General features: G+C 38.4%; 1 protein-coding gene and 2 long non-coding RNA genes across 3 annotated transcripts; all 3 read left to right on the top strand.

Moving 5' to 3' along the window:
* The first annotated feature begins 11,433 nt into the window (after positions 1-11,433).
* On the top strand, positions 11,434-23,087 carry LOC105661925 (uncharacterized). The gene has a single exon (XM_012280694.2). It carries the CDS (start codon positions 12,901-12,903, stop codon positions 16,108-16,110), a length of 3,210 nt encoding a protein of 1,069 aa, XP_012136084.2. The 5' UTR covers positions 11,434-12,900; the 3' UTR covers positions 16,111-23,087.
* Positions 23,088-39,124: 16,037 nt separating this feature from the next.
* LOC143265324 (uncharacterized) lies at positions 39,125-64,001 on the top strand. The gene is made up of 3 exons (XR_013039748.1): positions 39,125-39,610; positions 62,347-62,701; positions 62,773-64,001. It is a non-coding gene; the product is annotated as an uncharacterized LOC143265324 (long non-coding RNA).
* LOC143264335 (uncharacterized) lies at positions 56,716-58,581 on the top strand. Its single transcript, XR_013038025.1, has 3 exons — positions 56,716-57,410; positions 57,672-57,861; positions 58,003-58,581. It is a non-coding gene; the product is annotated as an uncharacterized LOC143264335 (long non-coding RNA).
* Positions 64,002-64,318: the final 317 nt, after the last annotated feature.

Here is a 64,318-nt window from a genome sequence, read left to right as displayed (position 1 = left end):
GAGTACGAAAAAAAAGAACGAAGAATCATTTCGAAGACACGTGCCCGAAAAGCCCCGGTCGGAGTCGTTGGCCTTCTAATGCAGCAGAAAACTATAAGGTTCGCGGGATCGTCGAATGTAACCCGGCAATCATACGGTGGTCCAATTACCATAAGAAGGGCTCTAATTTCACACAATGCTCCCGTTTTTTTCTCTCTCCCTTCTCTGGCTGTCCGCGGCCACGGTTGCTCCTTGTGGATGCCGGGACGAGTTGCACGTGGTCGACAATGGCGCCCAAGGGTCGAGCGCCGATCGACTTTCACGATTTCTCAATAAGTTTTCAATGGCTTCGAAAGGGCCGTCCCCTCATCCCCTATGTACGAGTCGCGTTCCGTGAACGAGAAAAATTTGATACGGACACGGCAGGGCGCAGGAGGACCCGTGGAGGAGTCCCTGGTGCTCGGTGGCTCATCCTTGAACGATCCGTTTTCCGTCAGGTGTGTCAGCCTACCTTGGGTCAACGCAACGTGCCCCTACACCTTCCTCTCGTCCCAATTTTTTCTTTTTTTTTCGTTTCGATCGTTTGTTTGTTCCCCGAGCAACGAACCCTGCGATCATCCGACGTCGATGCAATTTGCTCGAATTAAGGTAAATGCACCCATTAGACGACTCCAGCCCTCACCGTTTATTCTAGTAAATATGATAACTAAAATAGTATATAAATGGAAATTGTTAAATATCACAGTTGTAAGCATTTTCTGAAAATTTAAAGATTTGGAAATGTAAAAATTTCAAATATTTCAAATCATTTCAAAAAAATTTCAACACATTATTTTATTCATCCTCTGAGCAAATTTAAGCGTCACAACCACAGAATAAAGAAATTAAACTGTTTCCCTATTTGCACCCTCAATATAGCTCTTATTTAATCATCGCAATGGGCAACCACCCGAAAGACCATAAAATACAATCAGTGCCATAAAATCGACTGCGAAACTGATTACATTAAGAGGGAAAGGGGTATAGATTTTTTCTGCGACTACCTCTAGGAGAATATCGGCGTTAACGGAGAAAAACGGCCGACAAAAACGGGCGTAAAATAAACACGGGGCTTAAAAACGAGCGAATAGTAGGACTACATCGACAGGACATAATAGCGACGCGCGTAAAAGCGTTTACCCGTTTCTGAGAGAAAAAAGTAATACAAAAGACAGCGGCAGCGAGGTCCAGCGGAAGAAACCGGGAAGAGGAAAAGGGGTTAGAGCTGTAGGGAGAGGGTAGCAGGAAGGAGGGATTGTTACGGTGGAAGGACGAGAAAGGTGGACGCATTTTGTCCACGGGGGTGGGCGATTAAAATTTCAATTCGTTTTCCGCGCGAACTGAGTCAGCCCTTCCTTCGTCCTTCTTCCATCCCTCGCTCGTCTTGTCCGCCTATAAGGCTTCATCCACGGGCCAACGGCGGCTCACGGGACTGCAGAGGACCCACTTTGTTATAATTTCCTTTAATGACGCGGTCCTGCCACCCTCGCCACCCTTTCTGCTCACCCCTCGACGTCGACGCCGACGCTGCCGGCGGTGCGGAATATTTTTATTACTTTGCCCCCGTCCAGCGACAGCGACGCGATGGAGTTTAGAGCCGTTCCGCAAGATTGAGGGTGCGGAGACTGGAAAATCTTGCCGCAGGTCAAATTGCTGGATGATTCTAGCCAGTTTAAATGCTTTATTGTGACTTCTCGACGATGCGGAGAACGGCTCGCGGAACACCGTTACTCCTTTATTGGGCTTCCCCAAGGATCATTGAAACTGATATCGAGATCCTTTTCGGAAATTCAACCTCCCTCGCTGGAAAAATACTGATTAAAGTGGGCTACAAATTTCAGGGAATCTTTTCTTCTCGTTCTAATTTGCTTTTTTTGCAAAGTACTTATTGAGTACTTCAATAGGTAAATTAATAGTATGAAAGAGTTCAAATACTCATAAGTATTGAATAGTTATATAAGTATTGAAGATTTCAAACAGGTATTCAAGTGTCACTCGCGAAATTGAGCATTTTTAACATATTTTAAAAATTACGTTGGCGCCATATTGGTTTCTGAATTCGTCTAATAAAATATGTCGCTGACTGTATGCAGTCGGAGGTTCTGATAAAACTAGAAACGAGAAACACGCAAAATTGTGTAACTACATTTATAAAATAAAAATAAAAAAATCTCGTGCAAAAATATTCTTTAATTTCAATCCGTAACAGTGTGAAAGTCACATCTTATTGCTTTTATGATTTTAGCACAGGGAGTATTAACTGTGGAATACAAATATGGCGAAACTTTCGAGGGTGCACCGTGTGTACAGAATATAATCAAAGTGTTAATACATTCTTGAATATAAAATTTCTTTCGATATTCAATAGCAGGTGACAGAATTTTTTTAATAAAATTTATAACATCCCTCTGTAGAAGATCAGGATTCTTTTTCAGCGGAGCACTGCTGATCGATATGCGTGACGTAGTCATCGATTTGCAAGCGAAGCCAACGTTACTACTCTTCCTCTGTCGCGTATTCGCGAGAAAAATGCTCCGTCCGGGGAAAAACAATTCCATGGTTCGAAAGGGAGGGATGGTTACGGGGTGAGGTGGTGAAGGTAAAAAGACAAGATCGCTGGAAATGCACGTCGTCGCACGTGTTACGACGAGAGATCTCTCCTCCCTCGTTCCGAAGGATCCAACGTCAAGGGATGCGAGAGGGAGAGAGAGAGAAAGAGCGAGGGGGTGGACAGGGTAGGATTTCCTTAATAAAATGGGGCGCAAACGCCACGCCAGCGAATATCTAGCTGATAGTGATTCGGTCAGCTCGGCGTCCACCTCGAAAATGCCGAGCAGAAGCGTAAAGCAAGAGGGGGTTGCTAGGATGAAATTCGTGGGAGGGTTGATGTTGCTTAGGCCGATTCAATCTATCGTATTCCAACGTGGTTATGTAGACTTGGATTTATCTTGGATCATTACTATCGATCGATAACCTTCTTATTAAATTTCCACACTTTCAAATCTGCTATGTTGATTATAAAAGAAAAAGATCCTTTCTTATTTTATGTTTAGGCAAATTTTATTTTATGTTTGTATACCATTTAAATAGCAGGGTTATATTATGATGTACCACCTTCGTTGTATACACTATAATTAAAAGATCCATAACAGAGAAAATATACAGATACTTTATTAAGGAAACTATATTACAATATATTAAAAATGAAAAATGTTGTAGGTTATCATAAAATTGTCACTATTGTAAAATTGTAAAACTGTAAGATTGTAAAATTAAAAATTACATAATCATAATTAAAAAATTATCGAAATTGTAGAACTAGTTAACGATTTTAACGTCTTTTTCTCTCTGAAAATAATCTTCGATAGCAATTACATTCGCTGATCTTTTCAACAAATCCTAAAATTCGAGGAAGTGAACGTCGATCATTCAGGGGACATCGCAAACATGCAGAAAAGTCGAATTTCGAGGGTCGAGGAGATGCGGTTTTCCTGGTAGAAAGGCGAGAAGATTTCCACGAGGGTGACCATCCCCTTCTGTCAAGTTACCGTTATCCAAATCTAACACGTAGTCCAGAAATGCAGGGACGTTCGTGATAACGTTAGTATGGAAATTATTGTTCGTGGTTCCGCGTTAGTGTGAGGGTGTGCTTGTGTGTCTCTGCAAGTGTCGGAGGGTAAGAGTGTTCCGAGTCGATATCACAAACCCTCTGCAAAATACGTGTTATCCTTAGGGTTCAACAATATTGTACAAATCGTTGAGAGGACACTTGCAAATTTTCAATTGCATAATCACATTTATTTGTACTTTATACAGTACATCCCAAAGTACATCCTAATTTCTTAAAATTTTTCGGAAATATTTTAACGATTGATATATAAATTTTTAACTTCATTTTATTAATAGATTGAGAGAGTTTTTCTTCATTGAAAAATTGTTATATTGTTAAATATGTAATTAAAAAATTGTTATATTTAATTTCTTGTGAAGATTGTGGTATATACTCTGATGTACTTATATTCCTTTTTTAATTTTATAAGAATCCTTGACGCACAATCGATACGATTATAGGTGCGACAAAGGTAAAGGCCGACAATAAGCTCGTTTGAAAATCGATATCGTACAATCGCGAAAGTATTGGCGAGCATTTTGGCTGTTTCCAGCCACGTAGATCGCGTTATTTCTACCGGAGTCGATCTTCCAGAAGCTCCAGCTTGCCGTTCTCTTTGTCGATCGAACGTGCACGAAATGCAGGAAAAGTACACCAAAGAGAGAATCGAAATTGCAATAAATATCGTCCCGACTTTGTGATATTGTTATAAATGTACTGTAAGAGTTCCAACTTCGTGGAAATTTCTCTTCGTCAGTTTATAAAGTCACTTAGTCACTTGTTTATAAATCGTTCGTTTGCAATATCAATCCTTCGTTATCGTACTTGAGCAACAATTACAGAGATATATGACATTAATAATGATTGAAAGACATATCTCGTAAGAGATTCATGAACATTTTTTTTTTCGTTAAATAAATGGGTTGTCGATTTTTTGGCGAAAGAAATATCGTTCAAGTAACTTCTCATTCCGGATAAATCTTGTTTGTCGAGGCTCGACTATATTTACTTTTCTTTGGACGGCTCCTCGTGTCGCATGCGATCGAAGGATGTATTATTCAAATCTTGTATGCCTCACACCATCCCGTATGAGTGCGATAACATAAACCCGATGTAAAATACACGGTTGAAATCAATGACGGATTACAAAGTGGTGGAACTGATAAATATTCTCCTGGCATTACGAACATGTCAAGAGAAGGTAATTGAAAGCAGAAAGTCGTAATTAATCTTAGCAAAATGACAGTGCCTTACTTTCAACGTTGCAATCCTCCATTTTGCATGATGTTGCAACATTTTACGCGCAAAAATGATATACTACCGATGTTCAGATCGAGACAAGCGGAATTGAATAGCATTCGTATCCTTAAAGGTAGATATCTCTTATTTTAACAAAACCAGATTTTTTATTTACTGAATTAATATCCGATTTATGATTGCACGATTGTATCTCGGAAATCGTTTGGACCCATATTTTTCTCTACTGTTTCTGATCAATATGCACGATTATCTCTCATTGGTGGAATGTTTTAAAATTTTCTTTGAATTTAAAAATTTGTTGATTCAAGAAGTTAGAAATTTTTTAACTATTTTTGTAAATTTTTAAATTGTTAAAACCTTTGTTGTAAAGCTTAGAAATTCTCAAAATCTAAAAAATCTTGAACTTTTTAATTTTTCAGTTGATTTTAAAAATCTTTTCTCTAATTTTGAAGGTTATCAATTTTAAGATGAACAAACTGTTGTAATTATTGAAACGAAATATAAATTTTAACTACATATATTTCTGCAATTGAGTCATCGCAAAAAATGCCTAATAAAGGAGTTAACGAAACATAAATCAGTACCAATCAGATCGCATCAAGCAAAATATAAAATATGGCATAAAATACGAGCAGATTAAAAAGGAACCTGAAGACATTTCGCGAAGATGATCGAGCGACAGAATATTATAGGATATAGTCGTTCTCTGGCGTGCACTCATAAATGATTTTCTTGGAAAAGAAAATTGAAATCCAGAATTAATTACGTTGTACGGTTAAGGCGGTCACAATGGGCCGCAATAAAACATTCAGGTACAAAGTAGAACAATAAGGACGAAGTACAAAGGCGCGTCGTACAATTAGATTTGTGAACAATTTCCACCTTCCACTTTCACCCCCCTGACCGCCCTTCTTCGCGCACCGCAAACTTGCACCACCCCCGGCCTCGTTTTCAGCTCTCTTCCAGGTAACACTTTCCGGCGTGTTTTCGTGATTATTTCGAGTCGTTGAAAACATTCGGCGTCGTCGAAGATTTCGATAATAATCGAGACAGTCAATATAACTTTCGCCCTAAATATCGGTACATTACTCGGGTTATAAAACTGTACGTTACCGGTTACAAAACACTAGTAATTTTGTTCGATTCAGGGTTTTCCCTCGCTGCACTTCCCTAACGAACGGTGATTTTTATTACCCCTTATTGAGAGCTCGCGCGTAAATTACAATTCACGCGAGTCTGCCTCTCTTACCTGACCCGTTTGGACCGCTCGCCCGTAAAGGAAACGAGGAACAAATAACCATCTAATTTAGTCGACGTCGTGCTACGAGCTTGTATCTGCTTGTATAATCCTGTGACAATGAGGGTGATCGTAAAATGCGAAGATTCGACGCGTCGAGTTGTGCCACATTCAAAAATTGTGCGGTCGTTTGCTAAGAACTGTAATAAATTTCTTTTCTATGGACAAATATTTGTGTATGGATAAGTACTTTTACGTTTTTAAGTAATAAATGCTCATCGAAAGTGTAACAGCAGTGGTAAATTTATATTGACTCATACAATTTTCAATGGTATATTGTTCAAATAAAATGAGTACATAAATTTACGGTCCGCGGAAATATTAGTTCAGTCATTTTTATTTAAATTGTACTTCTTGTCAAGCAAATATAAATTACATAAGATGATCTAGATGCTCTTAGATACTTTCACTATGATTTAACAGAAAATGGACAAATTTGAATAAAAAAATAAGCTGGTTGTCAGATGTGAAATGTGGTTATGCAGATGTGAATTAGGAGTAGACGTGCTGACATAAATCATATGTTATTATTTATATTAATCATTGTTATCATTGTTATTATTTATCATTGTTATTATTCATTATACTTTGTAAGAACAATGTATATAAATATATTGTTCATAGCTAATATGAATAGCTAAATAGTAGTTTATTAGTTTATTAGTTGATTATATACCTCACTTCAAATGAAATAGTAATTCATTTCATACAAATAAGCTAGAAATTATATAAACATTTATTACATCATAAACATATGTACATTTAGATATTCCAAGATTAGATATTAGATATTTAGATTTAGATATTTAATATGTTAACTTGCAAATTCATAAATCTTCAAATGTAAACTGAATTTAGAAGTTTGAAAGTTGCGGGATTTAAGAACTTGGAAATTTGAATATGTAAGATTTGACATTTTAATTGCAAGAAAGTAAAACTTGTAATTTGAAATCTGGCAAACAAGAAATCTAGGAAATCAATAATCTAGGGTATAGGGAAGTTGAGAAATTGGAAAACTAGTAAATCGGAAACCTATGGAATGGAAAATCTATGAAATCGGGAATCTATGGAATTGGGAATCTTTGGAATGTGAAATCTACGGAATCGGGAATCTATGAAATGAGCAACTTAAAGAATTAAGAATCTACGGAAGCAGGAATGCATGAAATCGGGATCTATGGAATCGGTAATCTATGAAATCGGAAATTTATAGAATTGTAAAATGCAATTGGGAACTTAAAGAATTAGGAATCTACGGAATAGCGAATCTGTGGAATTGGTAATTTATAGAATTCAAAATCTACAAAATCAGGTACCTATAGAATCTTTGAAATCGGGTATCTATAAAATTGGGGATCTATGAAAGCTAAAAAATGAGCGAATCCAACGAATCTAACGAATCTATAAATTTAGAAGGTTTAAATATTTATAAACCTCGACTTAAAATTTTCAACTTCAAATTAGAAATCTTTATTTCAATTCAACCTTTCGTATTGATAAATTGCTGTCGAGTCAATTACAATTGAATTTACTGTAATTCCTATCGAGTTGAAAACATATCAAAGGTCCTACACTTTTCTGAAAATTGAAACCGCAAGATAGCAAACCTAACCGGAAATACAATAGACTGTACACCAGACTAGCTAAATACCGAAATACCTAAATCTCTGACCACAGCCCCACAGTTCTATTTTCATGAACTAATTACCCGCTACTGGAAAGGTGTCCTCCCCTAATCGTCCGCCTATCCCGTGAAGTTTCCGCGTCAGCTATTCTCCCAAAAGAAAGACCTTCGATTCTTGAAGCTGTCCATAAATTCGCGGCAAGAACGAACAATGTCATTGCCGATAACGATTGGCTAAACAGCCAGACTCGTGTCAGACGGCATAATCGAATGAAGATCAAAGGAGGCGCGACAGCTCCGGTTCCGCTGACGTTTATCCGTGGTGACAGCACGTGCCGGTTCCTGGTCGGCCACACACGGGCCAAATTTCTTTCTTGCATCAGGTGGCTACGGTGCAACGTAATAAACATATTCATAGGTGGAATAAAGTGGCGCGAAGGAGGAGGGGAGGCGGATCGTGTCTGAGAAGAGCGAGGTGGACGAGAGGGGCGTGAGAGCAGAGTTGTCGCATTCGGTATGCAAAGTGCACGGGCCACGGGAACCCGCTTCGTCGCGTGGAAAAAAGGTATCATAAAAAAATGCAAGGTTACCCACATTTCTTTTTTTTTATTTTACCCGAGGCGGTGAACAGCTCCGCGACTGTTGCGGGGTGCCGTCAATCGAGGGAATTGAATCAAACGGAGGGTACAAGACAGTCAAGTCAAAGGGTACAAAGTTGCGTTATCGAGTAATACCGTTTCTACACGCTTATGAAGGTTCGCGGTTGGTTTGAAAGTGTTAAATGGTTAATTTCTTCGGTTAAAGTAGCCCTGAGCGATTTTAGAACGATATTTGTACATTTACGTGTCAATGTGTGCAGAATATGCGATGACATGTGGGACAAATTGGGGGAATGTGCGCTATGAAAGTGATACATTTGTGATAAGATGATTTGATTAAGAAAGTATGTGATTTTGTGTTAGATAGAGTATATTATTGTAATAAATTCGTATATTTTTCAAGCTTTCCGATATTCCTGAACATCTGTTTTTCACAAACTTATATTCATATACTCCTATATAGTTATATGCGAAATATCTATTACATCCATATATCCCTATACTCATATGATCCAATATACTTACGTGTTAATATCCTCAGACTGTAATACCTCCAAATCCCAATATTCCTAACTCTAAAAGTCCCTAGATTCAACATTCCGAAAAATCGATATTCTTGAACCTCAATACATTTAGATACCAATATTCTTAGACCTCTATGTTCCTATACATATAAATATTTCCTAACTTCCTATGTCTCCAAATCCCTGTACACCCAAATCCCAATATCCTCCATATCCCCAAATATACTTATACCAATATACCTATGTCCCCAAATCCCTATGTCTTCAAATTCTTACGCCCATAAATACCTCTGCCTGTAAATCTCTATGCCTCCAAATCCTTATACCTCCAAATTCCCACATCTATAAATACTTGCGTCTCGGAATCACTGCATCTCCAAATTCTGACATTCCAATTTTCCCAAATCCCTAAATTTATATATTCTCAAATCCGTACCTCCCCAAATTTCTATATTCCCAAATCCCCAGAAAAAATTAATCGATAAAAGTTTTATGTTTCAATCGCATGTTTATGTAAAAAATACATGGGCAACCTTTAACAAAAACAGGAGAGTTGACATTTTATAGAAAAACTTCATCTTCCGCCTGATTCACCTGCCGGAACCTTTTAAATCAATTATAAGAGTTCTTTTATACCGCTATATTTAAAAATGACCATTAGGTTATTCTAACCTATCTTTGTCTCTATATGTTGAATTTAATTTTTAGATAGATTTAACTTATTCTCTAACATTGAAAATAGTACTTTTAACTTAGAACGCAAAATAATATACTAAACTAATAATAATATTTTTATTATTAATATCAAACATAAAAATGATAACAAATATTAAATGGTGGACATTTTGAACATTTGCAAACTTCCTGACGGCCATGATGAACCTAACCTTTATTTGTTCCATACTATATTAATTCGTATAGTGATAAAATATGACTAGATTTTATTCATATAACTCGTCTGCATAAGTTACAAAACGAATCTCTTATACTAAAGTTCATAAACCATACAAACGTTCTAAAAGATAACACTTGCAATTAGAAACAATGCAGAATTAATTTTTCGTTTCAAATCGCTATGTATCAAAGTCTAACATAAGAAAATTCAATCCTAAAAATGTACATAACATGCATATCTAAAAACTGGAGTTATTCGATAAAATCTGTAACGAAAGCTATAACGATAGAGACGTTACGTTGCGAAGTTTCCCGCGTGAGTGTATCGCGAAAGTACACGTGTCGTGTAAGAATAACGTGACAGATTTCGCAGTGTAGTCAGCTTTCGATCTCCCGACCTCCGAAATTCTAACAGCTTCGTCGAAGAAGGTGTCCGATCTCGCGATCGTCCAGGACGTGTGTCCTTCGCGGACGAACGAATCGAAACTGGAACGAGGGAAACAAAGGTATAAGAGAAGAGCGTGACAGCCGCGAGGAAACGACGCTGTTCGAGCACGAAAATTCCAGCGAATGGTCGATGGAGCTCCGAAAAATCTCGTCGGATAAAGTTTCGTGTAGTAAGGACAGCGCCAAAGATACGAACGCGCAAGGATTCCTGTGCCATGCGCACATAGCTTGGTCCTTCTCTTGCCTCGCGATCGGACGAGGACGACGATGCCGAAGAAGAAGAAGAAGAAGAAGAAGAAGCACAAACAGAAGCGGGGGTTGCGAGGGAAGAGGGCAGAGAGGAGAAGAACAACAGATCCTCGGTGCTGGACGAACGAAGAGAGGAATTCAAAGAGAGAAATAAAAGACAAAGAGGGAAAAGATTCGGGGTCCAGCAGGATTCGTCGTCCTTTTAGGCGAAAGGATGACAGAAACATCCCGAAGGACAGAGCGAGAGGGAACGAAGAGAGTCGGTGGAATCGTGGATTGTAACAGAAGGGCACAGAGGGGCAAGGAGTACATGGTGGGGGCAAGAAGCGCTCGACGTCTCAAATTTGGTTGGTTGTCTCGAGTTATCCTCCTCTCTCTCGATCGCCTCTTTTTCTCGCCCTATCTCCGTCCCTCGGCAACGAGGTGCACGGTGAAGGTAGGGAACCATGGACGAAGGCGCTAGATAGGAAAGGGAGAAAACAGCACGAGGGACGAAGAGGCAGACGCTAGCCGAAGGAGAAGGAAAGTCACACATCGAAGGGAGAAAACGAACGAAAATTGGTAGGTTAGACGAGGAGAGACGTTATTGCTGTAAGCCTGTAGAAGGGAAGGGGTGGGAGAGACACAGGGTAGAGAGAGACGGAAGGACCGCTCGAGGAAAGATTGAAGGGAGAAAGACCGATCGGTGGACTAACATTAAGAACGATGAAGGAGGGAAAACGGCAGGAGAGGGAAGTAGCAGGTAGGAGAAAGCAGGAAAGAGAAAAGAGTATTAGGTACGAAGAGACGACGAAGAGAGACGACCACGAGGAGAGAGACGGAGCGAGTAGACGTGGTTAGAAAGAGCTAACACGAGGGCAAGCAAGTGACGGTATAGAGGGGGTGGCGGAGAAGGCTTGGAAGGTAGGGGGAGAGCAGTGCCTTGGCGCGAGCTCGAGGACTCGAAACTCCGGAATTCCAACCGACAGAACAGTGCCGGCGGTCGTACGACGCGGGTCTCGAGAGTGTGTGAATAGGATAGAACGAGGGAGAGAGAGAAAGACAGAAAGAGAGAGCTAGAGCAATCGTGGCTCAGGGGAGGGGCGAGGAGGAAGAGAGAGGGAGAGGGACACGAGGTTGAGGACGATCGCTAGCTATTTACAATCGCGGTTCGTAGGATAAACCGCTCGTCTCGCGCCCGCGTCGCAGTCTCGCGTTCTTTCCGGTGCCAAATTCGAACGCACGAAATCCTTGATCCTCGAGAGATCATCCCGCAGGAGGGAGGAATCAAGGAGTCGTTTGTTAAGGGTGGACAATCTTTCGATCGCGGACAGTGACGGAATGGACACGAAAGTCAGTGAGAAAAGTGAACAGTGATAAATCGTGATGACCAAATGATTCGAAGACGAAGAGTTCCGTTCACGATCGTTGGACCGCGCGAAATCGTTGGTTCGAGAGACGGGTAACGACAGTGACGAGATCGAGCGATCGAACCGAGATGTAAATCGCACGCGTATCACCGTCGTTTTTACTTTTTTTTTCGTTATTTTGTTTAATTCGGTTGGTACGTGTTCGTTTCGCGACGTCCGCGGCCGAAGCTGAGCACCGAAGATCCTTAATTTTCGGCCACGGCGTCGGCGGACATACTCTGCTGAAGGGAAGCCGGTTCCTGAGCCGTGTTTCGAGCCAACCATCAGCCATATCATTGTCGTCGTCGTCGGCAAACCGTCGAGGCGAGGGCGACGATGCCGTGCACAGTGATACGCTCGACGTCGCACCAGGTGGAGCGATCGCGGTTGATTTGGACTTTCGTACCTGGCGTACGTGCGATCATATGATAAATGTAGAACACGCTGTACCCCGCTTTTTTTCTTTTTTCCTTTCTTTTCTTTTCGTTCGGCCTTCCCTTTTCAAAAAACCGTCCTTTCCCGCGAAAGTATCCCCGGTAGCTCACGTGACTCTAGTTTCGCGCCTCTTTCGAGTCATCGTCCATGTGCTGTCCGCGAGGAAACCCGTATCGGTGGTCGTCGACGGCTGAAAGGTGGGAGACGCGAGACGTCGCGACTTGATGCGCGTGTTACGCATCGTTCGATCGCCCAACGCCCGTCACAAGTTCTGTGGTTCGTTTACGAAATTCGGGACGAGTGAGACAGAAACGAGCACCGCGACGCCACGGGGACAAACTGTTATTGAAATTACGCGCGCGCACGAGCGCGTTGACGCGCGTGTGGTGTGTGCACGGCACCTCCGGTTTTGTGTAACGCGTGTGCCGGTCATCTTTGTCCCTCGTGTTACGGACAGAGTGCAATTACCGAGGGCAACAGAGGAACGACGAAGTGCACGCGGCTTTTTCTTCAGGGAAAGACGCGCGTCTAGTGAGGCAGAGACTAAGAGACAATATGAGTGAAATGACGAGTGTGGAGCAGCAACAGCAACAGCAACAGTACGTAGGCGGCAGTTCAAATCCGGAGCATCATTGCAAGGACTGCGGCCTCTATTTCGAAAGCGATAAAAGTCTCGAGGTGCACCTGCGATACCACCAGGAGAACCTGCTAAGTCAGTGGGCGAGCCAGGCGCAGCAGGAGGAGAGTAACAACAACAACAGCAAGGCCGGCAATCACAACAGTCACGTGGGCGTAAAACGCGAGAGCGTGACCGCGCCGGCGGACTCGAGTGAATCTTCCTCGAGGCCGCCCTCTCAGGATCCCACGTCTTCTCAACAACAACAGCAGCAGCAGCAGCAACAACAACAACAACAACAACAACAGCAGCAGCAACAACAGCAGCAGCAGCAGCAATCGCAGCAACAACAAAGTGCTGGACAAAATTACAATCATTTCCAGACACCGATGTTCGGCGAGGCTACTTTTTTCATGCAGAACGATCCGGCCTATATCTTGCCTCATCACTACTCACCGCCGCGAGGAGACGCGCAAAACGATGGTGGGAGTAGTGGTGGAGGTGGAGGTTATTCGCGCTACCATCCGTATCAACATCAACAACATTTTCCACCGGAACGCACCAGTTCCGTTAGTTCCACTAGCCCGAGGAGTCCGCCAATTCAGTGTGACAAGTGCGGTGCGGTTTACGAGGACGCGAATCAACTGGGCGAACATGTACGAACGAATCATTCGAATTCGCCGGGAGGCTATCCTGGACAGCAACAGTACCAGCAGCTCGGTAGCAGTCCTCAGCAACAAAATCAACAACAGCTGCACGCATCGCCGCCGCAGTCCGGTCAGCAACAACAGCAGCAAACTGGCTACGACTACAACGGTGGACAACCGACGAAAACGGAACTGAAGCAGGAACCAGAGGAACAGGCCGAAATTCTCGATCTGGACTCTCACAAAGTGCAAACGCACAGGTACGAGGAGGAACTGATGAGGCTACATCAACAACAGCAGCAGGAGTTGCAGATGCAGATGCATCAGCAGCAGGTAATGCAGCAGCATCAACAGCAGCAAAGGGCCGGATCTCATTCGGTGAGTTCTATGCTGGGTTGGCCACCGGCCGCTCAACCTCATGATTATCACCCTGGGTTATCGCCTATGGGTCCCATGGACAGTGTGACACCGCTTTCGGATCAGGGTCAGTTCATGCGCGGGCAACATATGCCCGTGGAACCGCCGCGACATCCAGGTTCTCCTATTATTACCAGCACGCAACCGATGCCAGGTCATCAGATGCCCGGCGGTCTTCTTCAACAACCACCGAAACCTCCACCTTTGGCTAATCAATCGTGGAAAAGTAACGAAGCGCGCCGGCCAAAGACCTACAACTGCACCGCGTGCAACAAGTGGTTCACCAGCTCGGGACATCTGAAAAGGCACTACAATACGACGCTGCATAAGAACGCGGTGAAACAAAGCAATCAACCGGACCCTGCGAACTTGCCCATCAGTGCACATCATCATCCTGGTAGAGATAGTCATTCTGGTGGCAGAGGCGGTGGACCATCCAGATCGCCAGAGTTATCTTCTTCCGGGAGTCCCCCAAACTTGATGGCAGGTCCCTCGGGCGAGGCGGCGAGGGGCCTGCTCCACACGGCCAACAGTCTCTACAACAACAATTCCAACAACAGCAACAGCAGCAGCAGCAGCGAGTCTTCAGCGGCTCTAACTCAGCAGCAGCAGCAACAGGCGCCTTCGGGGGTACACTTGGGCTCCACAATGGTACCGCCGCTCAATTCTCCGGCGCAATCGCCACTGGCGGGTCACCATCAGCAACAAATGGGTTCGCCATCCCCCCAGCTGGGCCATCAGCAGCAGCAGCAGCAACAGCAGCAGCTTCATCACCTGCCAATGGGTTCGCCGTCGGGCCAACTTCCGGTCCACCATCCCATGAGTTCGCCCATGTCACCCATGCATCCACCGCCGGCGCCCCACCTGAATTCACCTTCTCCAATGGGCTCGTCCCACCCACACCACATGAGTTCGCCATCTCCCATAACGCCGGGCTCGGTCCACCCAGCAATGGCTTCGCCCACGGCGATGGGGGGTACTACGATGCCTCATCAGCCGTACCCAAACGCCTTGCCCCCCCACGTTACAACTACTACCAACATCCCGGGCCTGCTGGAGTCTATCACCATCCAGCTAACTACTACTGGTAATGAGATGCCTTTATCGCTATCCGGCCAATCTCAACACCAGCAGTCTCAACATCATCATAATCAACACCAGCAACAGCAGCAGCAACATCATCAGCAGCAGCAACAGCAGCAGACTCAGGATGTTTTACCCGGTTTTGGGACCTTCAGCAATCATCAGAGGCCCTTACCAAGTTTCACTCAGTTCAATGTGACCGGGTTTTTGATAGGCCAAAATCAACCGCAGGCCGTTAACGTGGGGGGGCTAAGTCCGGAGGAGAACGTATCTCCTCACGATAGATCATTCGAATCTTCCGATTCGAAGTACGATCCGTACGGAAATTCACCGCCTCGATACGAGTCCCTTACGAACATGGACGTGCACATGCATCCGAACACCGACGGGATGATCATCAAACAGTACGAGATACAGACGCACAATCATCCGTCGAACTCGATTCATCAATCTCGCGACAATCTCGAGGCCAATAATAATCTGCCGCAAGTGATTCAGGCGAAGGAGGAAATGAATCCGAACATCGGCAGACACTATCAAAAGCATCAGAAATCAAAAGTGAACTCTGTGATCACGAAGGAACATCAGGTGACCAGCACGAACACCGGCTCGCACTACATTTCCCAGGACGGTTTCCACAAGTGCATCGAGTGCGACAAGGTCTTCAACAAGGCCTGCTACCTGACGCAACACAACAAGAGCTTCCACTCCGGCGACAAGCCGTTCAAATGCAATCAGTGCGGTAAGAGGTTCCCCCTCGAGTACCTGCACGCGGAGCACCTGCAGAAGCACGCCGGTGACAAGCCGTACAAGTGCGAGATATGTCCGAAGCAGTTTAACCACAAAACTGACCTCAGGCGGCACATGTGCCTCCACACTGGCGAAAAGCCGTACGCCTGTGATAATTGCGGCAAGGGATTCATCAGGAAGGACCACATGATGAAGCACCTCGAGACGCACAAAAAGAAATCCAACAACCATAACGTCCATTTGCGGGCGTGATTCGAAAGGAGGAGAGAGGTTCGCGGAGTCGAGGAGTAACCGGCGATCGTCCCGATCGAACAACAACATGGCCGTTTATCCGATGATCTTCGCCCTCGGTCTTCGTGATTATCAATCGAAAGGTGAGATCGTCGGTCGTCGGTACGTCACGACGGCCGGCTCGTAAATATCGCGGTGCGACTTCTCGATCGAACCTCCTGCTTTATCGATCAGAGACACTGGGACTCTAGTGTATAACCGTTCGATCGTGATCAAATTTGTAATTTATTATTCATAGTTCTCGTTTAAGGCAGTCCGAACAATCTCGTATCATCCGAATCCCGCCCAGGTTCGAAAAGTTCTCCCATCTCCGTCTGATTCAACAAGAGAACGACATCCTTTCGCGTACAACCGTTGTTCCCGACGAAAGTATAGTCTCGCGGTTAATGTTATTTTTCAACGATCGAAATTATTCTTTTTCTTCTTTTGCTCGGTACCGAACAGAGAGAACGTCTCGCGAAATAACGACAACGGTGCTCGGAAGGATCTTGGTTTTTTGCTCAACGGTTTAATATTTATTGTTTAACGGCTTCAAGATATAACAGGTCTCTCGGGAAAATTGCGCGTTCGAGGATAACCGCGTTGGAAATTAAATCGCGACGAAATTGATGAATTTTTCGCTAGAAATCGGAACGATGATTCTCGCTCGAACGTCGCGAGTCGCGATACACGGAGTCGATCGTGAAAGATCGACCAGAGAACTGTTCTTTTCATTTTTTTCGTTCTCTAGTCGACTGCTCGACTCGATGTACCGCGAACTTTTCGAGATAATCGATCCGTCGGATCGTTCGCGGACGGCACGATTTTCCCGGGAAAGTCGAAGCGATCGCGCACACTCGAACAATAATTAATCCGAAAAAAAAGAAACGCGCAATGGATGAACTTCCGCTGCGACGTTGAACCTTCGAAGCTTATCGATTGTACAAAATATGTTAAATGTATAGGCGTATAATTATTCTAATTATTATTATCACTGTAATTATCGAATTCAATTGAATATCGTCTAGAAAGTGATTACGAAACCTATTCATAATACTCGTATTTTATAGCGTACATAGCATACTTTATCGAGGGAGAACGAAAGGAAAAAAAATGATAAAAAAACATGGTTGATAGGTAATCGTGAAAAGACGCGAGACTCGAATCACCGTAAAAATATGTTTCATAGTCGTCGTTTAGTTTTCTTCGTTATTATTTCTCTGTTTTCGTGTCGGGGACGATCGAGAGGCGAATAAAAAATTCATCATTTATCGATTTAGAATAGACACATAGATTAGTTTGATTTAACGACGAGCCTCTCGAAACGTACTCTTCGCATTCCTCGTAATTTTCGTACATTCCAAACTTTTCAAAATCATTGACGCGTCTTTTCCAAACGTTTTAACGTAGCCTAAGCATCCGGATTGTACGTTGCTCGAAACGAATTTTGCTCGTGCAGTTTCTCGTAAAAGTTCATGCATCTATCGCGTTCAACGAAATTCGATTTACCTTGTAAGTTTCAACCTGACCGGCGAATAACTTCCAGAACATACACACTCGTTTGATCGATTATTAAATCGTTTCGAAATTTCGTTGAGCGTTTGCTGCCTCTTAATTGCGCGTCACCCGTCGCACACGATCAATTAATGCTCGATTAATTGCTCGAAGCGCAGAACGAGCCAATCACCGAGGATAGAATCGTGTCTCTCGTCTATCGCGACACGAGCAAATTTCCCTTCGTGCTACGCACAGCTCGTTATACGTACACGTACATCAACACAGACACACCGAATAAACGTTGACCTCGCTTTAACGAAATGTACACCGTTGTTTACACGTAATTATTTCTGTTGATCGTTTAATTGTTCGATTTATCGGCCTTAGGAGTTTGATACTTGTTCGAAGGATATATCATCGGTCAAAAGTATGAGACCACCTGTGGATAAAGTGAAATTCTTTTTATATCTCATATTTTTCATTTGATACATTTCAAAATAATTCGTATAAATGGTTTAGTGTAACTCGTAATTTCATTTGTTAACTTTTCACTGAAAATACTAGTTCAATGAATTCAATACATGAATTAATTAGATGTTTATATAATTTGAAATAATAGAAGTAGAAATAAAATGCATTTTAAAAGAAATTTTTAATATTTCGCGAAGTTTTGATCAATAAATTATTTTGAACGGTGTTTTACAATTTTCCAAACGTCGCAGCTTCTCGACGTATACTGTTTACAATTTCCTATTCAAATATTTATGTAATCGAGAAATTATTAAATTATCTTATAGGATTCACATTAAATGATTTGGAGCACTTTCCGAATAATCGATTTTATTTAGTAACAGAAATTTTCTATTTTCGCAATAAAGTGACAGGTAAAGCAGTCAGATAAGTATCAATAAACAGATCAAAAACTGAATAAAAATCTTCCATTACTATTTCAAAATTTTCCATTTTGCATATTAAGCAATTTCTTTCAAAATAATATCACTATAACTTTCATCTTATAATATAATTTATAAACACAGTATTATTAAAAGAGTTTCGTGCAAGGAAACAGAGTGCTCCAGATTAGTGTACGTCAACAAAAGGGTTGTCTTTTGAACGAGATGGTCTACTTTTGATCGACAGTGTATCTCCAACAATTAGTTCCGAGTTACTTTGTTCCTGTTCGATTGTTGTTGTTGTAAAACCGATGTCCTTAAGTAACGTTAATCGAATTGTTCGCTCGTTGTAATAGACAAATCGTGATTGTTTTCGTCGGTTATTATTAATCTCTTTTTTGTTTTTTCGAAGCTCCATTTCTGTTACGCTGGATCGTTTGTTTTACATTAGAGACGAGGTCCCGTCTTGCGTTCCGCTGCTCAAAATAATCGTTTGACACAAAATCGATACATCGCATTAAACAGTGAAAATGCTCGATGAAAGTGCTACCAAATGTATCTCGGTAACATATGTACATTAATTCTGCATGTCATCTTTCGTTCTTTTTCGATCACTCGCGATTTATCATCGATTATTTCGAGCAGTGCACCATAATCATTGTTTGTACATACGAATCATATTTACACGTACACATACACACACGCACATTGACGTCCTTCCTCGAGTTTCGTATCTTTTTTCTGTTTTTAATTATTTCGTATTTAAAACTAGAGAAAGATGAAAAGATTGAAAGCGAGAAGAAAAAAAAAGACGATAAATTATATAGCACTCTTACCATTTTTACTACGTAATATGAACAGCCAGAACAGACTACCTCAGAGTTCAGGAATTTAACGATGAATGAAAGGAAGAAAGAAAAGATGAAAGAGCCAATGCAATAATAGTAATGTTATTAAAGAGGAAAGAGTAGGTGAGCGCGCATCCGTGCGGGCGGAACGACGTACTTCATATTTTTTTTATGCTCACCCTTGTTATTTAATAATTCTCTTAGATCCGAATTTCGATCATGAATTCATTTCGAAATGATCTCTGAAAACTTCAAAGCAACTTCATTCATTCTTGATAGCTATCACACATTCCTAACCTCAATTCTTTATACTAGCATTTATTTTGTAATATAAAAACTCGAACACAATTTTTTCCATAATTTTTGTCCATATAGAAATTTAAAGGAACATTGATTTTATGAAATATGTGGCTATCGAAATAAATTACATAAATTTTTAATGTGCTTTTGTATATTGAAAGGTTATGTCATTATAAATATTACTATATACAACAGTTTTGAGAGTAGACGGTTAATTGAAGAAATATTTTGTGTTAAAGTCCCGATATGATTTGCTTTACTGTATACATAATTCGGTGATAAAAGTTGAAATTTTATAAGACAATCTGGGTCGAATTTTTTTACATCAGCTTTGGCTTTAAACTTTAACATCAAATATTTTAGACGTTCTTACTGTACATTTTTTAAGGGATTTATTTATTTGTAAGGGATTACTGTATCCTCTTGCCATGTAAAAATGGATCCCATTCATTTTCTCGTATTTTGTTAGTTCACTTCAATTTTGACATTATTCAAATAATGTATTTAAATAATATATTACTTGGGTGGTTGTTACTTGTAACAATGTTGGTTTATTTAAACAAGAAAATAATTTTTTTAGAAATCATTTCATTATTAGGCTATGAAATGAAGGAATTTTTATTTTCTGTTTAAATAAATTCTTATTTCAATAGTTTTTCAAATTTTACTCCTGTCAATATCAACTGTTAGATAAATTTCTGAAAATAATATGATAAATTCATTCAGACAGAATATCGGATAAATAGTTGAGATAATTTATTATTATAGATTTTTATATTTTATTTCATTTTTGGTGCTACATTCTAATTTTATAGAAAATATAAATCAATTATGATATATTTCTCAGTGTAGTATTTTTGTTATTAACTGTCACTTTTAAATTTTCATTAAATCTCTGTCGTATGTTTTCTGTTTTGAAATAGTATAAATGGAACAGGTAAATATGGTCGCTGTTATTATTAGTACACAACTGTAGTCTGACAATGAGTATAATTTCATTTACAAGGGAACGCATGATTTCACAACACTGATTTTATTCTTATTATAATAAGGGATTCAATTTCGCAAAATTAGACTTTTATTAAAGAAGAGAGAAATTTATATCGAATTTTTAAAATATTTCATTCAATGAATATCTAAGAATTTGTGAATTAAAATTTTTTAAATTTATTTATTAACATAACAATTCGGAAATAGAATTAGAAACGTAAGAAGTCAATTCAGATATTTGTTTAAACAATAATTTAGCTATTTAAAAATTTATTAAGAAAAAGCTTACGTTATAATTTTACCAAATTTTTACTTTCCGTCATGCGTTCTCTCGTTAAAAAAATAATCGTCAATCTTCAAAACCTATTAAATAACATAAACTGTCAATATACAAAAGCTCATTAAAATTTGATCGAGTTAGAATTAATCTACATCGTTATAAAATATAAAACGGAAACTGCTCTCTTTCCTCTTTGCTTTTGCCGTAAAGTTCCTCGAGTCGCCCGCCGGTCGTAAAAAACGCGTGTAATAGAACATTATACATATAGATTCTAATATAAACAAAAAGCGAAATAGATGTGAAGACTTTTAGGAGAGGAGCGATCATAGAGAGAGAGAGAGAGAGCGAGAGAAAGATAGAGAGAAAGAGTTGACGACGAAGGGGAGGGTTGTAGAGATCGATGTACGTTTTAGAGACATATCAAACAGTATTACTGTACACTCAGTTTTATTATAAATAATCGTAAATTAAAAAAAAATGATGATGAAAGAAGAACGAAATGAATGGCGAAGCAAAGGGTGGAATTTGTAGTGAGACGAACGCGTTGAGGGGTGAGATCGATCGAGAATGATCAAGAATATAATACATATTTCCGACGTCATATCATTGTCAGATACTCGTATTGCGGATATGTTTCAGCGAGAGAAAAAATAATATATGTGTTTCGCAGCCGTGATATATGGGCATAAGAGATTAATCGAAAGGAAAGAACAAAAGCAATCAACAGAATTTTCGTTTTTCGACGCGAATGAGTGAGCGTGCGAGAGAGAGAGAGAGAAAGAATGTCGAAAGAAAGGGTGAGCGTGTAGAATAAATTACAAAATCTAACACAATGGGCATTTACCTGCGAAACAAACGATATAAATATATAAATATATATATACATGGTGATTCTGCGAGCGACGACGAAGCGGCGAATTATTTCGTTTCTGTAGATTTGTTTTTAAACGACAAGACGCGTTTCGCTTGTTTCTTGTATTATTATTATTATCATTATTATTATATTATTATTATATATTATGAATATTATTATTATTGAAATGAAAGACGCGTATCGTTGGTATTTTTCACTTGTTCTGTGAGCGCGTTTTTTGGTGCGGCAGCATGTTTGTAATTGTAAAATAATTGTTCCAGCACGCGAGTGCAAAATTATTATATCTATATTATATATATTATATATATATACATATGTGTATATGTATACACACGGTACCAAACTGTCGTTGGTTGTGCCAAAAACATGGAAAAAAAGGAGAAACGGAGAAGGAAAAGAAAGACGAGATGTAATAGAACCTTGTGTGCTTCCCCTCACGTGTAATTCTAATTTCGCGGGCATTTCACATAAGTACGGAGAAAGGAGACGAAAGAATTTTATGGCAAATGAAATAGATTATAAATAATAATTCTCGACGATTGAGAACGTGATTGTATGCGTGAACGAGTGTTAATGAAACGTGTGTGTGATATGCGTGTGCTTATGCGTATGCGTGTGTGTATGTGTATCGGAGAGAAAAGTGCGAGATCAAAAAGAAAGATGGAAGAGAGGGAAAGTGGAAGGAATTTTTATCCGGTAATAACAAGTATTTCCGTGCACACCCATTCCTCGTTTTGTGCCATAATAATCGATGAAACTTGTAAGCGGGTGAACAGATGAAAGGACAAGAGAAAAAGAGAACGCATGTACGTATGCGAGAGAAAAAGAGAGAAAGAACGATGTTTATATATTATATGTATACAAATATATGATAACGTGCGATAGATAGAGCGGAAAGGAGAGAGGAAAAACAAAGAATGGAATTATTGTGCGACGATGTTTGCCCGTTCGAAGAAAAACGCGAGCGAAAAGTCCAGCGTGAAAGCGAAAACACCGATACATCATAGTAATAACGCTCAGTGCGACGAAACGCGGTTTTTGTTCCTTCCTTTTTTACAATTTTTTTTGTTTTTTGTCTATTTCGATCGTACATTGTATATGTTTTCTTTCTCCTGTTTGCGATACACAGCTGATACGTCTCGACGTAAGATGACGGATAGATTAAAAGAAAATGAGAGAGAGAGATCCTATGAAGACGGAGAGTATAGTATTTACAACCTGTATTATTTGATACGCGTTTAATTTTGTTTTTATAAATATATTTTATTTCTCAAGAACCTGATTTTTCGTTGTTAACATTTCCACTTTATCCTCATTTCATTTTCTGTGCACCTTATACTGGTGCTGCTGAATCGATAATATCAATAATATGAAAAAGATAATTCAATACATCAGTAACATCACAAAGGTATCGTTAAAGCAAATGAGAATCATTGAAATAGAATATAACATATAATTCTATCGTCCGCACTTATTTAATCTTTATAAAGCTTCAATTTAACCTAATTCTAACCTGTCTTGATCCATTTTACAATTCAAGTTTATCTATTCAAAGTCATCTAAAATTACACTCATTTAAAGTTAACATTGGAAACTGAAGAATCTATAAACGAATTTGAATGATAAAACTCTTTGGTTATGTTAAGCTACCTTCAAAGATAAATTCAACCTTAACCTCAACTTCAACCTTGGCCAAAAATTCTAATAAAAAAATTACATCTGACCACAATAATTTTAATCAAAAATATTAGTCCTAACGATGTCTTAACAGTATTACAAATCAATTGACAATTTAAGTATCAATATCGATATAGCAGCACTGAATTCCCTTTTACAGTCTATAAATATTTTCGTTCTTTTCTCAACGTTTGTCGCGAATATTAGCAATATTAAATTTTTGATTCTCGAGATCGAACTCGCGTTCGCGTGAAGAATTTCGTCAGTTCCACGTTGCTGTTGTTGTTGTTGCTGCATCATCGATAGGATGCAATCTCGCGATTTTGTTGTCGGTCCAATTTCATTTAATATACGAGTACACGGGCGTGCGTGAATTTTTCGTGAACACAGAGATCGATCGCAGGGAATCGTTCACGTATCATCACCTACATTTCGTCCACGCCCCCGTTGTGCCTCCGTATCCCTTCGTAATATTCCTCCCCCTGGACCAGCCAGTCATACAACCTCTCGTCGCGCACTCGTAATCTTGGGCATTCTGTAATTTAGTAAATTGTTGCGGACTCGCTCGATACGAAATCGATCGATTCGTGAAAGTCTCGCCGATTGTTTGAAACGAGTCAGACTCGTAAACGTGTAACTTTGATGAGGGTCGCTGGTGACCGATACCATGAATTTAATATAATAACGTAACTTTGTAATTCGAAGTTTGAAGATCTTAGCGATAATATTAGGTATTAAATCAGTAAGGTAACTGGAAATTGTGTGCATTACAAAAATTGTTATGTATGAAATAGGGACACATGATTGTAGAATTTATAATTTTTATAGGTATTTTTGCATTTTTTCTTCTACAAATTATCGAAGTTTTAAATTTATAAAATTGTAAATTTTTAAGTCTAGAAATTCGTATATATCAATATTTTGATATTTTCATATTTACAAATTTCTAAGGTTCCAAATTTCTTAATTTTCAGACCTAAAATTTCCAGTTTCTTAAATTCTCATTTACATTTGATATTCTCCTCATATTTAAATATGCTCATCATAATTATAGTTTGAAGCAATATATCATTATAACAAAATGAAAGAGGAGGTATTCCAGTAGTTATTAATGCAATAAAACAAATGATCGTTTGTTAAAAATTAAATTTCTGACACCGATCACCGATGATCCATACAAATTTGCACGCGTCAACCTTATCCGGAATATTTACTGCCACTCCAATGTAATTTAAATATAAAAATTTGCTCTTGAAATTTTTCTAAAGTTCTTAAAACATTTTCAAATATGTATCATATTTATTGAGTTATATTCAGAGCTAAATTAGCTGTATAAATATGCTGATAATTATTCAAAAGAATTATATGTGAATGCTCTCACGTTGATCGGATAAGGGTTAATCTCTTAACCGGACGAATTAAATCGACCGGTTTTCATTTTAACATCAATTTTCATTTATTAAATGAATTTTCATTTATATCATAAGTTTCAGTATATAAAACATACTTGTTGAAAATAATCGATTTAAATGTATCTATAATATATTTTCGAAAGTATCGAATCTGCATTTGAAAACAGTGTACTTGAATTAATTATTTACAATGAATGAAAAGAAATGATTTCAGTAATAAAAAAATCAGCCCGGTAGGAGATTAATAGATGAATGCAAAGAAAGTCTATCTCGTAATTAACGATATAAAAAGGCGAGTCGAACGCGAATCGATAGTTACGCGGAGCAAGGATCGACGATCGAGCGTTTGATACAACGAGTTGATTTCACGGGTGTTCGACGTTTATCGAAGGAGATGCGCGATCGTTGATTTGTTTGCTTGGAAAACTTTTGCTCCTCGTAGACTTAGCGAGTCCCATCATTGTTAGACTTAGGCAACATCTACCTGATGACGAAGCAATATATTGATGCGATCTATCTACGATTTATTAAGATGACAATGATGAGGGTGAGAGATAAGCATGCCGATACGAAGAACAAGTAAAGACAAAGGAAACAAAAAAGAGAAGGAAAAAGGAAGTGGCGAAGTTTCAGTGGAAATGAAAGGATTTCGTGAAAAAATGAAATAGATCGAGAGTAAACTGATGTTAGGTGTAGTCCACTATATTGTACTATGCGTCTCCTAGCTAAATTTTTATGTTTTCTAATTCGTTGTGAACGAATGTTTTTTGGTATAAATATATAAATAAATGAATCTATATATATATTTAAATTTTAGGCTATATTAATTGTAAGTGGTAAGCCAATCAACGAGTTGCGTGGCGGCCGACACATTGTCTCGCGCCGCGTATCGACGAAACTTTCGATGACCTTTTGAAAATTGGCGCGTAATCGATCAGACAATCGAGGTCTACGTAACCGGCAGAATACATTCTTGAACTTCTGATAGCGGCACTTCGATCATCGACCGGAAAAAGGAACTTTGACTAAAGATTCTTTCGAGAAGTCCGAAACTTTCAGCATTTATCCTCTCACATTTTTTCTTTTAACGCATTACAGTCCTTTGTTTGATTCATCGTTTTGGCTCTCTGCGAGACATAGTGGACTAATTTTATCAAAGATTTTTTTAAAGATCAAAAATTGAGAATCTATCGATTTAACAATTTGAAGATCTGATGATCTAAAATTTATAGATTTTTAGATTTTTGGATTTCTAAATTTCTACGTTTCTCGATTCTCTAATTTCAAAATTGTCAAATCTCCATGTTCAAATTTAAGAATTTGGTAATTTGGAGATCTGAAACTTTTATAACTCTAAACTCCCAACTGCCAAATTTTCAAATTTCCAAATTCCCAAAATTGCCAACATAAAAGTTCGAAGATTCGAAAATCTCAAAATATTATTTCTCCACTCGAACCCTTATTCAAAAATTAATAGTTTAGCGTCGGACAAAATATCGAATCTGACTGACCCGGTAAAATACATATTAATATCTCAAATAAATTATTTAATCGTCAAAGTTTCAAATATAAATAAAATCTGTTTGCGATCGATCATCGAGTTCTGCATGAAAGAATATTAGCCACGTAACAAATTTCATGACATACATATATATATGTAAGATATATAACTGGTTGCCGTTTCGAGAACGTCACCCTGAGAGCCATCCAATCGATTCAAAAGGGATCGATCCGCGCGCAAAGAAGAATGAAATGAAAAATAGGAAAAACGAAGTGGTTAATCCACTTTTGCCGTCGATTTGTTTAACAAACTGTCCTTCCGTAAGGAGTTCACTGCCGCCACGAGAAGAAAGGAAAACGATGAAGCAGAGGAAACGATAGAAAGGAAACGTGGAAACGATCGACTTATGTATATGTAGGCGCGCGTACATTCGTATACAGATACACGTCCGTCTCGGGTGTCTGTATACGTCGATACACCGTGTTAATTACGTATTCGACGAATTGCCATACACAAGTACCTCATGATACAAAACACATGTACAAATGTTCATACGTTTTCAGAATATTAGCTAATTAATAAATAATTAATATCCAGAATTAGAACTTTCGCATAGACCTTCCTGTCCCTTGTACTGTTATACTCGTATTACCTTCGGAAATTCATATTAGGTTCTTCACAAATTTTCAAGAGGACTTTGTTATTAATTGTTGTTGATATGTTCAAGCTTTTTAGTAACAGAAAATTAGCTTGCAATTGAAAATTTTCTTCATCATTTGAAGTATTATAAATTGGTGACTATTGTCGTGTCATAGAAGGGTTAAATAAGGTATACTATTCAATATAAAATTTTTATTTAATCTAAATACCAGGATATACTTCAAGGCATCCAGGAAATTCCTCACAAGTCATCGATAAAAAGTAAGTAATTAACAGTAATACATTTCTGCAAATTATAAACTGTAAAATATATTTTGCTCCTTGTATGTCATGAATTATCGTAATAGTTTCACTGGTGTGATTCACCGGTGATGATTCAAACAGACGTTTACATATAATATAAATACATAATAACAAGTCAGAATCTGACATTCCTACCGTGAAACTATTTACAAACCTGAATTCAACAATCGCCTATACAGAAATTCATTATACTGTTTCTGACTGTTAATTATTGCTATACTATATTTCAAAACAGGCAGTTGTACGTATAAAAGTTATTCACCTCGAAGAATTGTAAATCTCATCTTCAAATTTTTTACTTAACAATTTGTAATTTTTAACATTTTTAAATGCAGATATTTAAGGATCTTGGATTTGAGAAATAAGGAAATTTGCATATTTAATCATTCAAAAATTTGTGTCGCAAAATTAGAATTGTGTACAAGAATGTAGAAAGTCAGCTGCTCGGAAATTTGCAGATTTAAGGGAAAATAAACTTGAAGCACGCGGATTTAAAAATATAAAAATATTCGAATTTCCATATGTGTCGTCGAAAGGAAGCGTACGTTACGTTGCACACGGACAATGGCAGCACTCGTGAATCGGTAATCGATTCAGAATCCAATATACAGAAGAAATTTCCATGTTTTCATTTGAGGCATTAGTTACACGACACCCCGTATAATCGTACACGATTTCTACACCGATCGTTTTGCGTTTTAAACTCGTTTTCCGAATGCGCGTAACTTCGATGGAAGAAGAAAGAAAAGAAGCAGTAAGTTAACCCCTTGTTGTTTGCCGCCTCTCTTCTCGCATCCTGTGATAAATAGCGAGATTACGAGTCTACGTGTCGGCCAATGAACGATGCCCTCGGCCCATGGACCATATGTTCCTTCAAGGCTGTGAGACCCCTGGGCTGAACTTGGCCCACGTTTAACACGACGCTGCTCTCCACTCTGCCTTTTAACAATTCGGGTGATTATCCGATGAAATATATAAAAGATATTTTTCACGCGAAACCAGATTAAAAGGGAGAAAGGCGAATGATTGCCGTTCATATTTCAGTATCGCTAAAAGGATCCCGGGGAATCTTCGCATACATTTGTGTTTATTAACTCCGGCAGAAGCGGCAGCAAAGTTTTACGAGCAGGGAAGAACAACGAACGATTATGAAAAGAATACGAGACTATTGTGCCTGAGAGTAATTTTATTGCTCCGTTTCATGCTGCCGACGATCTTGCCTCCCTTTTTTACGCGGGAAATACGTGGGAGTTATTTTTAAATTACGGAGAAATCTACCCCCCCGCTCTCAACGTTTTGATGTACGATACAGTATTCCTTACTTGGGGTAATGCTGAGATATGATTGTCTGGGTAATGGAATTTTTTGATAATAGAATCAACGTGTTTTATTATTTCTTCTTTTATGCAACTTCTGAAAGGAATTCGTGTACGATCAATTTTTATTTACTTTAACATTCTTTTCTATTACTTCCTTCGTTCACTTTATTAAAACATTTATGTACATTTCATTATGTTAAAACACCATTTTATCTTACTGATATCATATGATATTATTTTAATAATAAGCAGAAATTGTACGGATAATAGAGTCTTTATAACATCATGTAATGTAAAATTCTTTTTTATTACTTCCCTCGTTCACTTTGTTACATAAATTTTTTAATACATTTGTGTACATTTTATTATGTTAAAACATCATTTTATCTTATCTTGTTGGTATCATATGATTTTATTATTTCAATAACATGCAAGAATTGTACAGATAATGCCTTGTTATAACAGTACGTATGTATTATTTTTTACGTAAAGTTCTTTTAGGAAATTTTTTAAAGAAAAGATCAATTTTGTGTGAATTGTAAAATACTTTTTTTGTTGCTTTTCAAATTGAGTACATTGATCGATATTTTTTTAACATGTCTTATAATTACATCATTTCATGTAACATTGTCTCTGCATGAATAAAATAAAACCTTTATCTATCTTTGTGACTATAAAGTTATCTTTTGAAGTTCCTATTTTAAATCTGTGCTCCTTATCATATATTTCTTATCTTAACGGGGAGGGAGGGTTACAAATTATTTGAACATCATAAACGGAGATTGCGTTTCAAGAGAAGTTAGGAAACATTTCTAATTGACCTATACATCATTTAATCAATTTCATCTGTTTCTTTAATATTGAAGAATATTGAAATAAAATAGAGGTTAGGAAACAATTCTAATTGACGACCTATACTTCATTTAATCAATTTCATCTCAATATTGAAGAATATTTAAATAAAATATAATTTGAAATAATCTTTGACTTCGACATTCATAATTGTCGCTATATTTCTCGCACGAATAAAAGAAAAGCAGACAGATGAAATAAGAACGATCTCAGTTGATCGTGATTCCACGAGCATCCATTCGAATCGCGAATTTCGATCGAGTCGACTGTTATCTGCGTTATCAGAACGATTTATACCTTCCAACGGGCTCGTTTCTCAAATTTCGGCGTCCCTTTTCGCTCCCCTGGGTGTCGGGACACGATAAACTAAGATGGAAGCTGCATTGTCACGTAGAACGTGCATCGTCTTCCGAAAAAATGTGGTTACGCGAAGAAAGGTAAGCGAACAGATAAAAGGAAAAGGAATAGGAAAAGAATAGAGATACGTGAGGATGCAACTCATTACGACAGCTGTTTTCGCTGTGGGAAAAATCTGATGGATACGCATCGGCGGACAGAATCGACCCCCGAAATTCTGAGGGTTTACGTGAACCGTGAACGGAACGTTATCTAACTTTTCGATCATTTGGGCTAAGTTAATTGAAAGTTTCTGGTATCGTTACAACCCTGAATATTTCTTTCTAATTTAATCATCCTTTTATGTAGGTTCTACTTTTTTCAGAGCGCAAAATATTAAATTATATAACACAAAATTTTCTTAATTTTTTTATTGTGTAAATATATCATATACTATATATATCATACGTATATTTAATATTACAAGTACTGTCAAAAATTGACAATTTAGAAGTTCATAGTTTGAAAGTTTGTAAATTTCCCAAATTTCTGAAATTGAAGATTTAAAAACTTGCAAATTTAAAGATTTGGAAATTGACTCCGAAAATTGTTTAGTTTCTAAATTTAATGACAGAAAACTTGCTCGGTCAATAATATAATTTATACAATCGGATTCTCAGAGAAACTTCCTACAGAATTTAGTTACTTTCCGAGTAACTGTACCTGAAAATTGAAGGATCGTTCGATTAACTGCAGGTTCCGCGTGGTTAAAAGGCAGGACAAAGTTGCGGTAGGTCATGCGCGAAGAAAGTTTCGATACGAAGGACCTTGCCGAACTTCTCTAATGATACTACTACAACAGAGGTTGAATTAAGGATCCCTCGACTTATTACTGTATCGTGTCCTTGATCTGACCGCGATACACCACATCATTTCCAGGCAATTATGGGGAAAGAAGGGAAACTTTATCTCCTCTCGTAATTGGATCGATTTCTATCGACATCTATCACAGATTTGTGTAATCGTTTTTCATTTCACGATGATAATTAAAAACGTTTAGGTCTTATGAATCACATTGTGTCAAATGAAATAGAAATTCAGAAATCCAAATTCCAAATTCCCAATTCCTGAAATATGGAACTCGAAAAATTGTCAAATTCCAAGTGAATCAGTAAGTTAAAAGAAATATTCTATCAGCAGTGCGTCAGCAAAAAAATATTCCTACTATTCTAATCTCGAACGAAGCGACAAAACATGGCAGGAAGCGAAACATCGAATTTTTCCATCGAGAAGCGAAACTCTAAAATTCCGTGTGTTTATCTGTCGCGGCCAAGGTCAGGGAACACTTTCGCCGTAAGAAGAGTAATTGAACCGGCGTTCTTATCGGCAACGTATCATCGTCATTACTTAATTTTATCGTGCCACGAGGCGGGACCAAAACTGATCGCTCGTAAATCACCTGTATCTTCTGATTCGTCATCGCGTCTGTTCGAAGTGGATCTCGCACAACGCGGATGCACATGTCGCTCGATTTTCCGCGCGTTTCGAAACCTTGAGCTCGTAAGACGAGTCCCGGCCAGATGGTTGGCTCGTGAAAGGATTTCGTCGGACGTTAAATGGCCGCTTGCGTAACGCTTACATTGAACAAATAATACGACGATTATCGTTCGATTGTTCGCCGAGAGGAGAAAGCGACGGAGAAAGTCGAGGATAAGTGGCCGGCATCGTTTGTAATCTTCCACCCGCCACTTTTGATTCTTTGTTTCGTGGCGAGGGGAGCTGCTGATCCTTGTATCTTTTGAGGACTTGTGTAGCAGCTTCACAAGGTCGTTGAGCAACGAACTTCTTCAAGAGCTCATCGTTATGGGATCCGATCTTACCCTCGAGTGTCAAATTGAGGTGGTAGGATCTTTGAACTTCTGTCTCCAAAATTCCTGTCTTCTCACTCCTGTCTTCTCATTCCTGTCTTCCTGGATTCCTACGTATCTCAATCTCTGAATCTCGCGATTATCGAGTACCTTCAATTTATTATGTTTCTAAATAGTCTCCACAGTTTCCACATAGTCTCAAATTTGATGTACTCAAATTCTTAAATTCTTAAATATCTCACCCCATGAATTCCATTTGACTCAAAGGCATATTTGACTACCTTAGCCAGCTATACCCTTTCAGGTTTTGATGATACAGAAATTTAAGAATATAGAAATTTGATTATTCGAGAACTTGAGAATATGAGCAGTTCATATATGCACAGCCGATGTAATCTTGAATATGACTAATATACAATAACGTAGATTCGAGATCATGCTTTGTTTGAATATGATAAAACCGAGTTTATTGACAATCTCGTGTTGATTTTGTGATTTTATGGTTTAATGTTTAACATTTGAAGAAGATGTTTCGTCGGATCATGCTTGTATACTTTATTCAATTTTTGGCAAGCAACTTAATTGTGAGCTCTCGTTGTTTCCATAGTTAACCATTTTAGATAGGAATTTTTTTAACGATTTCATTAACAATTTGTTATATTTGCTATATTTGTTGAAGAAGGTGTTTCGTCAGGTTTCTCCCGTTCGACCATCGACAGTCTCAGCAATAAATGCATGAAAATCAATTTTTTGGCAATGAATCGTTAAAAATTTTTGGTCAGTCAGCAAGAAGAATGGCGGCAGTGCAGTTAGGGTTGTAGAAGAGCGCCGTGGTCGCGGCTCGTGAGCAAACAAAGTCTTGTCGGCGACGTCGGCGTCTGTGCACATAGACGCCGAATACGCAGGGCTCCGCCATGACTCGGTAGCATCTGCCGGCGTTTCGTTGCCGTAGTTTGCGCTTCCCAGACTCTACGGGATGCACCTGGTCCTCCATGGTGCCGGTGCATTTGCCTTCTCTCCGCCCCTCCGCCTCGTCTTCGCTCCTGCAACGCTAGCCAACAGAGACATGCTCTCGTGAACCTGAATAGCGCGATGGTACGGCCCTGAGCCGACTCAATGCCGACGTACCTCCTTGTGCAGGCCCTGCCCATCCTTCTCGAGATTTATCTGCTCTCGTGAACCACCTCTGAATACGAGAGGTTGTCGATGTGCCTCGAAACGAGACGCTGAAGGGGATGCTTTGCGCGTTCGCGATTTGGGGAATCATTAGGGTAACTCTAGTATGTCACAGTTATATATGATCTTGGCAATATGAATTCGAATATGGTAAGATTATATGTTTATTTATTAATAATGCTAGTACTAGGCCAAGTCTTTGTCATTAAGTTTGTAAGCTAAATCTAACCACTTTGAAATTTTGAAGTTATTACATTTTTAGATCGTGAAGAATTTTGCAAACATTCAACTACACAAATCTTCAGACTTCTAGGTCTAACATATGTCTTGGCATATATCTCACAATTTTTGTTATTATTAGTTTTCCTACGTTTTGAAATTTCGAAATGTCCTATATACCACATCCTCAACTCCAAATCACCAAATACAAATGTTGCATTCGAAACATACTTCTGAAAGCAAAGAAATATGTTTTACACGCGGATGGGTAACACGTGGTCGAGAAACGGTAGTCTACGTCGAGTTCCGTCTTTAACGATCGTTTTTTGACATGAGCGGAAGTCGGCAAAGTACGCAATGCCCTCAGAAAATTTTTGCGATGACGTAGTCCGAACTTCTTAACCTTGAGCAATCTTAGAAATAAAAATTTCATTCGCGAATAAATTAACAATGTTCATTCTCGATTCATGCAAATCGATTGACTTTCTAAAAATATTACACACTTGGAATGCTCTGTTTAATCCAGATCACAGCATTTATACGTCGCATGAATATTTCATTGTAAATCAACGGCTATGAATACCGAATCATTATCATAATGTGTTATGTATCTTATGGTAATCATATTATTCTGAATACTTTAAAATGCTTAACTATAGCCGCGCTTGCTGGAAGTACACCTGCATGGATGCTGTAAAATCCTCTCACTTTCGTATAATGTTGCTCGAATGGCAACATAAGAAAATTATAAAACACGAAGAGAAATTATACGTTATTTACATGAAGGAGAGACCAAGGCAAGCGGGTTGAAATCAATTTTCATTGCATTTATTTTCGACCATTTAATTATCTATCAACCTGTCGCGAACGCATTAAATTCTAATTTATGATAACAATAGAATGTCGATGAGCCAAGTTCCAATTATCGTTTCCAATCATCCGAGTACGCAAACAGACATTCCTGTGCAAACGACGAGAAAGTATAATAAACTTCAAGTAGTCGACCAGTACTTTGTATTAATTTGCGTTCAAACTGGTTTTCTATAATGTTGCATAAATATATATCGTTCATATGGTCCTGATAAGAATTTACTGCCGCATACAAATTTTTAATCCTTTATCGAGCTAATAATTTTCTACTTTTGATGAGATGAAATGATAAACGATTTATGTGCTAAAGATACAAACTTTTAATTATATACATTGCAGATACAAGTTAAGCTAAAATTAATTAGTTAAGAAGATATGAATTCTGTTCGAAATTTTTGGACAATAAATATTTTGTACTTTCACATATTTCATAGATACTTTTCGCATTCTATACCAAAGCATAGTTCAATTGCAAGCTGAGGAAAAAGTGAATTAAAAAATGGTTTCAGTGTCATTTTTTATAATAAACATTGAAATCAGAATGACTAAAAAATATAAAAAATTTTGGAAACAAAAATTGAATACCTTTTTTACATACCTCAGAATATAATTCTTGAAGCAGCTTTATTTGCTTTATTGTTTCCACAGAAATCGTGAAATGCATTTCAGATCCGAGAGATGACCTAAACTCTTAAGAGAAGCTGGGATTTACACGTATTTTCGGGGTTAATAATCCCTGGCTCGATAATAACGATCCCGAGCAGGGGTTCTCGTGCGGAACGAGAAAAATGTAGCCACCCCCTCGGATCCTCGTGCCGGGACGACGATGTGGCATTAGTAAAAACGCGATATTGTCTGACTCAACAGGTTGCAGCCACCCTGAAACCCTCTGCCACCCCCACGCCTCACCACTTGCAGTCCTATGCCACCCCACACGCCACCTCCACTCGGCGCTGTATTAAATAAATCTGACGATGGGGTGATTTCTCTCCCTCTCGTGTCGGATTCGTAGGGTAACGGAGTGACGCGTATAACTTGTCAGAGATCTAATCAATCTCCGTCAACGTTTAATCGCGTTGCATTCTTTTTATTCCGATATTTAATATTTGTCACGAGCCCATGAGATTGCCGATAAGTTCTCGTAACGCTCGTGCAAATGTTTTGATGTATGCCTGTTAAACACCGCTTTCGCTTTACAAATCCGTTGGAAGTTTAAATAATTTTTATTTACTTTGCATCTTGCTGGAAGATGGTGTACCTTCAATATTTTCGTTGTCTTACCGAATATTAAATAAAATTGTTTCACGTCTTATTGGTCCTATTTCTATTTAAGTATGAATGTCATGTAATTTCTGTGACAGTATTGTGAATTTTTATAAACTAACTCTGTGAAGTCTGTGATATGCAAAATCTACCCTTATCGGACTTACGTATTAATACATCAATTAATTGTAATATCACTTCGTGTTTTCACAAAGTTTATCGTTAATGTCGCAGGAAGTATTTTGTCTGAGTGACCATAAAATAAGATAAATAATTAAAAAGAAATAAGGAATTTCGCACAGATCAATAGGAATAAGTCTCGTTTGTAATTGACGTGAATTTCGCCGAGGATTCCTCTTTACGTCACCGTGTCCTCTCGAACGAGGCTGAACCTCCCTCAAACAATACTTTTTTTTTCTCTGTCGTCAGTACCACGCAAACACGACATCGTCGTCGTTACGAAAGCGGCATGCCATGTGTAATCCACGAGACTTGACGAGAGCGAAAATCCCAATCAGCTGCTCGCCAGATCCTCGAGCAAACAAGGGATACCTTCGACAATGGAATTGTGTGTTGCTCGTTCGTGTGCACGTTGTACATCATAATGCGGCACACGTGTGTTTCAGCTCGTATGTTACACACGCTCTTTCACTTGTTTCCAAGAATATTTCGTCTTTCGCGAATGATTTCTTCGCCCTGTTCCGATTCGTTTTTTGCTCTGATATCGCGATACGTTATAATGAATGGTTTTATTGTGCCACGGTGATTCTTCGGTCATAGAGCAACTGCCTATTATCTGACCCCATATTTCCGCGACGATGGGAGTAAAGATCTCTAACAAAAATGAGATTCGATAATTGCAAAATTTATGAATTAATTGTACAATTTCAAATTAGAATTACATATTACATAGCAAAGTTACAATTTTCACACGTACGAAAACTATTTCAATATTTATATTGGTTTCCATTAAGTATATCAATATTTATGGTAAATTCCCTGACAGTTAAATACGAATGCCTTACATTCAGTTACTCTGTATACATATGGCCGGTTAAGTCGTCACGAAAGTGTGCATATAAAATTTGATGCGAGTAAAGAAACGAGGAAAACCTTTCAAACTTTGGTTACATATTCATTTCGCTTATTATAATTATGCACATTTCCATTCTGTTTCATTCCGAAGTAAGTTGTTGATTTCGAAAGTGCAAATATCCTAATTGGTAAAAGTGCCTCGGCGACCGTAAAGCTGATTGTACATCGTTGCAGCGCCACAACTTATTTCGAGAAGCACTGAAAGATTCATTTATGCAAATTTACACGTCAAATTTTTTTGCAATTTTATCTTCTTAGCTTCCAATTGTTGCAGTAACGGTTCTTACCACCTGTCCAAACTGATGAACATACGTGTGCGTACATGTGCATACAATGGAGGACGATCGAATTTTTCAGAACGGAATTCTTTAACGACTTTTTTATAAAATACTTCGTTGGATTCGCAATTCTATGGTTGATAAATCTTTCGCTCTGAAATCGGTACATTTTATTCCGTCGAGTTCATTTCAAGGAAAATAGTGATCCTGTGAGAACCGTTTCGCGAAACCCTTTCTTGTAAAATCTCGAAGATGGCGAGTTAAAAAGGTAGTTGGCTTCACCCTTTCTGCTTCAGCAGAAATCGTGCGAAAAAAAGGGCTCCATTTACCGCGAAAGTTGCCCTCTTTTCTACAAAATTTACCCTATCGATGTCAATCTTAGCGACCTTTACCGATTTAATCTTGATATCACGGACCTATGACCTCTTTCGAAGGGTCTCAACCCTTTCCAAGCATCATCGACGAAAGCATTTCAGATCCCTCTCCTTACAATATTTCACGTTTTTATCCACAACAACTTACCTTTATAGCGATCGTAGTTACATATTAGGGCCATGAAAGTCTCTCGAAAATTCAACCCCTTGAAACCATCCCCTCAAATTTATGTTCTTATAAAAATGCGGTGTTAGAGGTACATGAAGGCTTAGCAACTTTTAATTTCAAAATTGTATCTTAAACGTTTGCAAGTATTTTCGCATTGATACCTGGAAGTCGATACTTGAAAGCTCAGAAAAATTTCTGAATTAATTTAATAATTTTAAAATTTAATGATGTATACACACGTATACAAATACTACAAACACGTTCTGAACCCAGCATATAATTTCTAAATTCTGAATAATTTAACCTGAAACTCATAAAACAGAAAACTATTACAGTATCAATAAACAAGCATCAAATAAACCTAAAATAAAAATAGAACAAATACCAAAATTACCAGATAGCTCTTAACAAAGCTCCGCGTTTCCTTTCGTACCTTCCTTTATAGTCGCATCAGCAGACAGAGAAAGAGAACAAGCGTTTTTCCCTTCCTTCAGGAAATCCAACTCTTGCCTACCTCTCCCAGAACGTTCCCACGGAATCCTTTCGGGCGTTTTCACGTTAAAATACGTTTCGCCGGTGATGTGTCGTGTGCACACGTGTTCCGAGTGCAAGGGGTCCTAGTTTCGCCCGGTTAAAGGAATCCGTTTCGACGGGAAACCACGAAAAAAAGGCTTGCACGCATTGTGACGATAGGGGTTGGAACCGATTCATTTTTCCAGCAAATCTTGACGGACGTGGAAACGATGGATTCGTGTTTGACGATCCCGTGGAATCGTTTCCACGATTCGAGGGGTCGGAGGTACGTTGGTCCGCCATGTTGCTTCTCTTTATCCCCGTAATTTTAAGTATTTGGAACTGTTTATGACGCCGTTAGAATTGGGGGAAATATATTTATTTTACGGCTGGATTCTCAGGTAGAAATTGTACCGTTTTATGAAACTCTTCTGTCATCGATAGCGCCATTTGTTGGTTTATGGAGCTTGTAAATGGGGATAATTTATTTCAATTGAGAATTTGATGAATTGTTTTGTGTTATGTTTATGAATTTGAGAATTGAAGAATTGGAAAATTCAGAATTAAAGAATTAGAAGATTCGAAAATTCAATATTAGAGAATTATTGCACTCAAAAATTCAGAATTCCCTAATTGAAAAATTAAAAAATTCAGAATTAGTAATTTGAATTTTCCGTGTTCCTCCTTCCTATTTCCTACAAATCTTAATTTTCGTAAAAATTCAGAGAATAGTTTTCCCTCGCTGAAAACTTAGGTGACAGTTGTTGCGGCATACGGTGCTCGCAACCCCCTAGAATCATCGAACCGGAAGGGGGTGTCACGATGGGCGGAGGCAGGACGCAAGTGCACAGGATCAGGTCTTCAGGATTCTTCATTCATAAGCGCACTTCACGCTGCTTCCTCTTCTTCTATTGCCGATCTATGAACAGGATATCCTCTGTACCACTGAATCGATGACCCACATCCAATGAAAATCCCCTTTCTGTTTTTCTTGCTGTTCTTTGGATCATGGGAACGAGGAAGACGGTAATCAAAATTTTTCTCAGGTGTCCTTATTTCAACTAATGAACCTTTCTTTCGCATTATTTGTACGCGATTTAATGACGTAGTCCGTTTTATGTAATATTTAATTAGTGCTTTTTGAATGAATAAAATACAGATATGTACACATGTGTGTACACATGTTATAATAAATAGAAACGTATGTAGTATATCATATAGGAAGTATGGAGTATATTCAATCACATGTATAATTATATTTAATATTATTTACAATTAGATGTATTATCTGCATAGTATTAGTATAGTGTTCGATATAAAACATCTGTTATAATAGTTACATAATACACATATGTGTATCATATGTGAAGACAAAATTGGTAAAAGTAAAGTGTTTCAAAAAACGTATTTATTCAGATTTTCAGAATACAAACTGACTAAAATTGAAGTTAAATTAACTGGGATCATATTCCAATATGATTCTTAAATGTTAAGAAAAAATTGCATCGACTTTAACCAAAAAAAATTGACTTAAACGATGAACGACGACATCCAACGAATTAGCGAGGTTTATTCGCGATCCGTGACCGATTGTAACTAGGTAATAAGCATTAAGTGTTCGAGGACGTAGTTTGTATCGCTCTCGCGCGAATAACAGAACGCTTTGCACCGACGTGATACAAAGTGTTCGTTGACGAGGTTCGCACAGTGGTTGTGGTTTATCGACAACCTGTCGCTCAGCAACCTGAAGACGACGTCGAAAGTGCACAGGCCCTTTTCCCTTCTGACGAAGCTGCTGTACGTGGTAATACGAAGGAGTCGAAGTTTTGTTCAAGTTTGCACGTCGGATCTGATTACATCCTTCGATGGGCTCCGTACAACATCGTGTACGTGCCTCGTTCACCTGACACACAAGGTAATAGATTACCGATAGAACCTAACGATCTTATTATGTAATGAACAACAATTTTACGCGTACAGAGGAGAAAGTTTGCGAACTATAACGCTCGAGAACTGTTTCTACACTGAACAGATTCAATTGCGAAACGCGGCAGTTACCATTCTCGATTTATCCAAAGATTCGCGAAATAATTACTTTGTGAAACTACACTTTTCTTAGTATTTTGCAATATTTATTCTTAGTATTTATTACTTTAATTTTCCTTTGATATCTTGTTTCATTTTATGTGAAAGCTAATTGGGTTACATTTGGGTATATTAAGTTTGAGGAGATTGCTGTTGAAGTGAATGTAGGGCATATGTGGAATCATGTGTAATCGTGACAAATTTTATGTTTGTTCAAAAGAAATTTTCGTATTAAACTACCATTTCAATGGACAGTTCAGCTTCTCAAATTATAATGTACATAACATATATGATAATCATACATAAAAAAAAATAAAAATCTACAAAGATGTCCAAATCTCGAAATCTCCCAATTTCATATTATGCAGTTTCTCTTTCCACGTTGCAACAATGCAACTGTACCAAACAGATAACGTAAATCAAGATACTATCACATGACCATTTCTGCAACATCACATTGAACTTTGAAGTAGAATCTCGGTCCACCCTTCAGGAAGATCAAAATACAATCTTCCTCTCTTTGTCCGCCGAAACAATAGTACTTCTGCCAAGAAATTCTATACGGGTTCTACCCTGGTAACGACGCAAACTTCGTTTCCCAAGTTGGCAGCTATGCAAGGCTCATTTACGTCCGTTAATCGGCCAGGTCCTCGTTACACTAACCGATCTACCAGATTGGCAGATGTCGCTGGCTCGTCCAGTATGTCTGAAGTTTATCGACAACCTGTCCTTTTCAAGACGAAGGAAACCCTTCTTTCAATTGATCAACCTTACGAAGAGTCGAGGTTTATGTTAAGTTATGGAGATGAACTAATGGGCGACACCGATATTACGGATTCTTTAAGAATTTCTTATTAACCCAACTTTTATAAAGTTTAGAAGGGGATAGGAAATGGGTAATCTGCAATTAGTAGAAGGAAATTCTCACGAAGTTCTAATGTTAGGTTCAACGCTTTCGGCTATTGTTTTCGGTAAATGGCAACCAGCCATTTTGTGCTAACCTTTGAGCACCGGAGCGTAGCCTTATATTTTAATTTATTCACAATAAGTTTGATATTAGATAAATTGTAGGAACTATTGGCATATGTACATGGTACAATCATGTTGTTATTATCTGTCAATTTCATCCTCTATCTGCGGGATTAAAACTGTACTGGAAGGTTAAAATTTTTAACAAGAATTTATACATATAGCTTTTTCTCAAACTTCACAAATTGACAGGTCACAAGGAATATTTTATTTTTAAGAATTTTATATGTGCATTTACAGTTTCAGTGCACTAAAGTTAAAGAATTAAAAATTTGCAAAATAATTGAATATAATCATTTCGCGTTTCAAAGTCAGCAAAGATATTCGTGTAAAAGTTGCGAAAACTTTCGGTACGGAATTGTTTGAATAGCGTCAATATGTATCGTATCAATCCCATCACTACAAGCGATCTCGTTCATCCTCACCGACCTGACGTACGTTCACACATGCACAGACACAACCACGTGTGACGACGTCAGACGACCTTTTTGTCACTGTTCTCTGCGGTTCTGGTCGCGTGCCGGACTATAATCCGTCTCTTTCGCTCTTATGCTCGTTCCCCTTTTTTCCTGCACACGGTGGACAGGTCCAACCTGCGTGCAGAGGAGGGTCAATCGAGGATTAACCTGGTTACCCCCGGGGCTGATACAGGAAATGACCGGAGGCCGCAGGTGCCTTCCTGTTTTCCGTGAAAAAGCTTTGAAACGGGGGCAACCGACCTGTCGAAAGGATCATTGTTTTTTGGCGGCATTTCGGAATACGAAATTATAGCTAAGAACCTTGTAAATAATACGGAAATACGGGATACTTTTATGTGTTTCTATGAATGTCATTATTTAACTTTTCATATGTACGTTTCATGTATTTCACAAAATATATTATCGTATAATTTTTTCATATATTTTTTTCAAAATATTTTTTCGAAATTAAAGCAATCATTTTTTGGAGTAAAATTAGATTAATAATAAAAAATGAGGAGACTTGTGCAGTGTACTTTTCAATGTTTATTTAAATATATGTATTATTGTATTCATATACGTATACATATTGATAATGCCATATAGATAATATATCTCTTAAATGTGAATGTTGAGTACAAGTGATAGTTAGATCATAGATGAAATATTATTCTGTGAACAGTACAGCTTCAAATGATTTTTATCCATTCTAACACGTCGCCTCGAAGCATTTATCAGAGGCACACCTCTGTTTAAACGAGAGAAGTGACTTTTTTGTTTAACCTCAATATAGAAGCTGAAAAAATGCGGAGGAAGTACCTACTAATTTATGTACAAGTTAATATTAGAAATTATCACCTGATGTTTAAGGCACGTATCACATATGTAATCCGTTACTAGGAATAAACCGAAGCATCAAATAGATATTATCGCAGAATACAGTCGCGGTAGAAGTACTATAGAACTGATATTTTCACATGAAGATTTGAAATTTGGAATTTGAAGATTTGGGAATTTTAGAAGTTGAGAATTTAGAAATCTGAGAATTTGAAAATTTGTGGATTTGGGAATTGAAGGATTTGGAAACTGAAGGATTTGGAAATTTGTGCAGTTGGCAATTGAAAGATTTGGAAATTTGAAAATTTGGATATTTGAGAATATAGTTCCTTGACAATTTGGACATTAGAGAATTTTTACATTTTTAGAATTTAAGCATTTAAAAGTTTCAACATTTAAGGCTTTGGACATTAGTGACTCTAAACTTTTGAGAATTATATCATTAAAAAATTTTTACGTTTGAGAACTTGAAGATGCAAAAAGATCGTAAATTAGTGAATTAAAAATTTGTATCCAACCCAGGAATACTTGACAAATTAATAATATCTCAAACTTTACATTTTTGAAACTTTACAACCTTCCAGCGCTCTAAATTCCTAACCAAAAAGATTCCTCCCTGTCGTAAACTTCCGACCTGAAAACATCTCAACGACTCGGATTACGCTGCTTAGGTTATAATGAAATTTTAGTGTGTCCTATAAGTTCTGGGCGTGAATACGCGTATCTTAAATGAGTTGACAATTTGAAACTGCTAAGGAAACGTAGCAATCTCGCGTTACACAAGTTTTACACAGCCAGTAAATTGCAAGATATTGCACTTGTCTTCGTTTCCTCGGCAAATTTACTACGCTCAAATTTATGTGAATGTTTACTATACCTATATAGAGGAGGATTTAATAAATCACCGAAACAATTAGCGAGTTCTCGGACTAGGACTGTCCCGTTAGGAAGTCTTGGCCAGGTATGTCCATTGATTTGCGTACTTTTATGTTCTTTTTCTCGTCGATACTGTTCGATAGTTTGTGGAAAATTGTGAATTGTACTCGGTCTGTGAGGGTTCCTGCAAGGCGCGAAGGGCGAACGAAGGAGCCAACATTTTAATTGTTTTATTGCCCCGGGAATTTCCGAGGAGCCGGCTGCACGCCAATAAAACCGATTTTACTCGGCCCTCGTAAACTTTATGTCGTCGTGCCGAGAAACGTCGTGGAATTTTCACCAAATGGCATGATTTGACAATTCGTGTTTCCTTCGCTAGAAAAAGGGGTGGAGAACATCCCTAATTTACCTGCCTAAACATTGTATTCTTTACAATTTTTACATTTAGCCATTTTTTGTCGCAAAAAAGAACTATACAACAAAATTAATAGAATTTTTAGTCAAAAAGCTTGTGTTTTATGTTTCTGAATTTTAAGCAAAATATTGTGTACACAGGAAGAGTTAATAATTAACCAATGTAGAAGAGTAAACGTGACGTTCGATTATGGTTTCTTTCATGGTTCTTGATGAAAATATAGGGGACAAGTATGAGCAATTACCAAGAGTTAACGAGATGGCCTTACGACCTCTCAGATCGTCTTTCTGAAATTATGCTTGTAATTTAGAAACTGATGATGCTCGAGCGTAGATGCAGTTACACGAAGATACTTTATACAGAAAATCAAATAAAAGTTTTTAAAAATCTAAATGTTCTTCGCAATTTTGTGACATATAGTTAAGGTTGAAACTTGAAAAATACTGCACTATCAGAACTAGGTCAGCAATTAACAATTTGATCTTCAGCCTAAGAAAGTTTAGACCGTGTGACTTTTCCATTTGCAAATTATGTGTAAAAATAATTAGATTTCTACCTTTTGCTACTTCAGGCTCGTATGTCATCTAAATATCGCCAGCTTTACATTCCTCTCGATACAAATTATACGAATATTATCCCGGTCATTTATCCGAATTAAAAGATTCCGAATAAAATGGATGATAAAACCTTCGGTATCAAAATTGAGCACCTGAAACTTCATCGAATTCACAAGGAGCATAACTCACTGGCAATAAGTCTGCCAAGCAGAAATAACCGATCGTTACCAATTTCCGAGGCACAAAAGGGTAATCTTTAATCCCCGTTGCGCGGCGATTTATTTTCATCAAGAAATCGCGTCGTCTCGGGACGAGGAACGTTACGCTAACAAACGTTAATTTGTGCCCTCACGGTCGATGTATCGAATTATTGTGGCTTTCGAGAGATTTCACCCCTCCACGGCCGTACACTTTAGGCCAATCGTGAATCAAATCGCATTAGCCTCGCAGATGCATATTCATGGGAAACGTATGGCAGATTACACAGGTTTCGTTGCACCCCGCCTACCGTGCAGAGGGGTGTTTTGCATCCCTCGGCAAAGGGGTTCCTCGAGAATATTTATCGACGCAAAACGACGTCGTAAACGTTCACGATATTGTCCCTCTTCTTTCCTTTCTGTTACTTTTTGGCCCCCTTCTTCCCGTGTCGTCTTATGTACCGATTTTCACTTCTGCGTCTGTCCTTCACGCTCGCGTTTCGCCATCCTCCTCGTGGTTCGCGTTCCAACGGATGGAATTTGATCGACTTGCGAGACCCTCGAGCGTTTCTCGTGACGAGACAACAAGCTTTTTCATTTCTTCGTGGGAGAAATCGTTCTCGTTGATGGAACCTAACGGCCACGGGGATACTCGCGCTTGATACGAAATTTGACAGGACAATCGTGATATCACACGACCAGAACACGGGGCAGAAATATAGATTTTAAAGTGAAACTTTATTATATATTTCTGTTTGAACGATAGACATACAAGCTAGTATACTCTCTAGTATACTCGAACCAATATTAAGATGTTTTTAAGCATTGCAAACCTTATGTAAATTCACGATATGAAAAGGAATGATGTTAACGTGGAAGGCGGTTCAACCCTTGTTGATCATCCTTGAAATGAATTATGTGTACCTATTATCATTATAAATATTCCGTTTTATTTTACGAATAGATCACGTAATTTTCCATTTAATAGAAGCAAATTTGAAAGGGTTTTAATGATACAAAAAAAGAAAAAATTTAGCATTGAATTAGTCTTGCTGACTTTCAGATGAGGTGCAATAAATAATATATAAATACAGCATAGAATAAAGGACAAAATAATAGCATATTCATAGATCATGAATATAATAGGCTAATCCTGAGTATGAACATTTAATTTGCATAAAGAATATATAATTGTCAGATGACCAAATATTATTATGCTGTGAATATTTATTAACAAAATTCATTTACTTCATACATTCATTATTGATCAGCAATACATTCCTTTATGTGTAAAACAGTATTTAAAAATGTCTTACACATATTCTCTAAAAATATGTATCGAATGTGTGTCACAATTTATTTCTTCTTCTACACAAATATTTAGGATCAGCAATTGTTATTCGCATTATTTATTTTCGTATACAAGCATACAGCACATAAATTGAACAATTTATTATTACACAAAATGCAGAAACTGAAGAACAACGGTTATCAATATTTTTAGATAAATTGACACAAATGTTTCAGTATGTAGATCCGAGAAGAAGTGAATCTGCAACAGTTTCAAAATAAACAGCACATATGAATGCACATGAGAATAATTTGAAAGGGACGAAACGTGTTTGTAACAAGCGATATTACGATATTGATACAGTTTCTTGGTAAGAAACATTTCAAAGATATTCCTTCCAAATTACCTTGCATCTATTAGCATATGTAAATTTATGTTAAGTATAGCTTTAAGGTATACCTGGTATACACGAAACACCCGACTGCTGTTTTCGATCCTATTTCCGTAACAACGAGTCGAAACTGTGTTACTCAACCGCGTTGCGATAAATTTATGTTAAATGGAAACTGAAACACCTTCGTATTTATTACAAGTTAGCACATTTACACAAAATAACGAATAGGGCATTTAGAAACTTGGGAATCGGAGCTTTGAAGATTCTAACGTAGAGGTTTGCATTTTTGGGAATTTTGCAGTTTGAGAATTTTTGAATTTTGGGTAGTTAGGAATTAGGAATTTGGGATATTGGGAATTCGAGAGATTGGGAATTTGGGAGATTGGGAATTCGGGAGATTGGAAATTCGGGATATTGCGAATTCGGGAGATTGGGAATTCGAGAGATTGGGAATTCGGGAGATTTGGAATTTGAGAGATTGGGAATTCGGGGTATTGGGAGTTCGGGAGATTGGGAATTCGGAAGATTTAGAATTTGAGAGATTGCGAATTCGAGAGATTGCGAATTCAGGAGGTTGCGAATTCGGGAAATTGCGAATTCGGGAGATTGGGAATTCGGGAAATTGGGAATTCGAGAGATTGGGAATTCGAGAGATTGGGAATTCGGGAAATTGGAAATTCGGAAGACTTGGAATTTGAGAGATTGGGAATTTGGGGTATTGGGAATTCGGGAGATTGGGAATTCGGAAGATTTAAAATTTGAGAGATTGCGAATTCGAGAGATTGTGAATTCGGGAGATTGCGAATTCGGGAGATTGCGAATTTGGGAGATTGGGAATTTCGAATATTGGGAATTCGGAAGATTGCGTATTTGAGAAATTGCGAATTCGGGAGATTGCGAATTCAGGAGATTGCGAATTTGGGAGATTGGGAATTCGGGAGATTTGGAATTTGAGAGATTTGGAATTTGAGAGATTGAGAATTTGGGAGATTGGGAATTCGGGAGATTTGGAATTTGAGAGATTGGGAATTCGGGAGATTTGGAATTTGAAAGATTAGGAATTCGAGAGATTAGGATCTAGGAATATTGAGATGTAGAAATATTGAAAATTCGGAATATTGGTTACATAAATATGCAACCACCAATAATTATTCCGTCCAACAATTCTTCCAAAAGTAAAAAAAGTATCTTCTTAAAAGCGTCCTTGTAACAGCAATCGTGTAAGTAAAGCTCCACCAGGTGTCGGATTTTTCGGCAGCATCTCAGTCCGTAAAATTACTCACGGTAGAAGCGTTCGCGGTGTACGCGTCTGAGAAAAACTCGATTATTCGTGAAGAAGAGAAGAAAAGAAGTTCGCAGAAGAAAAAGAATCGCTGGTACGAAGAAGTAGGAAAAGGAGGGGAATCGGATGATTATCCGAAGTTCATCGGTCCTCTTCACGAACTCGTGAGCCTTGCTAAGCCACGCATTAGAAACATCCAAGCGAAGTTATTCAGGTCGTGCGACTCGTTTTCTCTTGGTCCGGCATGCGCCGATTTCTCCTTCGACGTGTACACACGTGCGTGTGTGTGTGTTTTGTCTGATCGTGAATACCACCGGAGGATTATGGGGTGCGAGTGTGACGGGAGTCGGTGGTCCTCGAGGTCCATCCTCCGCCACCTCCACCTTCCTCGGAGTCCTTACGACCGTCGGTTACGCGAACATTGTGTCACTCGATGGGATTATCTCTGCTTCTTTTTCCTTCTCCACGGGAAGGGTTGCATGATTTCGCATCGTATGGTCACCATTCCATCGATCTACAAAGAATTCTGCAGGTTTAAGGTTTGAGAAAACAGGCGACGAGAATTTTTATTCTTTAATCATATTAATCCTTCGTGAGTTCATTTTTTACGTGCTTTTCTTGCGGAAGGTACCCAGAGGACATATTCTTTTTCTGTTCGTGAAATACAGCTGAAGCAAAGGTTCGCAATCGAGCGGTATAGCTTCTGAATTATATTATTTATTTATTAAATATTTATTTGTATATATTAGTATATATTATTGTAAAATAATATTACTATATATTAGTATATTTAATATTTTCTTACGAGTTCAACTTTTTTTAAAGAATATCCTTTTCTCAAAAATGTTTATACTCCATTTATTATATGGGTACAAATAATCAAGTACAAACATGGTTATTTAAAAAATATATTTTCTCAAAATTGTTTAAATTCCATTCACATAATGCTGCAACTAATCAGACACAGTCATCATTATTTAAAAAAAAATATTTTCTCAAAATTGTTTAAATTGCATTCACATAATGCTATAACTAATCAAACACAGTCATCATTATTTAAACAAAAATATTTTCTCAAAATTGTTCAAATTGCATTCACTTAATGCTACAACTAATCAAACACAATCATCATTATCTAAAAAATAATATTTTTTTAAAATTGTTCAAATCCCATCCACGTAATGCTGTAACTAATCGGGCACAATCATCATTTAAAAAAAAATATTTTTTCCAAATTGTTTAAATTGCAATCACATATTGCTGTGCATAGCCAAATACAAACATCATTATCCAAAAAATAATATTTTTTCAAAATTGTTCAAATTCCATTAACATAATACTGTAAGTAATCGAATATCATTATTAAAACCATCCATCATTATCAAACGAAATTGCCTACAATTCGAAGGCAAGTACATTCACGAATGCTTACAATCTTTACAACGTGCAATCACAGCAAGGATTATTACCCGGAACAAAATAAGACGAGCACAAAAGAAATTTTCCAATATCTTCCAAGCAATTGTGCCCTAAACCTTGAACCATCGAATCAGCATTTGTACACCTGTACATTCGTTTTGAAAAAGCAGAAGGTTATTAAGTTCCGTAGCCATATTACCCCTCAATAACTCAAAGAGAACATAAAATTTCTATTTCAGGGACGTGTGCGCGAAAAGCAAATTCCGTAAAGGGTGAAGAATAAAAAAAGGATGCCCCAGCGTAGAGGTAAATTTTACTGGGGCTCCGCGATGAGCACCAAACGGTGCCTGAAATAATATTTCTGCTGAAACAATAAAGATTTCGAAAGGCCCGAACAATGGACTTGGCTGTCTACCTGCGGGATTTCGGCGGAGGTTCGTGTCCAAGCGAGACACGAGCTTTCAGGGAAACGGTAATGCGATTAGTTGCAGGCACCGTTTGTTCTTCGACATAACCGTTAATTCCTTGCGAATGTTATTTGTTCGAAGCTCCTTTCGACGGCCGCATTGTTTTACAGCCACGGTATTAATGTCATTTGCGGATTAAGGCGACCGATCGATCGGACATTCGGGAATAAACCGCTTTCGCTCGGCTATCCGGTACCGTTAATTAGGCGTGTTCCCGAACAGAATTATCGCAAAATCAGTACACTCCAACTACGGAGGGACGAAAGTTTCGTGAACGTTTTGCCGCGGTTCTGAACAACTTCGAATGATTGATTAACGCGTTAAGGATTCTAATTTTTATTTACCAAAACGGTGAAGACCGTTCAAGCTTCACATTTTAAGTAGCTAAGGTGCTTAATCCTTTACATTATTTTGACAAGTATGAATAGCCCTTTAACTGTGATTTTACTCGAATTTTAATGTACTTCAATTTGGAATTCAAGTTCAATTATTTTCTTAGTCGATTGATATCAAATTTTAATTTTCTTTGTTTGTTATATTGTAGCTGGATCAGTCACATCAAATCGATCACCTTTAGACGTCACACTCTACGATTTTGCTCTAATCAAAATATGATGTAGCTTATGAGAAATTAGGGAGGGTTTAAGTTATCATTTTGCAGGTTTCGAATTTCTTAAGAAATAACAAGCCTTTAAAGTCTTGCAATTTTTGCCCATTTTTGCGAAAATAGGTTTCACTTACAAATTTTTTTTCTCAGAAACTACTCAATCGATTTAGCTAAATTCTTTTTTGTTTTATTCATAAAAGATAGAGCTTTTTCAAAATATTTTTTTTAATTCTGTCAATTTGCTATAAAAAGTTGCAAAATTTAAGCAAATTTTGCGTTTTTTTCAATAACAAAACATTAGGACATAATTGCAATGTCCTATTCAATACGTGTCCTTTGATCTCATACTTCCTACAAGAAATTTTATAAAGTCACGTATGATTTGTAACCGAGAAACGTTTTAGAAATTCCGTGCACGAATACGAGTTTCCTTGAATGCGTATGGAGAACACAAGGTAGCTTAACGCCGACAAGAAGACGATCTAGGATAAACTAGCGAAGAAGGAAAGACCTCCTGCGGTGCATAGAACAATGGCACAGAAGTTGTCCGAACATCGAGAACTTGAAGTATTTACGATTTCGAGGTAGACCCTCGAACGTGAGATGAGATTACGGATTCTTCCAGCTGATTTTGAAATCGATGTGAAAGAGGATGAAGGTCGGAATTAGTGCTCGCGGTAATTTGTATGTTCATAAGGGTCTAGATAATTGCACGCCTCCTAATTATCTAATTTACTGAATTTTCAGAAATTTTAAATTTAATCTTGTACAATTTTTAGATGCATAGATTCATAAATTTTTAGATCTCTACATTTTGAGATTACTATATTCTCAAATTTTCAAATCCCCAAATTTCCAAATGTTAAATTTCCAAATTTCCAAATGTTCAAATTTCCAAATTTCCAAATTTCCAAATTACCAAATCTCCAAATTTCCAAATTTCCAAATTTTCAAATTACCAAATCTCCAAATTACCAAATCTCCAAATCTCCGAATCTCCAAATCTCCAAATCTCTAAATCTCTAAATTTCGAAATTCTCAAAATTCCAAATCTCCACACCCCTAAATCCTCAAATCCTCTAATCTTTATATCTCAAAATTCCCAAATCCCTAATTCCCTAAATCCTCGAATCTTTACACATGCAAATTCCTAAAACCTCAAATGCTCAAATTTTCATATCCCAAAAATCCCTAAAATCCCAAAAATCCCCAAAATCCCAAAAATCCCCAAAATCCCAAAAATCAGTAAAATAAAGTAAATACAGTCTTCATCCAAATAAGTAAAAAATTACAAAAAGAGATAAACGTCCACAAGTACCTGCAGTAAAATTACATATTCATATAAGCAACGTATTATTAATGGTTTAAAATATGAAGCAGCCCCGTCTCGTCGTTTTAACAACATAAATAAAAGAACTCATCGAATCCAAGAATATTCGATAAATTTTTAATTTAGCCGAGTAGTAGAAATTCAACAACTGTCAGAGTAATAAAGAATCGTTAAAGAAACGAACGCTGTAAGGAAAATTAAAGCAGCAAAAGGATAAGAGAAAGAAACGTTAATGTACAAAGAGTCTCTCCCGAGGATACTAATGAAGCTTGTCCTTAATGAATCCATACCGGGTCCTTGAAGATTTCAAGATAGCGCTGATGGATACTCTCGCACCAGGAACTCTTCCAGTAACGGAGATTACCTCCTCCGCCAGGATTTTCCATGAAAACCGATGGGACTGTGTCGCTTTGAGAACGCCAGGAACAGGGAATCTTCTTGGATCCCTGACTGAACGGAACAGAGCAAAACCATGTATCCTTTTGCATACCAAAACGACCGTCGATAGATTTATGACGGACTTTTCTGTTCGGCAATTATCACTTGTCACGAATTAACCGAGGAAACTCGTGATTCCCTGGCGAAAACCGTGGGGCTATCCTTTTTCTTGCGAAACAATCTGCTTGTGTTAATTAAGTCACGAACGGGCGCATTGTTCGCAGGTTCCTGAATGAGAAGCACCTTACAACTCGGGGACAATTAAATGTTTTAAATGTTGGACCTGGAAACTTAGGATGTCAACCGGAAACTCGTTAATTGCGTACATTTTTTAGGGTTGTAGGTAACTACTTTGTTCTCTGAAAAATGCGGTTATTCAACGATTGAATATCCTTTATAATTGTTTATTTATATTATCCTTGCATTCGATATATAAGAATTGAAAGTTTAGGTCAGATTATTTTTCTTAACAAGATATTTTTATTTCAACCCTCTTCGAGCTATTTTTGTTGTTACAGTATATCGACTTTAAAACTTTTCAATTAAAAAAATTTGCTGAATTTAAGATTTCTCTATTATTGCTACTGTTCCACTATATACATCGCATAATACTATAGATTTAGTTAAACAATATTTTATTGCAAAAATTAAGTTTTTACGAGTACGTCATTCATCAATAGACTTCACTAGTCTATCAGGTAAGGTATGTTTGGACAGCAATAAATACCGCAACTTTAATAAAGTAGAATTTTGGTGCAAGTTTGAGACAGATGCTAATGCAAACAAACAAGATGGCCGCAAACGACTGTAGTTAAACTTCAGCGTAATGGCTGAAACGAAATGTAAATTTATTTTAAAATACGAAGTACTGATAGTCTGGTTTTATTTTCCTATAAGTGAAGATGAAATTTAATCTTCTTTCCGTGAATTTGATACTCACAGTTCCTGCTTTAAATAGAAGAATCCAAGATAATTCGAAGAAATTCTAGGACTGTCTTCATTGGGTGCAAAAATTGAAGGAGAACTTAAACCTTGCATAAAAATTGGGAACTTAAATCTCAGATAAAAAAGGAAAAACTTAAATTTCAAATAAAAATTGATTATTTTTTAACGATTACATATTCGATGACATGACCCTTTGCACTCAGCAGCATATTGTTAAGTCTTTTACTTGAAAGAATTCATCAGTTGAAAGGTTTGACGAATTTTCTCAAAATTGCAATTGTTGTCTGTTTCACTATGTACATCACACAATTCTATAGATTTATTGAAAAAATACTTAAGTGCAATTTTATTAACCCAGAAGATGAGTAAAAATATTCCGAGTGATGCTTAAATTTCTCCGAAGATTTGTTCAAAATTTGAAATTAGCCGAAATTTTTCATCGCTTACCAAGTGAAACTAAAGCGTGAATTTCGAAAAATCTTACCAAGGAGGAAATATACAGGAAGAATTCTTTCGCATCGCAAACGCAGCGAGGATCGAAAGAAGTCGACTTAGCGGGCAAAGACAAACCGTGAGGCCGCGTGCGTGTCAATGGCCCCACGCCAAAATTGCAGAAACACCGTCGAAGCCGGTGATGGCTTTTCGGTTGTTTTGCTTGATTTTTGGTAATTACGCCGCGCGGAAGGCTAGCAATCTCGCAGTCGGGCCCGAGAGCTGCCTCCGCGAAACTTCTCCCGATGATAGCTCGGCAAATAACAGAGACGGTCGGCGAAGCGGATGGCAAGAGTTGCCAGTAGATTCTCTCTCGTTGGACGTTCATCTTCGTAGTCGATTGTTTCACGTCGATCGTCCTGTATCGTCATGTAATTGGATCTGTACCTAAGTACATAGCACGAGTCTCATCGAAATTCGTCTTCGAAAGCGGTCCAAGAACACGTTCGTCGGAATAATAATCCTTCAACTTTATATGGACGATACATGTTCTTGTACGAAAGGGAATTGATCGTTTATGGTCGTGACAGGATTAAAAAGATAATTCGTGAATTAATATTTCGTTCGGTATGATCGATTGGCGAATCGATTTGCGAGCCTGTTGAGTGATTTGATTTCTTTGATGAACTCTGGTATCGAGATTGAGATTTATAGTTCGAGGGTTGTTGATTTGAAACTTGCTTGTTTTGTATGGTGGTATATTTTAAGTTGATTGTATGTTGATTGTGTCGTGGTATATTGGTTGGAATATTTTAATAGGAATTTGAAAGTTTGGGAATTCAAGAATTTTGAATTTTAAAGAAATTCAAAACAATTTACCGAATACATTAACTTTCAAATAAAATTTAATTCACACAAAATTACATAAAAATAATTACACAGTAAACTATTTAATAGAATTACAATATTGTATTTTTTATTAGTACTAGTTCTCATGGTTTAACACTTTCAACTGATGTTTAATAAGACGCGTGTTATGCAGAGGATAGGCGTCGTGAAAAAGGATATTCAAGCTACAAACATCACACAATAAGTTTATGTCGAGCTACACACTTTAATATCACAGTTATAACTTTACAACTCACCTACAATTGCAAGTGTTAAACTAAAGGTACAAGGTAAAATTTTACACATGAAATTTCGCAGAAGTTTTAACAATTCTCAGGTATTACACTTGCATGATGTTTAACCTTATTACACAAAGTATCAAAAACGGCATTAAGTAGCTGAATATGTATACAAGTTATTCACAAATTTTCTATGTTACAAAAGTTAAATTATAAAAAATATTTATAAAGTGCTCCTTTATTCGATTTGATAGTTTCAGTGTTAAATTATGAATTTACAATAAAATTGTCAGAATCAACTGCCTAATTCGTTCTGATATGAAATACGTATTTAAAAAGGCTTGTCACCTTCTCGAGAAATATAAATATAAAAGGTAGATACAGGTGGATGGTAAAATACAGTTCCTCCGTAGTCTTTTCCAAATTCCCACCCTGTACGGTGGTCCATATCACCGTGAACACCCTGTATACTCGTACTTGGAACGAAAGAGAAGGTGCCAAAGCGTATTTCACGAACAGCGAGCGAAAGAGAGAGAGGGAATTAGCGAAGAATAGAAAGAGAAAACGTTGGTGTACAATGCACCAAGCGAGAAGGGAGAGAGAGCCCTTCATCCTTGAAAAAGGTTTCGGCTTAGCCTTTTGCCACCCCCTCCTGACCTCTGTGCAGCCCCTCCTCGGACGAATTTCCTAACGTTTGCCACCCGCTGCGCCCCTTCTTCTTGCTTTACGGACAATGCTTGTCCGACCGTTCACCGGCGACAATCGCACGGAAATCGTGACGGTTTTACCATCGCTGGAAATCCATGCCGAATCTACCAAGCTGTATTCATCCAGCTACGTTTTTCTCTATCTGTCTTTCCGCATCTTTCGCCTATTCCCTTACTCTCTCACCTGGTTTGCTATATCACCGCTGCGCCCACTACGCGCTGCAAGAGGGTGCTCCTCGACGAGCAAAAAATCATGCTTTTCTTTATACGCTCAATTTCTTGGTCGCCTGAGTTTGCTGAATGAGTTTCATTCATGTGGGTGGTCATTTTTGAACTGATTTTTTCAATGATTGCTTTGATGATGAAAGGGTGAATGTGTATTCTTGTTTGACGATTTACGGGGTTTTGGAACGATTAAAAATGGCTAAATATATTATACTTTATAATCTGAGAAATAACGCAATACGTATATATGCATATCCTTGTAAAGCACTCGTCATCTTAATTGTAGATGGCGCACTTAAAAGCAATGGCGACTGAATATTTTTATTTTTAAATGTCTACACTTCTGAATTTCTAAATTCTCAATTTACCCAACGTCTGAGTTCCTAAATTTACTCATACATACCAAATTTGGCAAATTTCCAAATTCTTTACAAAACTTGAATTGTACAGGTTGTGACTTAACGTAGGTAATATTATTTCAGAGCAAAATAAGTTCGATAACGGAAATTGGAAATGCGAGTAAATGAAGAGAAATGGGGTTAATGTTGCACAGGCAGAAAAAGTTTCGCGAATATAATTAATCGACATGTTTCTCGTTTTAAAAATCACAAGTTGCAAACAGAGGGGGTGCAGAGGGCATCCGTTCGTAAATATTAATTCGCGTCCAGACTATATTCGACAGAACACAAAACGCGAATCCTTCGCGTTTCCCCATCGGAATTGACTCTGTTACACGAAAGCACGTTTCCGGGAGTGGATGGTGGCAAACAAATCCAGGGATCGTGGCACTCTTGGGACACGGTCCCTTATTCACGTCCGTATAGGCGACGATTCCACTTCCCTCTTGATTTTTTCTTTCTCTTCCAGAATACAAACCTCGTTGATTCTGGACACGGTATAAATAATTCCCTAAACGGGATTCCAATGAATCAACTTCAAAAGAACCTTGTCGCAGGGACGCGACAGCTTCGAGATAAATTTGAAAGTTTCAGGGATATTGCAATTTTTTTTATGAAAGTGTAGAAGAAAGTGCAGCTCTTTTTTTTAATTCGATTTTGTTGAAACTTCACAGCTACCTCGAGGTTTGCAATTACTTCGGGTAATAATGGTTAGTGGAGCTTGTGACCTGGTAGACGCGGACAGCAAAAAGTTAACGAAGTTCGAGAATTTAAACGAGCACGAAGAATTCATTTACAACTAATATACATATTTTTAAATTTTACTGAACTTTTGTTGTTAACGAAATTTGTACAATAAAATTTTCTTAGTAGTAGATACAGAAATATAATATTCGAAAGTATACCGGACCTCACAAAAGCATTGTTACTTTCTCTTGTTTGTAATGAAACCATAATTTTGCGACAAAATTTCGACACCTTTCAATGTTGCCTTTTCATTTCGAATCACAATTATCAAGGACTGTATGCTGTACAATTTTTCTTTTTCTTTAAACTTATTTGCAAAATGACTTTCATTTTAAGAATGCGCCCCTATGCGTTTAATTTAAATATATTGTAACAAACATTACTTTTAATCAGTTCATTTTAAATCAGTATTACAAAATAAGGCAAACATGATTGAACTCAATATTATAAGAAAAAATATTTTAAACATAGAGATCTGAAAAGTTTTTGACAGACTTGACGTCCTAAAATGAAAATAGTGTATCACATTCAGAGAACTTGGAGAACAGCCCACATATAATCCGGAAAGTCTATTCTGTCTAATAAGGCCCCACAAGCTCAATAACCGAATGTGGGCGATGACCGAATTACCGTCGTCCAAGTATAATTGATTGAGGCCCCCGGAATAACGGCTCCATAATAGCGAAGCGGCGATAACGAGAGAGGAAGAGTCTCCACGATGTGGCAGGCTAATAAAAATAAATCACTAGCGCGTAGCAGAGCACGTGGTTGTGGTAATCGCGATTTCGGGAAAGCCCCGTCACCGCAACTGCGGGAAAACTCGCCGCAATAAAAGCCAACGGGAAGCAGGGAACAGAGAGAAGAACGGGAACGAAGTGACGTGAGGCTCGAAGGGTAGAATCAACATGAGACGAAGGAAGAGGGAAACGTTACGGAAGACAGAGTTGAAGGGAGAAAGAGGATATTGCATGCACAGTGGTTGCACGTGTTCGTCGAAATGCGTCCTTGTCGAGGACGAGGCGAGTTACCGCACACAATGCTCGGTTGACGATGGTAAAAGCCGAGGAGGGTAGGTCAGAGGATGGGCAGAGGTGGCGAACGCCATTTTTCTCGGCCCGTGCGAGCAGAAATATGCCTGCATCGTCGCAATTAGTTGCACCGCCGCGAAAAAAGAAAGAGCGTCGAATGGGCAACGGACGAGCAGGAAGCTGTTGTTAATCTTTGCGGGTCGTAATGGCGGGAAGTAACGCCTCTTGGCGGGAAAAGAGTACGCTCGGTCGCGTTGTAAAAAATTTCGACTGTATCAGAGCGGAGATAAATCGTGGCCGGCGCTGTCCGGAGGGCGGTGAACGTTGTTTAAACGTGAATTACGATGGAGTAATTAGACGTTGAAGCGTCTTGATTGAATGCGGCTATCGTTGATGCAATTTCGTCGAACAAGGAAGAACGACGGTACGGAGTAAAGGTATTAGTTTGTAACGAGTTGGTGCCGAGAGGATGAACATTGTTATCGTACTAATGAAACTTTGCAGTATTTACACTGCAAATTATAGTGTTTTATTAAACGTTTTGCTGCCAAATTTATTGTCGCTTTTAAGTAAATGATTTTGTAATTATACAGAGGACACCCTGACTTCGATGATCTTGATATTATCAACGACGTCGTTATGAACAATCTTACCTTATGTAACCGCCGATTGATTTTAATTTCAGATACTTCAAAATGTATGATATAAAATAATAAAAATATAGTACCGTGGTAAACAACTAAAATGGTAATAAAATATTACTAGTGATTTTAAAGGTGACGGACTCATATAGGAGTAATAATATAGTAATAATCGGACAGTAAAATAATAAAACACTTTAGCAATAAAACAGTAAAATAATAAAATGTATGAAGGTAACCCTCATTTCCAACACTGTTCAAATAAAATAAATTAATCCGAAAATACTTAGCGCGTTGTATCAAGTAAAATAATGACTATGCATTATCGTTAAAAGTGATTTTATAACGTATTACGGGAATTTGCTATTTCTCCAGTGTCCATGGGAAAATCCCAATTAGATCGGCTCAGCGCCAGCCGGTGCTAATGTTCAACGATTTCGAAAATGGTTGTCAGAGTGTACAGAAAATCTGGATCGGAACTCGATGAACTGAACTCTAATCCCCGTTGTCACCTGAACAAACACCGTCCACCGGCTGTCTTGTCAAAGAAGACTAATGATTCCATGGTATTTCGCCGAGTTCTAAAACTAGCTCGGGGAAATTTGAAAGAAAGTCGGAAAATGCCTGAGGTAACCGTTAAAATTTCTAGACTTCGCTAATATTTTTGCTACAACTCATTTGAATTACAAAACATTCTCGATTAAAGTCTGGACTCGATTTACCACGTAGTTATCGAGAAATTGTTAATAAAAGTCGATAAATTTTAACATGAAAATAAATGGCAGAGAACATTTTCGTTCCACATTTTTATTGTGACGAGAATATTGAAGAATTTTACCCAACTTTATATAAAATTATGTCATGGACAGAGTTCACCAATTTCTATAAAATTGTTCTGATCGTTAAATAAATAACCTTAAATATAACTTGTCGCAACCAAAGGTAGAATTCCACTCATTTATTTAATACTCTAGTACTAAATTAAATATACTGAAATTTGACAGACAGTTGAATTTATGAAACTGAAATATCTTTTCAAGAATTATATCAAAACCTCCCTGAAAGCAAAGAATTTACAAATGTCAAATGGGCACATAACTCGAGTATTTTTAATTATAAAAAACTCTGCATCGAACACGTATCCTAACAAACAAAATCCAGAACATCTGTTCACTCGTGCCACAAATTAGTGTTCACAACGTGTACATCCTATTGCAATGGAGCCGCAACAGCACGATTTTCGAGCGTAAACTTTCGAGGAACGGGGTGTAGCTTACGCGGAGTATGTAAGCTTGCAGAATTATCCAGCGTAGGAAGAGTCCAGGCTCTGAAGGTGGTGGCGGACGTAGTGTGTGGCTATCGATCACTGGTCCACCCCTGTGGGCGATGGTCTCCTCCTAGCAAATTCTCTCTCCGTCTCTCCCGGTCTCTCCCTTTCCCTCTTACTTTTCGATCTCCTCTTCCCTCGACAGCGAGCTCCTCTTATCCTCATCCCCTCGAGTTACACCGAATTTACCTAACGTAGGCGCGGTAGGTAGCCCCTCTTCCTCTTGTTCCTCTGTCCATCTCTGTCCCTCTCGATATGTCCGTCTCCTCCCTGCACCTATCTCTTCCGTTCTCTTGCCTTCTCTGTTAGCTGGTTCACTCCCCCGGTGCCAACGTCTCCATAGCCCTGGACCCTTTGAGAGCTCTCCTCGAGGAGGCCTAGAGAGGCTGCTGCGCGAGAGAGAGAGGTCTCGAACGGGGAAGCGAAGAGAAAAGACGTGGCAAGGAGTGGGAGAGGAGAAGAGAGGAGCAGAGCGAGAGAGAGGGATGGAGCTTGTTATGGACGTGATGGACCCTCCGTTCGTCGTACATCTGGGCAAGTAGACCGGGCAGAAAGGGGAAAGAGAAGCTTTTAGAGCTTGGAATATTCACGAGGCCGTGGCTTGGACAAGCGAAACACATCCCTCGATATCTGCTTCTTTCGATGTCACGCCCCGAAATCAAATCGGCCGAACGGAACGTCGACGATAAGTTCATTCCTGACGTCCTGAATCGTTTTCGTTCCGCGGAGACGTATAATGGCATCCCGGATGGGTCGTGAAACACGTCGCCATCGGAAATAACGAAATATTGTTCTTTAATCGATCGCTTTGTGGGATTATCAGGTTGGGTAGGTCGGACGGACATGATCGTGGGGTTTTAGGAGGGGATCGGATAAAGGGTTTCATAGAGTGTCGATATTGAAACTCTGGCAAGTTGCAAACTGATTTTGGATGGGTCGCGTTAGATATTGAAACCTGAATACTTGAATATATCTATGGCTTTATACCTATAAGTTATACCTAATAACTATACCTATATAGTTATACCTAAATGATTAAAAATGTCCTTGACGGTATACTTCAAGGTCATTGAAATCAGTGAGACTCTCTTCACATTTATCCGAATATTAGTAATTACATTGAATTCTAAGGACACGTTCAATAATTGCCAGGTCATCTTGAAGCAAGTGTGCGGTTCAGCCGCGTTTAGGCGAATGTTTGAACTTCGAGGGGGTTGTGCAGAACTTGGACGCCTTTTGATTTCGTATTCAGGGTACGTTGTCCTCCGCGGCGCTGAGCATTGCCTACCAGCAGGAATACAAGGTCCTAGAAGGACTTCCTCGGCAATCAGCGATGGTCCGCAGCCGGTGTTTGTCTTCGCGCGTGATTGGCGCCTTGCTTTGCCGCTTCTGTTTGGTCCAACGTCAAGGTGCCTCAGCATTTCCGACTGCTCGAATGTTTATTGACATTTAACTTCGGTAACGAGCGTACGCAGAGTTAACATCGTTACTGAATTATCTCTCAAAATGTGCTCCATGTTCAAGACGGACCTTTTAATAAACAATTATTTTGTTCATTTTAATCGAACATTTCTTCCTTTCATTTATTGCGCCGGTCAAAGTTTTGTTGGTCTTTAAACTGAAATTTCAAAATGGCTAAAATTTTGTTGTACGATATATTAGTTGTTTTAATGTATAAGAAGATATCAATTAGGATTTTTGTGTAATCATCAGTGATTGTAATTGAAAGTTTTTCTATACATAAAGTGAATTGTTTGGTAATAAACACGGAATGGCATACTCATTTCGTTTAACCTAGTACCTCTCGAGTACCGAAACCAGCGTAATCTGCTATATCTCCCTAGAGAAGTCCGTCGCTGAGACACGTGTCAGGTTAGGCTAGAAGCAGTACAGCGTTCTAATAAAAGCTTGCAAATCATCAGGACCTTAACAAAATTCCCCTGGTCCATGTGTTACAGAATTTATGGATTCCGTTCGGTAGGGCCAGAGCGCAATTCACGAACGCGCGAGAATTTTCTCGTGTGTACGGCAAGAGCGTTATGGCGCATGTGCGTTCGCCTTCAGCTACATATACGTGAACGTAGATGTGTAGGTTGATGCGTGCGTGCGTGTGATATGAGGTCCTGTAGGAATTCACTGGCGGGCGTAAATTCTCTCTGCCTCTTCCTCTAACTCTCCCTTGCCATCTACTCGTTGGCTCCCCTTGGTCGGACTCTAAAGTCCACCCCCTTAGCTCGACCAGCCACCCTATATCTCTCGCTCTTTTTCCTACGACGAGCTCCCTGTCTCGCGTGGACGTGCCGTTTTCTCTGACCATCGTCGCTGCCGCCTCCAGCGACAACATTCTGCAGCCGGACAACGAGGGTGACCACCCCTTGCGAGAGAACGGGCCGAGGACAGTGACGCTCAAGCTCGAGTAACCGATCCGCTGTCACGATAAGGAAAGTTTCTTTTTTTATCACGGTCTCTTTTTTCCCAACCCCCTTGCATAGCATTACTTCGGCCTTATTGCTTTTCATCACCCGACACGTGGGGTGAAAGTGCACCTTCATTCCAGACGAAGAAGGTACCGGGGGTCCGCTTCGTTGGACGATGGACGCGTTACGTGGGTGGATTTTCTTTGCTGTTCTTCGGCCGATTAATCTATCCTTTGATTACTTTCTTATCAAATCTTGCGTTGGCGAGCTCGTTTGTGGCCCTTTAATCCAGGGGTGCCGAGAAATGTAGCTTGAAGTGAAAGGGTTGCATGCAGTGAACCTGCGATATTTATCGGAGCTTCGTCTTTTGAATATTTTCAAATTTTCAAACATTTATATTATCTGGCTTTCAGATTTTTGCAATTTTCATGTGTAGAATTTTAAATCTAAATTTAAAAATTTACATGCTTTTAATTATAAAGTTCTCATATTTTCAAAATGTTGTAGTATGTTAATTATACTGTTATAAGTAAAATATGTCGGTGTTATGTTTATCGAGAGGATAATTCTCGAGAACAAGCTCTAGCATTCTTCGAACACATTTGAACATCTCATCAATTTCTCATCAAATATTTCTTACAGTAATCTCAATACAAAGTTTCCAAAGTGTCATAGTACGACTTCGATCTTAATTCAGAGTCGCGATTATCTGAACAACAGCAACTCTCACATTCCACTTACATATCTGTCCCATCCTATAACTTGAAACAAATGTTTCTTACAGTAATCTCAATACGAAGTTTCCAAAGTGTCAGAGTACAAATCAGATCTTAATTCAGTCGCGAGATTATCTGAACGACAGTAACTCTCACATTTGAGTTCCATTTGATCTCTAGCAGCTATCAGTTCCAAAGATTGGGTAAATTACAATCTTAATGCAAATAAACTGAGAATATAATGGTGGCACCTTATCAGTGCTTACAGATTCTACGCACGTAAGCACGGAGAACATCCTGAGCCCGGTAAGTGGCGTATGGAGATATCCAAAGGGGGTTGGATAGCTCGAATGGTTCGCGAGGGTGCCAGTGAAGGGTGGTAGTGTGCCAGAGAAGGGTGAAGCAGGTGGATGGATACGGAGGAAGGAAGAGATACGAGGACGGAAGACGACACGGAAAAGCGAGAACAAGTGAGAAGCAGCGTAAGAGAGAAGGAGAGGATCAGAGTCAGGGAAGATAAAAGCAAAGAGTGAGAGTGAAGGTAAAAGCAGCGAAAGGGAGAGAAACAGAGAGGGGGAATTAGATGGGGTCGAGAAACGTGGACTTGGAAGATGGTACCTACCATCCTTTCTTCGCTTCCTGTTTTTATTCGCTTCTTTTCTATCGTTGCTCCTCTTTCTTTCAGCCTGCATTCAAAGTACGTCGATACTACTTACAAGAGATTTTCCTTGTCGCGGTGCACTGCAAGAACGCCGGAGTATCTAAGTTATTTATAAGATCAAAATATTGCTCGGGAGAGAAGTTTAAAACTACGCCTTTTACGGCTTTCGATATCTTAAAAAGCGTGAAATTTTATTTCGAGATGAACATACCTTTCACAGTTTGATATACGTCTTCTCCTAAATTGCTAGCTTTGGAAATAAATTTAGCGACTATTCCTGTTCGTTCAGTTAATACTATATTTAGACCCGACATTTTGAAATAAATATTTATTGCGGAGACTGCAAGGACACTACAATTTAAATTGTGCAGCAGTCCAGGAATTTGGAAATTTAGAGTTTTATTTGCAAATTTGGAAATTTGAAGACTTGCAAACTTTAAGTTAAGAAACTGAGAAGTTGGGAAATGAAAAATTTCAGTAGTGTCTCTCTTTCCAGAAATCCAAAATAAGGAATCATTTTGGTAATCGGTTAATCCAGCAGGGTTTCGCTCGAAGGGTAAAAATAATACTTGATCCGCGAAATCGTTGATCTTCCGGTAATTATCACGAGAAGAATTCGAGTTAGGAGGAAGGACCAGTCGTTCGAAGGACGCCTCTGCTCGCGGGTTAATTCCACGGTTGAGCGACAGCCGACTAATTTTTGCTTGGGGCCAATTCTGGCCGCGTCCTTGGACTGGCTCTTGCCCGGTTTAATAATGCAACACGCCACTGTGTCAGTGTGCCAATCCTTCTACGAGAAACCGTGACAACTGACAAGTCGCCACAGCTCTGCCTTTCCGCTTGGAACTTTTATTAGAGAGCCGAGCGATATTTCGTTGGACGTTGCTCATTTTCGTCGGTGAAACGAGCTCTCCCGAACGAGATTTCGAGGGCGGGATCATTTTAAAACTACCGGGCTCACGTGAATTATTTGTGGGACGCTCTGGGGATACTTCTCTTGTCGCGGTATCCCATTAAGCCCCGAATGTTTATTTAACACCGGCTTCAAATTTGATTACCGCGTTGTCTCGCTATATGGCCCTCTTTATACGAGGAGAAGTCTCAAAATAGGCCATATGGCAAATAATATAATATATGACAAATATAATGTCTCAAAATATTAACAATTCAAATTGGGTTGGGAATATTTTATTTCTGATTTTAAAAAATTTGTACTGGTAAGTTTGAAAACTTGGGAATTTCCAAGATTTGAATGTCACAAACTTTAAATTTGAAAATTGAGAATTTCTACATTTTTTAAATTAAACACCTGTAAAATTGACTTTGTAATAACTTTGAGATAATGTTACAAAAATAAATAGTTGAAAAATTGATCTCTTGAGTAGTGTAACCTAATATTCTTTTAATGTAGATATCGTGATCAGTGTAAAAAAGAGATACGTTATACCTTTGAAAAAAGAACAAAATTGACTTTTATCTGCTCTGAGCGTCCGACTACAAAAAAACGATTAACGTCAGATTATATCCCCTTAAAAATCAGGCAAGATTGTTCTTATGTATTTTTGTTTAT

This window comes from Megachile rotundata, chromosome 1, assembly GCF_050947335.1.
Source record: "Megachile rotundata isolate GNS110a chromosome 1, iyMegRotu1, whole genome shotgun sequence".
NCBI classification, from domain to species: Eukaryota; Metazoa; Arthropoda; class Insecta; order Hymenoptera; family Megachilidae; genus Megachile; species Megachile rotundata.
The sequence above is the reverse complement of the archived record's forward strand: the minus strand, read 5'-3'. Positions and strand labels throughout refer to the sequence as shown.

Excerpts from the sequence above, each read along its gene's own strand:
- LOC105661925 (XM_012280694.2), top strand. The coding sequence starts at position 12,901 with ATGAGTGAAATGACGAGTGTGGAGCAGCAACAGCAACAGCAACAGTAC.